Source organism: Musca vetustissima, unplaced genomic scaffold (genome assembly GCF_032173495.1).
Source record: "Musca vetustissima isolate MV318-11 ecotype Yass unplaced genomic scaffold, APGP_CSIRO_Mvet_v1 utg182906, whole genome shotgun sequence".
NCBI classification, from domain to species: domain Eukaryota; kingdom Metazoa; phylum Arthropoda; class Insecta; order Diptera; family Muscidae; genus Musca; species Musca vetustissima.
In genome coordinates this window covers 1-58,905 of record NW_026884767.1, presented here as the reverse complement: position 1 = coordinate 58,905, position 58,905 = coordinate 1, and the positions used below count along the sequence as shown (strand labels likewise).

Genomic DNA, 58,905 nt, shown 5'->3' with positions numbered 1-58,905 from the left:
TCCTTTTGGGAATATGCATAGAATCACTTTCTGAGTCGATTTATGCATGTCCGTCCGCCCGTCTGTATATGTTAACTTGTAAACAAAGTACAGGTCGCATTTATAATCCGATTTAGATGAAATTTGGCACAAGTCACTCATTTGGCCCAAGGACGAACCCTATTGAAATTGGGAAAAATCGGTTCAGATTTAGATATAGCTCCCATATATATTTTCGTCCGATTTAAGGTAAATGGGGCACCAAAGTCCCTCTATATCTTTCGATTTGCTTGAAATTTGGCATGGAGTACTGAATTAGGTCCAGAATAATGTGTGCCAAGATTCGAGAAAATCGGTTCAGATTTAGATATAGCTCCCATATATAGTTTCGTCCGATTTAAGTTAAATGGGGCACCAAAGTTCCTCTATATCTTTCGATTTGCATGAAATTTGGCACAGCGTACTGAATTAAGTCTGCCATGTTTTGTCAAAATCGGTCCACATTTAGATATAGCTCCCATATACAGTTTCGTCCGATTTCATGTAAATGGTGCACCAAAGTCCCTATATATCTTTCGATTTGTACGAAATTTGGCATAACGTACTGAATTGAGCCTAGAATGATGTTTACTAAGTTTCGTGAAAATCGGTTCAGATCTAGATATATATGTTTTCGTCCGATTTAATTTAAATAATGTGTTAAAGTTCTTATGTTGCATAGCGTACTAAATTTAGTCCAGAATTTTGTGTGCCAAGTTTCGTAAAAATCGGTTGAGATTTAGATATCGCTGATATGAAGTAATCCACGCACCAAGAAACCAATATATGGCTGATAGGAAATCAACGTACCGAAATTCGTTGAAATCGTTTCATATTTAGGTAAATAAATAAAGTAAATTATACATCGAACTCCTCATGTTTGTCAGATTGACATCAAATTTTGCACAACGTACAAAATTGAGCCTAGAATAACGTAGTTACGTTTTCTAGACGTACAGACATAGCCCAACGGATGTCCTATAGATGTTTGTTTGAAGTCGATTTTCATACTTTTGTCCCAAACGAATGACATATTTATGGATAGATCTAGTCCGATTCACATTTAGATAAATATCACATATTTTATTTTATCCAATTTCATGTTAATAATGTTTTACTACTTTCCTTATTGGTTCGATTTTGATTCCATCCTTACCGTTTCTGTCCTTTAACTGTTTCATTATAGATTTGCTGCAACATTAGCAATTAGTCTCCTCATCAGTTCAAAAAATTGTTGCAATTCTTTCTACCAACTTCTACTCAGAGTTCAGTGTTACTCCAAATTAATTTTGCCACAAACATTCCTTCTTTTATTTGGTTTGCTTTATGTTTTGCCCATTCACAGGCACACATGTGTGTGTGTGTGTGTGCTGGCCGTCAGTCATGCATGTCCTTGGTGTTGTTGCATATCCTCACACGAAATTATCTCTTTTCGCTTTATGGCTGTAAACAGCATCAATAAAAAGAGTTTACTTTGCAGAATGAAATACCGCATTCTCTTAACTACTTCCTATATTCTCTTGTGACAAAAATTCTCTCTCTCATTGCAATTTACCATTGAAAAGAGAAATAATTTATCATGAAATTGTTTTACAATGAATGACATTAGATTTTAACAAGGATTAACGCTTGCAATTTGTGCAATTTATTCTCTGAGGAAATACCAGCGGTGCAGTGTAGATCTATACACATGGATGCACGAATGTATGTGTTGATATGTATGTGTGTGAATATATGCGTGTGTTTCAATGTATGTGTGTTTTTATATTTTATGTTTGTTGGTTTAAAAGTGTCCCAAAGTGATGCCAAGGACATCACTGAACACAACGCATATATTGTTGCAATGTATTAAGATTGTGTAGGTGAGTGTGTATGTGTGTTTGGTAAGTGTGTATGAATGTGTGTCTCGGTGTACACCGTATGTGCAATTAAATAAAATTGAACAACTTAACAGTATAATTAATTTTATTCTATAAAATTTAAGAACTTGATGTTCTTTCAGGAATTTTCTGACAGTCAATGGAAGATGAAGGAAGAAGTTTATTAAAGGGCTTGATTAATTGTAGCATAAAATTGGAAAATGGATTTAAAACAATATATGAATGTTTAAAAGATGGGAATAGTTAAACGATCAGACAACACTGACCGATATAGCTTTCATATATTTTTTCGTCAGATTTTATGTAAATAGTGCACCACAGTCCCAATATATCCTTCGATTTGCACGAAATTTGGCATAGCGTACTGAATAGAGTTTAGAATGATGAGCGGAAAGTTTCGAGAAAATCGGTTTAGATTTGGATATAGCTCCCATATATACTTTCGTCCGATTTTATGTAAATGGTGCACCAATTACATAATTTTTTCATTCGAAGAGCTAGAATTCTGAAATTTGGAATGTGGGTCACTGATGGAAAGTTAGAAAGCTGTACAGAAGAGTTTTCGGAAATTCGACCTATAAGTGTACTAAAAGTAGGGGAGAGGGGGGCACCTTTGAACGTGGGGCACCTTTGAACAGCGCTTATAAAATCTTGGTTTAATATTTTTCCGACCCGCAACCACATTTTTGTATATGGCAATCTTGTTCTCTATACGCGTAAACCACTTTGGCTTGCTTTTTCAGTTGTCGAAAAATTGTGCATGGGTGACCATGTTTTCTCAGTGTCATTGTAAACTTTTGTTCATTTGGATGTAAGGGCGCAGGAAGAATTCTGTGATAGTTTTCTTTCGTCAAACAAATTTTTTGCATTCCAACAATAATTTCAAACATAACTAATGTAATTTCTTTCATATATATTTATTACAAAAAAAGTTATTTTAAATTTCCGTAAAATGGCATGTGTGGGGCACCTTTGAACATGCCCATTAACCTCGAGTAAAAAAAGGAGTTTTTATACCCTTCACCACACTGTGGTACAGGGTATTATGTCTTTGTGCATATGTTTGTAACAGGCAAAAGGAAGCGAGATATATTTGAGAATATGCATAGAATCACTTTCTAAGTCGATTTATGCATGTCCGTCCGTCCGTCTGTCTGTCCATGTATTTTTGTGAGCAAAGTACAGGTCGCATTTATGATCCGAATTGGATGAAATTTGGCACAGCTCAATTGTTAGGCCCAAGGACGAACCCTATTGAGATTGGGAAAAATCGGTTCAGATTTAGATATAGCTCCCATATATATATTTAACCGATTTAATGTAAACGGTCCCTATATATCTTTTGATTTGCACGAAATTTGGTACAGCATAATGAATTAGGTCTAGAATGATGTCTGCCAAGTTTCGTGAAAATCGGTCAAGATTTAAATATAGCTCCCATATATAGTTTCGTCCGATTTCATGTAAATAGTGCCCCAAAGTCCCTATATATCTTTCGATTTGCACGAAATTTGGCATAACGTATTGAATTAAGCCTCGAGTGGTGTCTGCCAAGTCGCTATATATCTTACGATTTGCACGAAATTTGGTACAGCCTAATCATTTAGGTCTAGAATGATGTCTGCCAAGTTTCGTGAAAATCGGTCCAGATTTAGATATAGCTCCCATATATTGTTTCGTCCGATTTCATGTAAATGGTGCACCAAAGTCGCTATATATCTTTCGATTTGCACGAAATTGGGCATAACGTACTGAATTGAGTCTAGAATGATGTCTACGAAGTTTCGAGAAAATCGGTCCATATTTAGATATAGCTCCCATATATAGTTTCGTCCGATTTCATGTAAATGGTGCACCAAAATCCCTATATATATTTCGATTTGCACGAAATTCGGCATAACGTACTGACTTGAGCCTAGAGTGATGTCTGCCAAGTTTCCTGAAAATCGGTCCAGATTTAGATATAGCTCCCATATATAGTTTCGTCCGATTTTATGTAAATGGTGCGCCAAAGTCCTTATATATCCTTCGATTTGCACGAAATTTGGCATATCGTAATTAATGACGTCTAGAATGATGTGTGTTAAGTTTACTGAAAATCGGCCCAGATGTAGATATAGCTCCCATATATAATTTTGTCCGATTTAATGTAAATGTTGCACCAAAGTCCCTATATATATTTCGATTTGCACGAAATTTGGTATTGCGTAATGAATAAGGTCTAGAATTATGTGTGTTAAGTTTCGTGAAAATCGGTTCAGATTTAGATATAGCTCATATATATTTTTTCTTCCGAGTGTGTGTAAATTGTACACTAAAGACCCAAAGTTTGTCTGATTTCCACACAATTGGTACAATGAACTGTAGTTACTATAATACATTTACTTTACATTGCTTTGTATAATTTTGTCCCATTGTAAGAAGCAACCCTATATCTGACCAAATGAAAACTTTAGTGTAGGTTACAGAATGACATGTTTATGGATCCATTTTCATGTTAATGGTCCTTCAAAAATTCGACGTCTGTTATGATTCATCTGTAGAATATACCCAAAGTGGTGAAGGGTATCATATAGTCGGCCCCGTCCGACTTTACTGCTTTCCTTACTGGTTAACTTTTGGCTTCGATTTCTCAAAATTTCAAATGGGCTAATAAGATTACGAAATTAACTTTATTTTTCACTATATTAATTTTTATTTTCAAGTCATTTTATGTTTTAATAACTTTTGATCTACATTTTTTAAATTTTGAACATTTTTTATATATTTTTTAATGAATTAATGCATTTCTGATATGTATGAATAAAATACATATATATTTGAACATAAACACTGTAAAAAACCATGTCGTTCAAAAATGCCAACCCCTGTTCAAAGGTGCCCCCCTGGGGGGGCAGTTTTGAACACTTTGAGTTCGTCCATTAAAACAGTAATAAAATATATTTATCAAGCTTATAGTATGTCATATGTATATTCATTTTATAGGTTACATATGTAGCTATTAGTTAAAATTTATGATAAAATAAAAAAATTTATAAGGCTTGAAAGCAAAAAGTGTTCAAAGGTGCCCCCCTCTCCCCTACTTATGTGTACTAAATGGTACTATATTTGGTACAACTTGATTAAGTGTGAATGAATAGAGTTGGACTCCAGAATTTTGAAATTAAAATTACTTTTGATGTGTAGAATTGTTGTAGTTTAGGAAATTCTTAATTATTGAAACAAAAAGTACTAAATGGTACCAATGGATAGGGTAGAGATTCTAAAATTTTGAATTAATATTACTGTTGGAGTGCAGGATTGAAATATGCCGGTAGTTTTGAAAATTTGTCATTACGTGTACTAAATGGTACTAAATTTGGTACAGTTTAGATCAGAGTGAATGGATAGAGATGGAAAATTTAAATTTGGAATGCAAATCACAGGATTAAGGTAGTATTGGAATTTCGTACTTTTGGATACGAGAAGCACTAAATGGTACAAAATAGGGTACAATTCGTTTTGTGTAAACGGGAATCCTAAAATTTGGAATCAAAAATAAGGGTGGAGTGTAGGATTGAGATATGGAGGTAGTTTTGAAAATGCATGATTATGTGTACTAAATGGTACTAGGTTTAGTACAATTTGGATTTACATGAAAGGATAGATACAGAAATAGAAAACTTATATTTGAAAATAAACTTACTGTTAGAGTACAGGATTGAGACAGTATTGAAAATTCAAACTTAAAGTACGAAAAGTACTAATTGGTACTAAATATGCTACAATTTGGTTTTATGTGAACGGATAGGGCTGGGATCCTGAAATTTATGATTAAAATTACTCTTGGTGTGTGGAATTGAGGAAGTTTTATAAAATCGTACTTACCTCTACGAAAAGTAATAAATGGTACTAAATTTGGTTGTTTGTGAACGGATAGAGCTGGAATCATTAAATGTGGACTAAAGGTTATTATTAGAGAACATGACTGGGGTAGTTTTGGAAATTCGTACTTATGGGTATGAAAAGCACAAAATTTGGTACAATTTGGACTTTGGTGAACGGGTAGAATTCGAATCCCGAAAATTGCAACATAGGTTACTGTGGGAGTGTAGATTTGATATGGGTACGAAAGTACAGAATGGTACCAAATCTTATGAGAATGGATATTGGTACTTATGAGTACCAAAAGTACTAAATTTGGACTTTGGTGGAATTAAGATTACTGTTGGAGAGTAAGATTGATGTAGTTTTAGAAATTCTTACTTATGAGTATGATCGTACTAAATTTATAACAATTTGGATTTGGTTAGATGCTGAGATTTGGAATTTAGATTACTGTAGTATTTAGCTATGGAGATAACTTTGGAAACTCGATTTGATGTGTACGAATAGCAAATAGAATAGCAAATGCACTAAATTTCGATTTCGGCTGAATTAAGCCTAGAACGATGTGTGTTAAACATCGTGAAAATCCTTCCGATTTAGATATAGCTCCCATATATAAATTCGTCCGTTTTAATGTAAATGGTGTACCAAAGTCTCTATATATTCTTTGACTTGCACGAAATTTTCATTGGGGTACTTTACTACTTTCCTAACTGGTTTTAATCTGTTTAATTGAAGTAAGAGAGATTTCGGAAAATAATGCTTATGTGTATGAAGAGAACTAAATCGCAAACAATATACAACAAATTTACAGTATTCACGATTCCATATGAAATATTTTTTGCATTCCCTTTCCGCATACGAAGTAGCGGACACTTTGCTAGTTTTGCTATAAATCGTTTCAATAAATTTGTCCCATGGTCTAAATATGCCCGAATGAAAAAAAATATCATAGGTTGTAAAGGAAATGAGTATGTTCCTTTGAGGAAACATTGACATGCAAGGATACATATGTACAAAGGATACATATGTAGAATATACCCAAAGTGGTGAAGGGTATCATTAAGTCGGCCAAGTCCGACTTTACTACCTTCCTTACTGGTTCTTATTGGCAACGGGAAATCCCGACGGCCGACGTTCACGTCTAGCGGCGCCAGAATATATTTCATTCATTTTTGCTCAGCGTCTTACTCAAATTTTCTCTCTTGCTCTCAATTGAGTTGCCATATTTTAGGTAAATATCGGCAGTGCTACCAGCATTTCAATGGAAATTTATATCAAAACATATGGCAGTGCTGTTAAAAAACCGATATTTTCAAAGATTTTGGACGTTTTTAACGAGTTAATAATAAAATGGAAGAAAAATTGATAGAGGAAATAAAAAATACGACATTTTGGGTAACTTGGAATCCCCTGATTACAAAAACACAATGAAAAAGGAAGACATTTGGAAGGGCATTGCAGAACAAAAACAAATAATTAACATTTTGTGCCGCTCGCCACTAACTTTTACGTTTGGGTTTCACGCTGGCGAAAAAGCATGCCGCTGATTCCTGTGTTTAGACTCTCATTAGGGCAAATTTGTAGAGTAATTACAAAAATTATAAATATAGTTCTGATATTGGCAGCCAGATGACTCTGTCCATATGGAGAAAGTTGTTATCATATATGGCTCGTGTCTTTACTAGCGATCAAAAAAGGTAACTGCATTAACCAACCACTGGTGCATACCTACGATAGGAACAACGTCATCTACATGTAAATGTATGAACTATTTTATTATTTTAATACCTTCCAAGTTCACCCTACTTTGAAAAGAAACCTAGATGAATATACAAAGAGGTATATTATAGAACCATATCCTTACCAGAGTTCCTTACGATAAATCTGCATGTTACAATGTTACTAAACAAGCCAGTAAATGTGGATTTTTTAAACATTTTTCAAGAATACAAATTAATCAATAAGCATTGATTCTTTAAAAACATGCAAGGACAATCCCTAAGTTTGTTTTAGAAATAGCATTGTAGTGAGCATTTTAAATTGTTATTAAGGACCATGCTTAAGTGGGGATTTGTATATCCTCTACTATAATGTGAAGTACATATTATTATTTTTTTAAGTACAAACAAGCGTGGATTTTTGTAGCCTTTCAATATGAAGTAGAGTGTACCCTTTCAATATAAAGTAGAGGGTATATTAAATTTGCCATTTCGTCCGCAATACCTCGAAATATTCATGGCAGATCGCATAAAAAGGTACCGCCCTATTTTCGGCATTTTATAGGTTTTAGTCTGGCGCCCTAAGCCTTACGTCTCTACGTCATTGTAATTTGTGCTTCGTCGTTTTTATGTGCATATTCGCATATATAAACTTCTAGGAGAGTTTTTCAGTCTCCTACCAGGTGCGTTGTTAACGTTGACCAAACTGAATGAGGGTTGTTCCCCTAAAAAAATTGTTGAAGAAAATAGTTACGGTGCAGAGTCTAAATAGCTCATTACCGGCGGAAATCGATTTGCTTGCAAGTTACACCCCGTCGTCATCCTGCGATCATTAGCAGATAGGGCGGTACCTTTTTATGCGATCTGCCATGAATATTTCGAGGTATTGCGGACGAAATGGCAAACATCACAACTAGATGTGGGTGTCTTGGCATATTCTGTTGAGGGTATGACTACAAGTCCTTAGACAAAAGGCAAATGGATGTGAGTTTAAGAACCACCGGGGAAGAGCAATCTCGATCCAATCTTCCGAGACAGGTGGGTCATCTTTGGCCGAGGGTATGGCCACAAACCCTCGAGATAGGCTGGGACTCAAACTGAAATTTCGAGTCTAAACACGAGAGTAAGTCATTAGAAAATTTATAAATTTAGCAAAGACAAATCAGCAAACCAGGGCGAAAGGTTGAAAACTGGCTAAGATGAAACGGATGAACTGATATTCAAAAGGATTAGCCTAACTTTTACTTCACGTCCTCGGGAGCGGAGAAGAGTATTAGGTCTACCGAAGATCATACTAATTCCAAGAGATCAAATGGAATTACTTAATGTTTGATTTTGAGAACTCAAATTAAATAGAATTGAATCCGTATGAAAACTAGTAACATTGTCTCCATAATCGAAACAATAAATATGAAAATAGACATCCTCAGTTACAAAATCCAATGGTCTTCGTCAGATGTTGGGGCAGCGATTTCACAACATAACTCATGCTTGATATCTTTGGTCGACAGAACAGGACCCTGCTGGTGAAGAAGTGGGCAATCTTCCACAGGGAGTAGAGCGAATAGCGGACTCTCTTTTGGTAGGCTTGAAAAGGTATTCTGGTCAAAGGTACACTACGTGTCAACCCTTGGGAAGGCAAGGGTTGAAGAGCTGGAAGGCACAAAGAACAGCGAAGGGGAAACACCCAGTAGGAAATATGAGGGAGTCGAAGAGAAATGACTGACACCATAAGCTACACAATATAGCTGAAGCTGGTGTGAAAAAAAATAGATATTACTTAGTTACAAAAGCCAACGGGCTTCGTCAAAGGATGGGGCTGTGAGTTTACGACAGATCGCTTGCTTGAAGTCTTTGGTGTGCAGAACAAGACAGTGCTGGTAAGAAAGTATAATATTTTATACGAGTTAGAGAACGAATAGGGGACTCTTCTTGTAGTAGGCTTGGACATGTTTTCAATGGAAAATCTGGCTAAGACTAAAGAGGGAGCCTGACCGACTTTCAAGAAACCAGTTTATTGCTAGTGAAGAAGTGGGAAGGGAGGATAACGAAAAGAGAAATCTTCTTGTAGTATACTTGAATAGGTCTTCAAGGGCAAATCTGGATAAGCGTACTACGTATCCAACGCTGTCTACTGCAAGATTTCAGAGAAGAAAAGCCTAGCAACATAAGTAAAGGATCCGAAGAGAAGATTACCGACTCTGAAGAAAATCTTTTATTGAAGATTTATTGATTATTGAGGCTCTGATGAAAAATTAATCAAAAGTAATATACACATCGGCCTAATCCCGGAACTATGGACTGTTAAAAACAAGATCTCTGTAAGATATATCTTACTAGCCAATTTCAAGCCTGGCCAAGGCTAACGGTATGGCACACTGCGTGTTCAACGCTGTCTACTTCGTAATTGAGAAGGTACGGATTGGAGTGGAAGAATAAAAACACAACGCGGAAGCAACACCTGGCAACAAAAGTGAGGGAACCGAGGAGAAGATGCAAAAAGTAATCATCGGGATAATTAAGGAACTTTGGACTATTAAAAAGTAGGTCTTCTATGGGAAAAAGAAGAATGCCTCCAGCTCTTTTATGGGAAAATGACCTTCAACTTTTCTCAGCGATGGAGATTACGACCTTCAGCTCTTCTAAGGAAATAAAAAGATCTTCAGCCCTTCTATGGACATAAGAACGTATTCAGATCTTCTGTGAGAAGACAAATGGACCTTCCATGTTTCTATGGGAATAAGGGACCTTCAGCTCTTCTATGGGAAAGAAGACCTTTTACTCTTCTAGGGGAAGAAGACTTTCAGCTATTATATGAGACGATCTTCAGTTTTTCTATAGGAAAAAGAAGAACTTCAGCCCTTGTATTCAGAAGATTTTCAGCTTTTCTGGAGCAAGAAAAGGATCTTCAGTCATTCTAGGTCAAGAAGAAGACCATCAGCTTTTCTATGGAAAGAAATCCTTCAGCCCTTCTATGGGTGCAGACGACCTTCAGCTGTTCTATGGGAAAAAAGACCTTCAGCTCTGCTATGAAAAGGAAACTCTGAGACATGACCGTTTGTTGAAATCACGATAGAGCTTGCAATATTTAATATACAACTTTGAAAATTTTTACATAAATTTTTATTACTCCGAGGATGTTTGGTATTGAAGATAGGTGATTTTTGGCAGGTTTTTAACCGAGTTCCCATTGGGTAGCAAATCTGTATATTAAAACGATCGACACGTTGCTTTTTTTATGGTGGTGGTATTTTGGAAAGTTCGGGCAAGATTTTCAACCAAATTGACTAAAATTTAGTATTTTCAATCTTCATTGTAAAGTTCTTTGAGTTTTTCCCTACCAAAAATTATTGATATCCCTCTACTTTTTTAGAATAGCCCCATTTTAATTTGGTTCTCATGTGTGTGTCAAACCTTCCTATAAAAAATTAAAATATATGAAGGTCCTGAACAATTATAGGTATTTAAAATGTTCACTTCATGGTGGAGGGTATAAACAGTTTGGCCCGGCCGAACTTAACAACGATTTTACATATCTTTGAATATTTTTTCGACGGCTAGTATATCTAACGTAGGATTAATTGACATCGATATTCCTGAAAATTTGTAACTGAATTAGTAAATGCTAACTTAAAAAAAATCTATAAATTTTTATTAGTAAAAACCTGTAAGGTAAGTAGTAAAGTCGGACTGGGCCGACTATATGATACCCTTCACCACTTTGGGTATATTCTGCATATGTATCCTAACAGAGGACGCGTTTTTGTTATATATCTATATCTGTACCGATTTCAGGGAAACTTGCCAGAGACTAATTTATATTACTTCAATATGTTGTGTCAATCTAGACTTACCCTTGGTATATGACATAAAATCGGACGAAAATATATATGGGGACTATATCTAAATCTGAACCGATTTTCACGAAACTTAGCACACATTATTATATACGCAATTGAGTACGCTATGTCAACTTTCGTGCAAATCGAAAGATATATGTGGTCTTTGGTGCACCAATTATGTAAATCGGAATATATATATACTTTGCACACATCATTCCAGACTCAATTCAGTACGCTGTGCCAAAATTCGAGGAAATTAAAACATTTCCATGGACTTTAGTGGTCTATACCTAAAATCGGGCGAAGCTATATATGGGAACTATATCTAAATCTGAACCGATTTTCACTAAACTGTGCACACATCATTCTAGACTTAATTTAGTACGCTGTGCCAAATCGAATGATATATAGGGACTTTGGTACACCATTTACCTTAAATCGGACGAAGATATATGTGGGAGCTATATCTAAATCTGAACCGATTTTCACGAAACTATGCACACATCATTCTAAACCTTATTCATTACGCTGTGCCAAATTTCGTCAAATCGAAAGATATATAGGGACTTTGGTACACAATTTACCTTAAATCGGACGAAACCATATATGGGAGCTTTATTTAAATCTGAACCAATTTTCACGATACTTTGCACACATCATTCTTGACTTAATTCAGTACGCTGTGCCAACTTTCGTGCAAATCGAATGATATATAGGGACTTTGGTACACCATTTACCTTAAATCGGACGAAGATATATATATGAGCTATATCTAAATCTGAACCGATTTTCACGAAACTTTGCACACATCATTCTAGAACTTATTAATTACGCTGTGCCAACTTTCGTGCAAATCGAATGATATATAGGGACTTTGGTAGACCATTTACCTTAAATCGGACGAAAATATATATGGGAGCTATATCTAAATCTGAACCGATTTTTCCCAATTTCAATAGGGTTCGTCCTTGGTCCAAAAAATGAGCTGTGGCAAATTTCATCCAATTCGGATGATAAATGCGACCTGTACTTTGTTTACAATTTATCTGTACCACAGTGTGGTGAAGGGTATAATAATTTAACGTTTGATTAAAGAGAGGCAAATAATTATGACAGAAAATACTGAAAACTTTAACCCTTCGTTGCTTCAAATCGGATTATATTTCTAATCCAGGACTTATTATTTAAATAAATACAAAATTCTACTGTTCGTAATACTGCAAAATCCAAATTTAATAAACTTGAACAAAGAAAATTGTGTCCAAATTGTGTTCATCTCCCCTGCGAATACATCGGTTAGTGATTGATTTACCACAATAGTTTCATGAAACTACCTAAAGGATATACGTAAAATATTTAAATCCCCCTTCCCGTACAACGAAAATGCTAAATTCTTTAGTAACTTTTGCCAATAATAAAAACAGGAAACTTAACACGAAAGTGCTCTTATGTTTTAACTCTTATCAAAAATCCTTTCAATTACTTACTCTCTCCCTCGGCGAGTAATCACAAATTGAAGTACACAAGCAAACACAGACACATACACTCACATATATATATATATATATATGTACATTCTGATGAACATGGTCTACATTTATTGCATCTCATCTTTACGCACACTTTCGATCACACACACACGAAGAACTAACACATTCATAGTAACACATTACCAACAAATTGTGTGCGACTGGCTGGCTGTCCCAAAACATTTATCCAGCTCATATAGGACATTCAAGCTGCACGCACATTGTCCTTTTGGCCAATGTTCAGCATGTCGTAGAACCATCCAGCCATCCAGCCAGCCAGCTACGACAGAGTTCACTTGCCATTTTTGTCTATCGTTATTGTGTGAACGCTCAAAATCCCAGCGTAATATTTTGTTTGCGTTCTTCTTCCGAACCAGCTCTTCTTTGTTGTTTTAATTTTTTGTGTTCTGTTGTGCGTAAAAATACTGTTAAAACACTGCCATCAAACATTGGTATCCCTTTAGATGATGGTGTCCTAGTTGATGGTGTCTATGCAATCAACCAAGCGGGACGTATGGACCGGTGGAGGAAAAATTTGTTTTTATCCTAGCATATGGGCCATTGCAGAGCAATGGAAAAATAAATTGTACCTGCCATTTGCCCTCAACTCAAATATCCTTCCCCTTCTCGGCCCATCTCTCAGCATATTTCCCTAATGGCTATGTTTTGTTGCTTGTAGTTGGTTAAAGTTTTCACTACAACAACAACACTGACACAGGCACATATCCCTTGTACGAACGAGTACGTCGAGTCATCGTTGATGGTGTTCTTGTTGTTGCTGTTGTTGTAGTCACACTAATATGATGCATTTTCCCAAAGGTGCATTTTATGCTTGGAAAATCTAATTTGAGAGATTTTTCCCATTTACGCCGTTTGTGTTACATGTAACACAAAAAATTGTTTTTGTTGTTCATCTTTCTTGTTTTTCTTTTGGCTGGCAAGTTGGTTTTTTTCACATTGTTTGCCCCGGTGTGTATGTGTGTGTGTGGTTGTTTGTGGGCAAAATGGACCTGCTGTTGTTATTGTAGTTTTACGACCATATCTTTTAAAAAAGAGGGGCAAACGAAAAATACCAAAAAAAAAACTATATATGGCATGCGAGGGGGCTGAAGAAGATATACTTTAAAAAATCTATTATCATTTAGATCTTTGAAGAACTAGTTTTTAAAAATTCCTTGTCCTTTAGACTTTTGAAAAATAGTATTTAAAAAAATCCATTATCCTTTAGACCTCCGAAAAAAAAATATATTTTTTGTTAAAAATCCATTTTCCATTAGACATTTGAAACCAGTAAGGAAAGTAGTCGTTCTGGGCCGACTATATGATACCCTTCACCACTTTGGGTATATTGTACATATGTATCCCTACAATTGCATGTCAATGTTCCCCTCGAAGTAACATACAACGATAGCAAAATTGATACACGCTATTCGGTACGCCGCACTGTTTAAAATTTAATTTCAATCAGACACCTTTTCGAAATATGTATGGAGCTATGGCTGCATCTGCACCAATTTGATACGTTGTGTAAAATTTCGTGTTACTCGGACAAACATTAGGACTATGGTGCACCATTTATGTAAAATCGGACGAATATATATGTATATGTGGGAGCTATATCGGAATCTGAACCGATTTTCCGAAACTTACCACACAATATTCCAGACTAAATTCAGTACGCTATGTAAAACTTCGTGCAAATCGAAGGATATAACGGGACTTTGGTGCACTATTTACCTAAAATCGGACGAAAATATATATGGGTGCTATATCGAAATCTGAACCGATTTTCCCGAAACTCACCAATCATCAGTCTAGACTAAATTCAGTACGCTATGCCAAATTTCGTGCAAATCGAAGGATATAAAGGGACTTTGGTGCACTATTTACCTAAAATCGGACGAAAATATATGTGGGAGCTATATCGAAATCTGAACCGATTTTCACGAAACTTAACACACATAACTCTTGACTTCATTCAGTACGCTGTGCCAAATTTCGTGCAAATCGAAGGATTAATAGGGACTTTGGTACACCATTTACCTTAAATCGGATGAAAATATATATGGGAGCCATATCTAAATCTGAACCGATTTTCTCGAATCGTAACATTCATCGTTCTATACTTAATTCAGTACGCTATGCCAAATTTCGTGCAAATCGAAGTATATAAAAGGACATTCGTGCACGATATATCTTAAATCGAACGAAAAAATATATGGGAGCTACATCTAAATCTGAACCGATTTTTACGAAACTTAACACACAAAACTATTGGCTTCATTCAGTACACTACGCCAAATTTCGTGAAAATCCAAGGATATATAGGGACTTTGGTGCACCATTTACATAAAATTGGACGAACATATATATGGGAGCCATATCTAAATCTGAACTGATTTTCCCGAAACTTACCACTCATCATTCTACACTCAATTCATAACGCTATGCCAAATTTCGTGCAAATCCAAGGATATATAGGGACATTGGTGCACTATTTACCTTAAATCGTACGAAAATATATATGGGAGCTATATCGAAATCTGAACCTATTTTCCCGAAACTCGCCAATCATCAGTCTAGACTAAATTCAGTACGCTATGCCAAATTTCGTGCAAATCGAAGGTTATATAGCGACGTTGGTGCACTATTTACATAAAATCGGACGAAAATGTATATGGGAGCTATATCTAAATCTGGACCGATTTTCAGGAAACTTAACACACATCATTCTAGACCTAATTTAGTTCGCTGTACCAAATTTCGTGCAAATCGAAAGATGTATAGGGACTTTGGTACACCATTTAAATCGGACGAAAATATATATGGGAGCTATATCTAAATCAGAACCGATTTTCCCGAAAACCACCAATCATCAGTCTAGACTAAATTCAATACGCTGTGCCAAATTTCGTGCAAATCGAAGGATATATAGTGACGTCGGTGCACAATTTACATAAAGGGACATTGGTGCACTATTTACCTAAAATCAGACGAATATATATATATATATATATATATATATATATGAGAGCTATATCGAAATCTGAACCTATTTTCCCGAAACTCGCCAATCATCAGTCTAGACGAAATTCAGTACGCTATGCCAAATTTCGTGCAAATCGAAGTATATAAAGGGACATTGGTGCACTATTTACCTAAAATCAGACGAATATATATATATATATATATATGGGAGCTATATCGAAATCTGAACCGATTTTCACGAAACTTTGCACACATCATTCTAGACTTAATTCAGTACACTGTACCAAATTTCGTGGAAATCAATGCCTATAAAGGGACATTGGTGCACCATTTACCTAAAATCGGACGAACATATATATGGGAGCTATATCTAAATCTGAACCGATTTTTCCCAATTTCAATAGGGTTCGCCCTTGGGCCAAATAAATGAGCTGTGCCAAATTTCATCCAATTCGAATCATAAATGCGACCTGTACTTTGTTCAAAATTTAACATGGACAGACGGACGGACAGACATGTATAAATCGCCATAAAACAAATATTCTTTAAAACATCCATGCCATGTTTAACCATTGAAAAAATATTCTTTAAAACAAAAAAAAAATATTCTTAAAAAAACTCCACGCCTTGTTTTGATCCTCAAAATATTCTTTAAAAACTCCACGCCTTGTTTCGATCCTCAAAAATATTCTTTAAAACACCCATGCCTTTAAAAACTCCACGCCTTGTTTTGATCCTCAATAATATTCTTAAAAAACTCCATGCCTTGTTTTGATCCTCAAAAATATGCTTTAAAAACTCCACGCCTTGTTTTGATGCTCAAAAATATTCTTTAAAAACTACACGCCCTGTTTTGATGCTCAAAAATATTCTTTAAAAACTCCACGCTTTGTGTTAGTCCCAGAAAAAATATTCTTGAAAAACTCCGCGCCTTTTTTGATCCTCAAAAATATTCTTTAAAAACTCCACGCCTTGTTTTGATCCTCAAAAATATTCTTGAAAAACTCCGCGCCTTTTTTGATCCTCAAAAATATTCTTTAAAAACTCCACGCCTTGTTTTGATCCTCAAAAATATTCTTTAAAAACTCCACGCCTTGTTTTGATCCTCAAAAATATTCTTTAAAAACTCCACGCCTTGTTTTGATCCTCAAAAATATTTTTTAAAAACTCCACGCCTTGTTTTGACCCTGAAAAATATTCTTTGAAAACTCCACGCCTTGTTTTGACCCTGAAAAATATTCTTTGAAAACTCCACGCCCTGTTTTGATCCTCAAAAATATTCTTTAAAAAATCCACACCTTGTTTTGATGCTCAAAAATATTCTTTAAAAACTACACGCCCTGTTTTGATGCTCAAAAATATTCTTTAAAAAATACACGCCCTGTTTTGATGCTCAAAAATATTCTTTAAAAAATACACGCCCTGTTTTGATGCTCAAAAATATTCTTTAAAAACTTCACGCCTTGTTTTGATCCTCAAAAATATTCTTTAAAAACTCCACGCCTTGTTTTGATCCTCAAAAATATTCTTTAAAAACTCCACGCCTTGTTTTGATCCTCAATAATATTCTTTAAAAACTCCACGCCTTGTGTTAGTCCCAGAAAAAATATTCTTGAAAAACTCCGCGCCTTTTTTGATCCTCAAAAATATTCTTGAAAAACTCCGCGCCTTTTTTGATCCTCAAAAATATTCTTGAAAAACTCCGCGCCTTTTTTGATCCTCAAAAATATTCTTTAAAAACTCCACGCCTTGTTTTGATCCTCAAAAATATTTTTTAAAAACTCCACGCCTTGTTTTGATCCTCAAAAATATTTTTTAAAAACTCCACGCCTTGTTTTGACCCTGAAAAATATTCTTTAAAAACTCCACGCCTATGGAAAACCATAACAGAAATTATTCTTTAATACTCCACGCCTATGGATGACTCTTGAGAGAATATTCTTTAAAAACTACACGCCCTGTTTTGATGCTCAAAAATATTCTTTAAAAAATACACGCCCTGTTTTGATGCTCAAAAATATTCTTTAAAAAATACACGCCCTGTTTTGATGCTCAAAAATATTCTTTAAAAACTCCACGCCTTGTTTTGATCCTCAAAAATATTCTTTAAAAACTCCGCGCCTTGTGTTAATCCCTGAAAAAATATTCTTGAAAAACTCCACGACTTGTTCTGATCCTCAAAAATATTCATTGATCTTCAAAAATATTTTTTAAAAACTCCACGACTTGTTCTGATCCTCAAAAATATTCATTGATCTTCAAAAATATTTTTTAAAAACTCCACGCCTTGTTTTGATCCTCAAAAATATTCTTAAAAATTTCCACGCCTTGTTTTGATTCTTGAAGATATTCTTTAAAAAATCCACGCCTTCTGTTAGTCCCTGAAAAAAATATTCTTTATTGAAGGCGATTAAAAAAATATCACCAAAAACTTCCCCAAGGTCCCTACGTTGGGCGCCATCATAAACCCGTCAAATGCTATTAAAACTATCATCCATATGACGTTGGTCGATCTGAGAATTGCACGTGGAAAAAAACCCGGATTGTATTATGTAGTTGCATATGTTCATCCGAAAAAGATTTTTCTGAATTACAACTAACATTGACAGCATCAGCAGGACCTGGACCGGCATATGGCATCAAAAAACAGCAAAATAATAATAATAATCAAATAAAAAACATCAACGTTAAGATTGGTAAAAACAAGAGTGATGTGTTCCCTATGCCAACTAGACCAATACACACACACAGATATACACCTACAGATAAGCAAAACAACACAAACACACTCACCTACATTTAGGTTCGATATGCCAGGACACAGTACCACAAAAAGTAACACTTGTGTGGTACCATCACCTTGCCAATACACTATGAAAAAGTGAGGATGGTGAGTATGGAGATGTGGTGGATCTATATGGGGGATAATACCAACAACCATTGAAGATTCCATTTGGTTGGTTGTTGTTTTTGTTGGCTTTGGTCTTGTAACCATCATTGAACACATATTACTGCCCCCCACCTCACCATCATTTTCAGCAACTCTCGTATGTAAAAATCTCCCCAGCTTTGATGAGGGGAGCAGCGAATGGTTATTTGCCGCTGCTACTGCTAACCTATTTTTGTTGTTTTGCGCTGTGCTATGCGCAACGCCAAAGTACTTTAATTGAGAGCATTTTGATGTCATAATTCTTGAGTGTTGCTTTAGGGACGCTTAAATTACTTCAATCAACAGTATGTGCCGTGATTGACAAACCGTTTTTACGTTGAACACCATTATTACCACTTCCCAACATCACCGTATCTCGAATGCCAGCCAGGACACCCGTTCACCCACCGAATCTCAGGCAAGAAGTTTCGTTTTCACATTTGAATTGTTATGTTGTTGTCGACATTTTTCAGATTCACTTTTCATTCTTATCCATCCATCCACCCATCCATCCATTCGTCTGCTGATGTTGTTTTGCCTTCATTTGATTTTTATGGGTTTTCTTGGCTCGGTGATATTTGTTTTTCTGGGTGCAACACTTTGCCCACCACTGATGGCACTGTTGTTGTTATTTGTTTGTTTTGTTACTTTGGGGTATTAAAGAATATTTTTCAAGGACCAACTGAGGCGTGGATTTATTAAAGAATATTTTTCAAGGGCCAACTGAGGCGTGGATTTATTAAAGAATATTTTTCAAGGTCCAACTGAGGCGTGGATTTATTAAAGAATATTTTTCAAGGGCCAACTGAGGCGTGGATTTATTAAAGAATATTTTTCAAGGGCCAACTGAGGAGGCGGGGATTTATTAAAGAATATTTTTCAAGGGCCAACTGAGGCGTGGATTTTTTAAAGAATATTTTTCAAGGGCCAACTGAGGCGTGGATTTTTTAAAGAATATTTTTCAAGGACAAACTGAAGGCGTAGATTTATTAAAGAATATTTTTCAAGGACAAACTGAAGTCGTAGATTTATTAAAGAATATTTTTCAAGGACAAAGCGTGGATTTTTTAAGGAATATTTTTCAAGGACAAAGCGTGGATTTTTTAAGGAATATTTTTCAAGGACAAAGCGTGGATTTTTTAAGGAATATTTTTCAAGGATAAAGCGTGGATTTTTTAAGGAATATTTTTCAATGTTTTTTAAAGAATATTTTTTAAGGACAAGTGGATTTTTTAAGGAATATTTTTCAAGGACAAATCGTAGATTTTTTAAGGAATATTTTTCAAGGACAAAGCGTGGATTTTTTGAGGAATATTTTTCAAGGACAAAGCGTGGATATTTTAAGGAATATTTTTCAAGCACAAAGCGTGGATTTTTTAAGGAATATTTTTCAAGGACAAAGCGTGGATTATTTAAGGAATATTTTTCAAGGACAAAGCGTGGATTTTAAGGAATATTTTTCAAGTACTAAGCGTGGTTTTTTAAGAATACTTTTCAAGGACAAGGCGTGGTTTTTTTAAGGACAAAGTGTGTTTTTTTTTAAATATTTTTCAAGGACAAAGCGTGGATTTTTTAAAGAATATTTTTCAAGGACAAAGCGTGGATTTTTAAGGAATATTTTTCAAGGACAAACCGTGGATTTTTTAAGGAATATTTTTCAAGGATAAAGCGTGGATTTTTTAAGGATTTTTTAAGGAATATTTTTCAAGGTTCCCATAAGGCGTGGATTTTTTAAAGAATACTCTACCAAAGGCGTGGATTTTTTAAGGAATATTTTTCAAGGTTAAAGCGTGGATTTTTTAAGGAATATTTTTCAAGGATAAAGCGAGGAGTGGAAAATCCTTGAAAAAATATTCTTTCGAACTCCACGGCTATTGTTTCTTACAATAGGCGTGAGCGTGAAAAAATATTCGTTGGAACGACACGGCTATTGTTTCTTGCAATTGTAGGGAAGGTCCTTTAAAAATCCACGCCTATTGTAAGGAAGTCCTTTGAACAATATTCTTTAAAAATCCACGCTTATTGTAGGGAATGTCTTTGAAACAATATTCTTTAAAAATCCACGCTTATTGTAGGGAAGGTCCTTGAAACAATATTATTTAAAAATCCACGCTTATTGTAGGGAATGTCTTTGAAACAATATTCTTTAAAAATCCACGCCTATTGTAGGGAAAGTCCTCGAAGAAATATTCTATCAAATTCCATACCTCATCACCCTTAAAGTCAACAGTATGCGACCATATGCGGACAAAAGTGACTAGACCATCTGAAGCATTGTAGTCTGAATATTGGTGTCGCAACGAGTAAATCGTGGACAAAGGTTATCTCACTCTCATTTTTATACCCTTCACCACAATGTAGTACAGGGTATTAAGTCTTTGTGCATATGTTTGTAACAGGCAAAAAGATACGAGATAGACACATGGTTCCTTTTGAGAATATGCATAGAATCACTTTCTGAGTCGATTTACGCATGTCCGTCCGTCTGTCCGTCCATGTATTTTTGTGAACCAATTACAGGTCGCATTTATGATCCGATTTGGATGAAATTTGGCATAGGTCACTTATTTGGCCCAAGGACGAGCCCTATTGAAATTGGGAAAAATCGGTTTAGATTTAGATATAGCTCCAATATATATTTTCGTCCGATTTAAGGTAAATGGTGCATCGAAGTCCCTATATATCTTTCGATTGGCACGAAATTTGGCACAGCGTAATTAATTAGCCCTGCCATATATAGTTTCGTCCGATTTTATGTAAATGGCGCACCAAAGTCCCTATATATCTATCGATTTGCACGAAATTTGGCACAGCGTAATGAATTAAGCCTAGAATGATGTGTGCTGACTTTCATGAAAATCGGTTCAGATTTAGATATAGCTCCCATATATATTTTCGTCCGATTTAAGGTAAATGGTGCACCGAAGTCTCTATATATCTTTCGATTGGCACGAAATTTGGCACAGCGTAATGAATTAGCCCTAGAATGATATGTGCTGAGTTTCATAAAAATCGGTTCAGATATAGATATACCTCCCATATATAGTTTCGTCCGATTTTATGTAAATGGTACACCAAAGTCCCTATATATCTTTCGATTTGCACGAAATTTGGCACAGCGTAATGAATGAAGTATAAAATGATGTGTGTTAAGTTTCCTGAAAATCGGTTCAGATTTAGATATAGGTCCCATATATATTTTCGTCCGATTTAATGTACATGGTCCACCAAAGTCCCTATATATCTTTCGATTTGCACGAAATTTAGCATATCGTATTCAATTAAGTCTAGAATGATGTGTGCTAAGTTTCGTGAAAATCGGTTCAGATTTAGATATAGCTCCCATATATAGTTTCGTCCGATTTCATGTAAATGGTGCACCAAAGTCCCTATATATCCCTCTATTTGCACGAAATTTGGCATAGCGTAATTTAGTCCAGACTGATGTGTGCCAAGTTTCGTGAAAATCGGTTGAGATTTAGATATAACTCCGTTATATTATAGATTGATTTTATATAATTGACGCACCAAGGATCCAATATATGGCTGATATGAACAAAACGTTCTGAAATTTGTATTACCTAACCTGTGACAAGTTTCGTTGAAATCGGTTCATATTACGATATAATTTCCATATATATTTTCGCCCGATTTTAAGTAAATTGGACTCATACTCCTCATGTTAGTCAGATTGACATCAAATTTTGCACACCGTACAAAATTGAGCATAGAATTACTTAGTTGCGTTTTTTGGAAGTACAGACCTCTTAATGACCTATTGATATTTGTTTAAAGTCGATTTGCATACTTTTGTCCCATTGTAACAATCGAATGGCATGTTTATGGATAGATCTAAGTCGATTCACATTTAGATAAGTATCACATATTTTAGTTCATCCAATTTCATGTTAATAGTCCTGTTTAATATACCCATAGTGGTGAAGGATATCATATAGTCGGCCCCGTCCGACTTTACTACTTTCCTTACTGGTTTTAAAGTAGAAATGATAGAACGGCTGTCACATTTAGCGAGGTAACTGCGACAGATCCGAAAATGTGCGCAAATTTTTTAACCGGCAGTTCATAGAAAATCCGAGAGTGACAAGACGAACAGAAGTGTTAAGACATTCAAAACGTTGGTCCCAGACTGAATCTCAATGCTGGAACAAACGTTTATAATTTTGGTTTTTTGAAGCTGACATCTATACAGAAAATTATCGACATCAGGTCATATTTTGTTATAGGTCTCTTATTAAGTTAGACCCCATTTTCAGCGTTTTGCAGAGGGATTCCACCAAACTGGCTGAAATTTGGTAATTAGGGTTTTATATGCAGAAAATTTTTAATATCAGTCCATATTTTGACGTAGCCTCCATATACAGCACCCACCCCATTTTCATTTCTTTCAATGGATTTAAACGCATTTGACATGGCTATAATTTGACATTCTGAGTTTTTTGGTTGGTGAAAAACATATGTTGATGGTCCCGGGCACATTTTTCAACAAAGTGACTGGCCTTCATTGTGCCAGATAATTCAAAATGTAGGACCATATTTTGACAGAGTCACACATAAGTCTCAGCCGATTTTAGGTATTTGAACCTCATGACGGATGGTATGAAAATTTTGGTTTGCCAAACATAATGACGTTTCCAGTAATTTTTGCGGATCTGCATTGAATCACTTTCTGAGTGATCTGTTAATTTGTTTTTTAAGGACTAAGAAGGATATTTTCTTTCCCCACCCTCGTTAACCTTAAGAATCATTGCGGTTTTTGCGGTAATATCAAACTAAAACTTCACCCTTTCTTCCACTTTTCTTACCCACACACCTTTTGGTGTTTTTTTTTATTTATTATTTTTTTATATTTTACTTTTTTGTGGCTCATATAGGGTCCTCATATCTACTACACACTAGTATGAGTTAGTATAAATAAAGTGCAAGGATACATCTCCTCCCAATGTTTCTGTTTTTTGGGTTTTTAATACTGCGGCTGATGTTACCGCCACTGCTGCTGCTGCTGTTACTTTAGCTACTGTTGTTGTTTTTGTTTATCCTTTTTTGCCAGCTTTCAATTTCATTTAGTTGTTGTTGACCCCCCCCGTGCTCCACCCTGCCATGCCACATACTGCACATAAGATGCGGTTGGGAGATGGAGGTTACTGAAATAGAGACCAACTAAACAACAACATGGAGCAAAAATAAAAAAAACGGGTTGGTTGGTTGGTTTGGCATCAACATTAGACCCTGACTTGAGTTGCGGTAAATAGGAAATGTTTAACTTGGGATTTGGAATTATTAAAAAACCAAGCACTGAGAAGCAACCAACAAAAAAAAACAACAACCACAACACGGCAATATTTACAACTATACCATTGCTGGTTCGGCTGCTGCTGCTCTTTCGCTCTCGTTAGAAGTTATTGCTGTTGTTGTTGTGGTTTGTAGACTATTCATTGCCTAAAGGACTATTACATGCTTTTAGTTTCGTCTGTCTAATGGTCGGGCGTCTTCTTCAGCGGGGGGAGGCGGACATTTGTGTGCTGGTTGTCAGTCAAGCCATGGGCCCTTTTTTGGCTGACAAAAATGCGTTTTGGGGGTCGGATGACTGCTCGTTCGCCTGATGCGATGGTATGTTTGTTATTAGCCTTGCTCGGGAGGAAAAAAAAACAACCTCTGAAACTGAAACCCGAAAACAAAGTTATTTATTTTAACGGAAGAACAATTTTATGAGGTTGTGCCACAGTTTCATCTCTAGAGGGTATGGGGGAGAAGGATATCGGGTTTGACTCCTTTTTAATATTATGTATTTTTATTCAACTCATTTTTTTCTATCTACCCTCAAAATAGATATTGTTTTTCACTTTCAACTGCTTGCGTCTATAAAACTCATTACGCATTTGTGTGCTGCGCTTTGGTTTTTTGTTTGTTTTTCAATTTCAATCCCCGGCCATAAAATTTAAATGAAGCTGCCTGCTATAAGTTTCGTTTATTTTCGTTTTGCCACGAAGAAAATTAATTAAGAGTGACAACATTTTGCCGTAGAATTAAGGTAACAAAAACATGAGAAAAAATTTGAAAAAACAACACAAAACAAAAACCATAAAATTATTGAACGTTTCTAAAGTATCGTAAAAATGAACATAATAGCTTTGGACACTTGTACAAATATTTGTGTACTTTTTTTGGGGAGAAGGTAATAAACCTTTATTTTTATTATGGAGGAGAAAAATATTAGAAATTCATTGAAATGCTTGTCAGTAACAATTAATTTAAAATGAGGAAAAAATCGCATAACAGCATTATATTGATAACACTTTTGGGATATGGAGAACAGAATGAACCATTTTTTAAGTAAACAATAAAATTGCTTTGTGAGGAAATTTGTATATGTTTACCCCCTGTGGAGGATTATTTGTTTCATTTATAATACTTTCGCATTGTCATTTTAAAACAGATTAAAGTTTTTTAGGAGGGTCCAAAATATTTCATTTTTTTAAGAAAAAAAAATCTGTAAAAAAATCCACGCATTGTGCTGGTCCCTGAAAAATAATCTTAAAAAAATCCACAACTTGTGTTGGTCCCTGAAAAAATCTTAAAAAATGCACACCTTATGTTGGTCCCTGAAAAAAAAATATTAAAAAATCCACTCAATGAAAATTGATGGACAACTAGATTGAAAAATTCTCAAAATATCTGCACCGATTTCGGGGAAACTTGCCAGAGACTAATTTATATTACATCAGTACGTAGTGTCGCGAAACTTTGCACACATCATTCTAGACATAACTTAGTACACTGTGCAAAATTTCGTGCAAATCGAAAGATATATAGGTACTTTGGTGCACCATTCACATTTAATCGGCCGAAAAAATATATATAAGCTATATCTAAATCTGAACCGATTTTTTCCAATTTCAATAGGGTTCGTCCTTGGGCCAAATAAATGGGCTGTGCCAAATTTCAACCAATTCGGATTATAAATGCGTCCTGTACTTTGTTTACAATTTAACATCAACAGACGGACGGAAATGCATAAATCGACTCAGAATGTGATTCTATGCATATTCTCAAAAGAACTATGGGTCTATCTCGTTTCCTTTTGCCTGTTACAAACATATGCACAAAAACATAATACCCTGTACCACAGTGTAGTGAAGGGTGTAAAAATCTAAACATTGATCGTCCTCGAAAAAAATGACGACAAAAATCCAGTGTTTGTTCGCCCTTTAAAAAATAACAATTTGCTGATCCTCAAAAATCTAGAGTAACTTCGGGTAATGTGGACCACCATTTTCTTTTTTTGATATTGTGGGCGTAACAACGGTAAAAAATAAAAACAAATTGTTTTCACAGCATGGTAGATTTGTTGGCTAATTATATTCCAGGTCAAAAATTATATATATTTGTCCACAAAAATGTTATTGCATTATATTTCAAAAAGCTCTAAACTGCGAATAAAAATAACTTGGCGGGTAATGTGGACCAGTATGTTTGGGTAATGAGGATCAGTAAGTTAAAGGTATGTTGTGGATTGGTTGTGATAAATTTCAATTTATTGCACTCCTGGGTAACAATAAATGCAAAAATAAATGGGTTTATGTTTTGGAATAGCCCCCATTTAAGGGTACCACCCCATTTGCGGTATTTTGAAGGTCCTTGCTTCATTATCCAACCGAGGCACCTATAATTTCGGAAATCGAGTTTTCAGAGGATAGAATACCTCCTCGCATATTAAATGCGCCCTTGTTTCGAACTCGTCCTCATGAAAATGTCCCACTTTTTTATAGTGGTCCACATTACCCGACATTGAATATTTTTATTTAAAAATAATTATCGGCTTCAAAAATGAATAAAAATGTAAAAATAACCGAAAGTAATCACAGATAAACATGTATTTTTGTTAAAGAAAACAAGAAATCCACATAACCTCTTTATATTCGAGAAAAACAAAATGTTCGACTATTCTACAAAATCGTTCGACTATTGTGCTAAAAAATTTTCAAGTCACACTTTTAAGATCAGAGCTACATTTTCACCTACTAAATTTTCAACATTGCAATTATTTATTAAAAATCAAGTTTGATGTTTGTTTTCACTAATTAGGAAAACATTTATCAAGGCGGCATTGGCATATTTCAAGCATTTTCTTAGATATGGGGGGTGGTCCACATTTGACGCATGGTCCACAATACCAGAAGTTACTCTACACCATTAAAATATTTTAAAAACATACACTCTTTGAAAAAATATTACGAACAAATCCTCGATTTAATGGCCCATAGAACAATTGTTTTGCAAAGTAAAAGCGTGGTTAAGTTCGGCCGAATTTTTAAACGCTTTATACCGGATATTCAAAATACCTAAAATCGATTATATGGGGCTACGTCGTGAAATATTTCTGCCAGGAGAAAACGAAATACGAATCTACAGGCACTCATTGTTGGTAATATAAGAACATACCGAGCATGACAGTTGACGCATTTGTACGACTGCTGTAAAAACATGGACTTTAAAATGTTATGCGAAGAAGTGGTCTACCCACCAATGATCCAAAATGCCAAATTACAGATTATCACCAAAATACAGATAAAGACGTTGGACTTTTATATAGAGGCTATACCCAAAGATCGACTGATATTTATAAGGTTTGGTACAAAAATTTGTCACTCAACGATAATTGAAAATATTAAATTACAGTTAACCAGATTGAAAAATTCTCAAAATAACACTAGATAGGGACACCAGTATGTGTGGACTATTTAAATATTACAGTATGAACAACGATAGTCAGAAGTGGTTCTTTGAAAAAACATCAAAACAATTGCACGTTTATATAATTATATATAAATATAATTATATAAGCTAAACTACACATTTTTATCCCCTATGGGGTCGAAGACTACATTTTGGATGCTTTGTGAACGAAATGAAATACATTTAGTCTGGACTAGTTGAGGGTTAACACAATTTTACTGACCGCCACAAGGTATGCTTCATATTTGATATTATTTTTAGCCGATAATTAGTAACGGCTAATGACCGTTGTGGAGTTCGTTTGAATGTGCATATAATAACAATTAAGGGTTAACAATATTAACCCCTAAAGTATGCTTCACATTTCTTTTTATTTTGTTATAAACAGAATCTGAATGAGGATTATGTAAATATTTTACTAAATATTAATCGACAATTATCTATAACCGAATATTTTTTTCAACTCAGAGTTGATTTTTTTAAAGAATAGTTGTTCAAGTGTCAACCTAGGCGCGAATTGTTTTAAGAATAGTCTTTAAGGGTCATCGTAGGCGGTATTTTTTAAAGAATATTTTTTCAAACCAACTATAGGCGTGGATTTAAAAGGACCAGCGGTAATGGCGTAGATTTTTTAAAGAATATTATTTCAGGGCCGACTATTTCCGTGGATTTTCTAAATAATATTTTTTCAAGGCCAACTATATCCGTGGACTTTTGAAAGAATATAGTTCAACTATAGGCGTGCATTCTTTTAAAGAACTTTTTTTAGCGCTACCGAATTAATATTTTTCAAGGCGTGGATTATTTTAAAGAATATTTGTTCAAGGCAAACAAAAGGCGTGAATTTTAAAAAAGTTCTTTTTATAATATTTTTAATTTTTTATATTTAATTTAACAAAGGCGCGGATTTTCTTAATAATAATTTTTTAATGCCCAATTAATGCGTGGATTGTTTAATTAAGATGTTTTTAAGACCCAATTAAGGCATATATTTTATATATAAGAATGTTTAAGGACCAATTAAGGCGTGGAATGTTTAAACAAGAATTGTTTAAGAGCCAATTAAGGCGTGGCTTTTTTTAATGTGAATTGTTTAAGAGCTAATTAAGGTGTGGATTTTTTAAATACGTATTTTTAATAGGCCGTAACGAAAAATCAAGGAGTTGGTAATGTACAAATAAGTTCAAAGTGTCTTGTGTTTGAACTTATTTGTACATTCGAAAAATTCAACGATTATTTAAAGCCTCAATGTTCTTTTTCGATAAAAAAAAATTGAAATCCAATATTAAGCGAATGAAATGTTCGATTTGATCCAAACTGACCATCGTCGTATTTTTACCAACACTAAATCAAGTTCGAAGATGAGACCCATCGGCCCACTCCATTTGGTACCTCCCACACAAAATGGTAAAATTTTTGCTGAAAATTAATTTTGTAATATCATGTGATCGGACTATCAGGCAGTATTTTATTTGTCCTTATACCCTTCACCAAACTGTGGAACAGTGTATTATGTATTTGTGCATATGACGAACCCTATTGAAATTTGGAAAAATCAGTTCAGATTTAGATATAGCTCGCTGTATATATTTTCGTCTAATTTAATGTAAATGGTGCACCAAAGTCTCTATATATCTTTCGATTTGCACGAAATTTGGTATGGCGCACTGAATTGAGCCTAGAATTACATATGTTAAGTTTCGTGCAAATCGGTTCAGATTTAGATATAGCTCCCATAAATATTTTCGTCCGATTTTATGTAAATGGTGCACCAAAGTCCCTATATATCATTCGATTTGCAGGAAATTTTGCAAAGCGTACTGAATTTAGTCTAGAATGTTTGTTAAATTTCATGAAAATCGGTTCAGATATAGATATAGCTCTCATATATATTTTCATCCGTTTTTATGTAAATAGTGCACCAAATTCCCTAAATATCTTTCGATTTACACAGCCAGTGGAAGACAGTTCTGAAGAAAATTCCATAAGAAAAGGATAAAAGTTGGAATGGATAAACTATATGATACCCCACACAACATCGGGTATATACAAATTTCATATGTAGGTTGAAGTTTCGATTAGTCCCCTTATTAAGGTCTCCCCCTTTTGCAATATTTTGCATGATTTATTCTCCCACCAAAGTAGCTGAAAATTGGCATTCCAAATTCTTGGACAGTGAAAAATTGTTTGCAGAAAATATTCAATATCGGTCCATGTTTGGACATAGCTTTCATATAAATGTCCCACCTAATTTTCTGTACACGGGTTAAAAAATGTGGCTAAGACCCTTAAACTAACAAAACTGAGGAAACTTTTTTATATGGGTGCAATGTCACAAAAATGTTCACCCTCAAAAAACCTTGTATACCCAAGGATTGTACTTTGGAGGGTGATAAATATCTTTTCAGAAAAAAATGATTTTCCTTTTATCTTTATGTTCAGGGTAGGTCAATATTTATACCCTCATCATAATAGCTACGACAAACAAGAACCTCATCGAGATATTGGTTTTAGACCCCATGTTTCTTTGAGACAAATTCGTTTCAGACAAATATCTGTCCATCCGTTTGGCTGGTGTGCACTCTTTCGGCGGAAATAACCGATTTCAACCAAACTTTGCACATCGTAATATTTATTCTAAACCTTAATCAAGCCCACACAAATTGGTCACCATTTTGCTAAAAAAGAATTTTGTAATAACATGAGAGCGGACTATCGATTTGAACAAAATGTTGCTTAACCTAATATTATCGGTCCTTTTATTGTAGTACCTGTCCGGCAATGGGTCAAAATTTTCAAATGTTATAATCTGAAATCGGAACTTCTGATTTAACCAAAACTTTGGACATCGTAATAATTTTTAAATCGTAGATCAGGTCTGAAAATGGATGGTATCCAACGGCAGACTCCTTCAGGTACCTGCCCCACTTATGGTCCGAATATCGCGCAATTATGGTCCGAATATCGCGAAATTTTACATGGAGAAGGGGATAGGGCCAAAGAATAAGTATGTCCGATTTGATAAGGATCGGTCAATTTTTAGCGGATCAAATGGACACTGACTTTTGTGTGAAAAATTACAAAATTTGTATACTATGGCGTATATATTTACCCCTGAAGGACATAGACCCGAGAAGTTGATAGTATATCCAAGAGGATTGGTTGACCTTTAACCCCTTGACGTATTTCCACGAGTCTGACTCCTGGTACAATTTTTGTGCCAAACATGAAAAATTAAATTGGGCATTTCAATTTTTTAATTTTTATTATTTTTTCGATTCTAATAATAATAACATATAACAACATCAACAATAAATAGTTTGATTACACGCATTCACATTTCTTTCGTTTTGTAAACATCGAAACTGGTTTGTTTTGTGCAAATTGTGTGTGAACAGTTGGACACGAATTCCTTTGCGCTAACTGATACGTCAAGGGGTTAAATTGACACCAATTATATTATTGTATGTACTCGGATGTGGGAGTTACACTTAAATATTTACAGGTGCTCGTGTACTCAGATATTATTTAGTAACCCATTACCACACTAGAGGGAGAAAATATAGCGCCGATAAATTTTCCATGAGGATCCAGTTATGGTCAAGGACAACGCATATAACTTTCAGTGATTATCAGATTATAATTATGGGATGAAGTGGACCGAATACTTAATTTTTTGTGTTTTTATACCCTTCACCACACTGTGGTACATGGTATTTTGTCTTTGTGCATATGTTTGTAACAGGCAAAAGGAATCGAGATAGACCCATGGTTCCTTTTGAGAATATGCATAGAATCACTTTCTACGTCGATTTACGTATGTCCGTCCATCTGTTCATGTTAAATTGTAAACAATGTACAGGCCGCATTTATTATTCGTATTGAATGAAAGTTGGCACAGCTCATTCATTTGGCCCAAGGACGAACCCTATTGAAATTAAGAAAAATCGGTTCAGATTTAGATATAGCTCCCATATATATCTTCGTCCGATTTAAGGTAAATGGTGCACCAAAGTCCCTAAATAGCTTTAGATTTGCACGAAATTTGGCACAGCGTAATGAATAAGGTATAGAAAGATGTGTGTTAAGTTTTGTGAAAATCGGTTCAGATTTAGATATAGTTCCCATATATAGTTTCGCCCGATTTTAGGTAAAGAGTCCACTAAAGTCCTTGGAAATCTTTTGATTTGCACGAAATTCGGCCTAGCGTACTAATTAAGTCTAGAATGATGTGTGTACAGTTTCGTGAAAATCAATTCAGATTTAGATATAGCTCCCATATATATTTTCATCCGATTTAAGGTAATTGGTGCACCAAAGACCCTATATATCTTTCGATTTGCACGAAATTTGGCATAGCGTACTGAATTGCGTCTTTAATAATGTGTTCTAAGTTTCATGAACATCGGTTCAGATTTAGGTATAGCTCCCATATATATTTTCATCCGATTTAAGGTAATTGGTGCACCGAAGTCCCTATATATCTTTCGATTTGCACGAAATTTGGCACAGCGTAATGAATAAGGTCTAGAATGATGTGTGTTAAGTTTCGTAAAAATCGGTGCAGATATAGATATAGCTCCCATATATATCTTCGTTCGATTTATGGTAAATGGTCTACTAAAGTCCCTATATATCTTTCGATTTGCACGAAATTTGGCATAGCGTACTGAATTAAGCCCATAATGATGTGTTCAAAGTTTCGTGAAAATCGGTACAGATTTAGATAAAGTTCCCATATATAGTTTCGTCCGATTTTATGTAAATGGTACACCAAAGTCCCTATATATCCTTCGATTTGCACGAAATGTGGATTTATAAGTAAATGGAGAACTCAAAATGTAGCCCAAAACATACTGAAATAAGTGTAACCTAACATGTGACAAGTTTCGATGAAATCGGTTTAGATTTCGATATTTTGCTTTAAATTTATTTACATAATTTTGTCCCATTGTAAGAAGCAACTCTACATCTGATTACAATTTTGTATAGGTTGCAGAATTGCATGTTTAATTTCATTCGATATGTTGAATATACCCAAAGTGGTGAAGGGTATCATATAGTCGGCCCCGTCCGACTTAACTACTTTCCTTACTGTCTTTTTTGTATTATTCAATCTAAAATCAGTTTTCTGTTTTTCAATACTCCAATGCCTATTTAATTTCCGGTCCATAACAAAACCTATGTAAAGAACATATTGATGCAGTATGCAAACAAACCTTACCAAACAACAATAACAACAACAAAGACACATCACTCAATTTAATTAATTAATAATAAATTTTATTCGTTTTTGGATTCGACCATAAAAACCCATTACAACTACATGGACATAATTTAAAAATTAGTAAACAACAAAATAAATTTGTTTTTGTTTTTTTTCTGTTCTGTTTCGTTTTGCTTTTTTTTTACATTGTTTCGACTGACTACAAACTAAGTAAAACAATAATAATAATAATAAAAAAAATACTAATAAAATTAAAATTTCGCATTGCAACATAAAAATAAAATAATAATAAAAATAAAATTACAAAACAAAGGGAAAAAGGGAAAGAAAAGAAACGAAAAAAAAATACAAATAAAAATTATAAAGAATACTCACAAATAATAAAAAACAATAAAGGCGAAATTTTCGTTTTAATAATAAAAAATAAAAAAAGAACATATAAACTAAAATAGCAACGTAATGGGAAAAAATAGAAACGAAGGAAGGCAGGAAGGAAGTAACAGAAGTAAGTAAATAACAAAGCAGAAAATATGGGTGTAACAAAAGGAGCACAAGAAGTCGTAATAAATTTCCATATAAATAAGAAAAAAATATACAAAAAAATTACTTGAAGATGTGGAGTGCGGGGTGGTGGTGGGAGGTGGCAAAATGAGTAAATACATGTATATAAAATAATAATGAAACTAGGAAGGAAGAAAGGAAAAACATACACACTTACAAACTAAGTTTAATATTATTACACACTACAAGTAGAGGGTATAGATAGATGGATGGTTGGTTGGTTGGTGGTGGGGGTTCGACGGCTTCTATTGTGCAATATGGAATCCTTATTCTGCAACCAAATCACACGCACCCAACACCATCACCAACGCACCCATACAGCAAAGTATAGCCGGAAATCATCGCATTTACATTTCCGGCTGGTTGTTTTGATGTTGGCGTTTTGTTCTGTTTATTTGTCTGTTTCCTTCTTTTATTTTTAGAAAAAGACAAATTTGAATAATTGATAGAGAATGAAAAATGTCAGCGAATAAATCACAAACAATGTGGTATAATGGAGAATTTTCAAACTGTAAAGAGAGCAAAGAAGAATGCAAAAAAATATATTAGAAAATTTAAAAAATAATGGCAAATGAAATATTTGAAAAATTTCTTCAAATTATGAAAAACAATGAACCATAATGTCAAGATGTTCGCAACATTTTGGAGAAAATTAATATAGGGAAATATTAATGTCAATTTTATTTAAAATAGTTTTGGATTTATTAAAAAATATTTTTTCAAGAATCAACAAGGTGTGGATTTATTGAAAAATATTTTTTCAAGAATCAACAAGGTGTGGATTTATTGAAAAATATTTTTTCAAGAATCAACAAGGTGTGGATTTATTGAAAAATATTTTTTCATGAATCAATAAGGCGTGGATTTATTGAAAAATATTTTTTAAAAGAATCAACAAGGCGTGGATTTATTAAAAAATATTTTTTAAAAGAATCAACAAGGTATGGATTTATTGAAAAATATTTTTTTCAAAAATTCACAAGGTGTGGATTTATTAAAAAATATTTTGTATAAGAATCAACAAGGCGTGGATTTATTAAAAAATATTTTTTTAAGAATCAACAAGGCGTGGATTTATTAAAAAATATTTTTTAAGGAATCCATCTTCTGAGGCGTGGATTTATTAAAAAATATTTTTTTAGGGGTCCATCTTCTGAGGCGTGGATTTATTAAAAAATATTTTTTAAAAGAATCAACAAGGTGTGGATTTATTGAAAAATATTTTTTAAAAGAATCAACAAGGTGTGGATTTATTGAAAAATATTTTTTCAAGAATCTACAAACGTGGATTTATTGAAAAACAATTTTTTCAAGAATCCACAAGGTGTGGATTTATTGAAAAGCAATTTTTTCAAGAATCCACAAGGTTTGAATTTATTGAAAAACGATTTTTTCAAGAATCAACAAGGCGTGGATTTATTAAAAAATATTTTTTCAAGAATCAACAAGGCGTGGATTTATTAAAAAATATTTTTTCAACAATCAACAAGGCGTGGATTTATTAAAAAATATTTTTTCAAGAATCAACAAGGCGTGGATTTATTAAAAAATATTTTTTCAAGAATCAACAAGGCGTGGATTTATTAAAAAATATTTTTTCAACAATCAACAAGGCGTGGATTTATTGAAATATATTTTTTTTCGGAATAAATCGATTTTTTTAAATAAAAATATTTTTAAGGATTCTGACACCAATCGCCATTGAAGTTTAATTAAAACCAGTAAGGAAAGTAGTAAATTCGGGCGGGGGCGACTATATGATACCATTCACCACTTTGGATATATTCAACAGATGAATCCTAACAGATGTCGCATTTTTGAAGGACCAGTAAATTGAAATTGGATCTATAAACATGTCATTCTACAACCTATACTAAATTTTTCATTTGGTCAGATATAGAGTTGCTTCTAACAGTGGTACAAAATTATGTAAATCGATTTAAAGCAAATAGCAATCGGACACCCGTTGATTATTTGGATAAATACCTAAATATATACTAAAATATACTGAAAATCGAACGAAAATATATATGAGAGCTATATCTTAATCTGGACCTATTTCCAGGAAACTTACCACACATCATTCTAGACATAATTCATTACACTGTGCCCAATTTCGTGCAAATCGAAAGATATTGTGCACCATTTACCTTTGTTGCACCATTTACCTTAAATCGGGCGAAAATATATATGGGAGCTATACCTAAATCTGGACCGATTTTCAGGAAACTTAACACACATCATTGTAGACCTAATTCATTACGCTATGCCAAATTTCGTGCAAATCGAAATATATATAGGGTCTTTGGTACACCATTTACCTTAAATCGGGCGAAACTATATATGGGTGCTATATCTAAGTCTGAACCAATTTTCAGGAAACTTAACACAAATCATTCTTGACATAATTCATTACACAGTGCCACATTTCGTGCAAATCCAAAGATATTAGAAACTTTGGTACACCATTTACATTAAATCGGACGAAAGTATATATGGGAGCTATATTTAAATCCAAACCGATTTTCCGGAAACTTAACACACATCATTTTAGACTTAATTCATTACCCCAGGCAAAATTTCGTGCAAATCGAAAGATATATAGGAACGTTGGTACACCATTTACATTAAATCGGACGAAAATATATATGGGAGCTATATCTAAATCTGAACCGATTTTCATGAAAATCAACACACATTATTCTAGACTTGGTTCAGTACGCTATGCCAAATTTCATGCAAATCGAAAGATATATAGGGTTTTTGGTACACCATTTACCTTAAATCGGACGAAAATATATATGGGAGCCATATCTAAATCTGAACCAATTTTCGCGCAACTTAACACACATCATTCTAGACCGAGTTCATTACACTGTGCCAAATTTCGTGCAAATCGAAAGATATATAGGGACTTTTGTTCACCATTAATATTAAATCGGTCGAAAATATATATGGGAGCTATATCTAAATCTAAACCGATTTTCACGCAACTTAACACACATCATTCTAGACTTGGTTCAGTACGCAATGTCAAAGTTCGTGCAAATCGAAAGATATCTAGGGACTTTGGTATAACATTTACCTTAAATCGGGCGAAAATATATATGGGAGCTATATCTAAATCTGAACCGATTTTCACGAAACTTAGCACACATCATTCTAGACCTAATTCAGTACTCTATGCCAAATTCCATGCAAATCGAAACATATATAGGGACTTTTGTGCACCATGTATATTAAATCGGACGAAAATATATATAGGAGCTTTATCTAAATCTGAACCGATTTTCAAGAAATTATGCATACAACATTCTAGTCTCAATTCAGTACGCTATGCCAAATTTCGTGCAAATCAGAAGATATATAGGGACTTTGGCATACCATTTACCAAAAGTCGGGCGAAGCTATATATGGGAGCTACATCTAAATCTGAACCCATTTCAGTGAAACTTTCCACACAGCAGCTTATACTCACGTTAGGACGTTGTGCAAAATTTTGTGGTAATCGGTCATATTTTGGGGCATTGGTGCACCATTTACTAAAAATCGGACGAAACTATATATATCGGAGCTATATCTAAATCTGAACCGAATTTTCCCAATTTAAATAGGTTTCGTCCTTGGGCCAAATAAGTGGCCTACGCCAAATTTCATCCAATTTGGATCATAAATGCGACCTGTATCTTGTTTACAATTTAACATGGATAGACAGACAGACGGACGGACGGGCAAGCATAAATCGACTCAGAATGTGATTCTATGCATATTCTCAAAAGGAACCATGTGTCTATCTCGTTTCCTTTTGACTGTTATAAACATATGCACAAAGACATAATACCCTGTACTACAGTGTGGTGAAGGGTACAAATATTCTCAAGGTTCAATGAGAGTGAATTTTTAAAATAAAAATATTCTCAAAACCCGGTGGGCTTGGATTTTTAAAATAAAAACAAGTTTCCTTTTAACTATTTATTGCTTTCAAATTGAAGTTTTAAATTTCAAAACCAAACATTTTGAACTTTAACTGGGTTAAACCTCATTCTTTCAAAATTCTCTATTATTGACATTACAATTTTCCAAAATAACGAAAGCGAACATCATTGCCATCATCGTAATCAACATCGTCATGATTATGTATCCCCCCCTTAACACTTCGTTTCTACGATTTTCATTCACTGTTTTCCTCTCATATTTTGTGTGTTTTGTTTTTAATACATACCGTTCATGTCGCTTCACTGATTCGGCCACAGTACTGGGTTCATCCTTTACCACATAGGAACGCAGGCCCCACAAGCTAATGCGAAACAGTTCAGTCCAATCGACAGACCGCATATCGAAGGCAAACAAACGTTTATCCTTCGCATCCAATTTGTCCCAGAGTGCTCGCACATTGTTATTTTCAAATATGAATTCGTTCGACGAGAAATATTCCATCACAGCGCAAAATTTGTGGATTTTGCGATACATTTTCATCATTCTGAAAAAATGGAGGATAGGGGGTGAATGGAAAAAAAATTTACAGATATGATGATGATAAAAACAAGTTAGCATGAGATGACACCAGCCAGCGCATAACCCAATAACACACCAAAAAAACTACAACCACAACAGCAGCAGCATAGAGCAAATGCTGGGCAAAAAATTCGGGTTTTTAGGGGAAAACAGCTAAACAAAGCACAATCAGCCGCGAAAAGCCAAATATTTGATCAGAAAAGCAAAAATATGGGAGGACAAAAAAAGGAACGAAAGTAACGAACATATGCAAAAGCTAAAGGCCCAAAAATACATGTACAGCCGCTCGCTTGCTAAACACGCACACACTCACAACCACATTCACAGAGATATTCATACACAAAAATGTATCGAACTTCCATACTGTGCCCCCTCCGCCACTCGCCATTCAATAATTTGAAATTCATGATAACTATTGGAGGTTTAGTATAAGCGTAACGAAACAATGAAGAGAGGGCGGTGTGGTAGAGAGTGACATGGACACAATTTTGGATGGTGCTCAACGACTAGATGGGGAGCTTTTTAATAACTTCTATAAACAATTTTAAATTCTGCCTGGAATGATATCTTCAATAGAAAATTTTTAATTCAGCCTGGCTGAATGATAATTTCAATAGGAAATTTTCAATTCAGCCTGGCTGAATTACAATTTCTATAGGAAATTTTCAGTTCAGCCTGGCTGAATTACAATTTCTATAGGAAATTTTCAATTCAGCCTGGCTGAATTACAATTTCTATAGGAAATTTTCAATTCAGCCTGGCTGAATTACAATTTCTATAGGAAATTTTCAATTCAGCCTGGCTGAATTACAATTTCTATAGGAAATTTTCAATTCAGCCTGGCTGAATTACAATTTCTATAGGAAATTTTCAGTTCAAATTTTTCTATAGGAAATTTTCAGCCTGGCTGAATGGAAATTTTCAATTCAGCCTGGCTGAGTTACAATTTCTATAGGAAATTTTCAATTCAGCCTGGCTGAATGGAAATTTTCAATTTCTGATAAGAAATTCAGCCTGGCTGAATGATAATTTCTATAGGAAATTTTCAATTCAGCCTGGCTGAATGATAATTTCTATAGGAAATTTTCAATTCAGCCTGGCTGAATGATAATTTCTATAGGAAATTTTCAATTCAGCCTGGCTGAATGATAATTTCTATAGGAAATTTTCAATTCAGCCTGGCTGAATTAGAATTTCTATACGAAATTTTTCAATTCAGCCTGGCTGAATTAGAATTTCTATACGAAATTTTTCAATTCAGCCTGGCTGAATTAGAATTTCTATAGGAAATTTTCTATTCCACCTGGCTGAATTAGAATTTCTATAGGAAATTTTCAATTCAGCCTGGCTGAATTAGAATTTCTTTAGGAACATTTTTAATTCAGCATGGCTGAATTGTGATTTCATTAGGAAATTTTCAATTTAGCCAAACTCTTTTTGAAACTAATAACACCTGCCATCATATAATACTACGCTCTTTCATCAACAAAAGGATCACAATGGAAAAAAGCGGGTTAATCAAAATTCATTGAAAGGAATTCATCGAAAGGATGACCAAATATGAATGTGTCCCATAGTTTGTGCGGCATTGTGGAATATGCAATGATGCCTGGATGGTTGGGGTCTATGGCTTTTAGCGGAGCATTTCCTTTTTTTTTTTTGTTATTATGCTTTGTTTTTGATTTTGGTATCATTTTTGAGGTTATGTTTTGGGATTTTAGGTTTTGCTGCTTCTCCTTTGTTTGGTTAATGCGAATGGGGTTTTTGTTCGGCTTTATCCAAATATTTATTTTTATTTTTGAAAATAAAAGGATCTTACCTGGGTTTCTTGCCAATAAGCAGCATTAACATATCCATAAACAAGGCGGGCAGGGTGTGATACAAAAATGACAGCAAGGCGAATTGCCATTTGGAGCTGACAATGGTGAAGCATGGATACCAAATTGATTTACGCAATGGCAACTTACGGCCATATTCAATGGCATATTCCATGAATTCACGCCAGCTGGCAATGTTATCGGGATCTGGGATATAATTGTAGATTGGTGTTGTGTCGTAACTAGAAGATCGAAAAGAACAAAATAAAACAATATTTTGGAGGTTATGTTTGATCGGAACTTACGTATTTCTGGCTATATCCCAGGCACTGGTCAACAAGGCATTAACACACAAATCTACAGGGACCATGTTGGCTTTGTTCTCCACTTTACCGCTGAAAATACGCATAACACCGGAACCAACGCCGACAATAATGCCGCATGGGCCATACATGTTGTCAATCCAGCCGGAGACAGGTTCACGATAGGTGGTGACAACTAAGGGATAAAAATAAAATTGATTAAAAAAATCTAAAAAACCCAGAAAACTCTCTCCCTCACCTATGCCCGGACGAAATATGGTAACTGGCAAATTTTGACCATGATTCAGGATAATATCCTCAGCCAATACCTTGGTAAAGGCATATGTATTGGGGAAGTCCTTAACAATCGTAGGTGTCAGAGCGTTCAATGTCTGCTCATCCAGACATTCACTCAACTGCAGGGCCTTATCACCCGATAGGGTACAATTATAGAATCTCTCTTGGATGTGTTTGCGATTACAGTGAGCGAACGCGGTGGAGACATGAACCACAGCCTTAAGGTGTATAACTTCTTTGGCCAACTTCAAAATTTCCTTGGTACCATTAACATTGATGCCAATGGCCATTTTAAGTTTTTCATCAAAACGTACAGTGGCTGCCCCGTGGATAATTATATTCACCTGTTCCTTGAGCAACTCACGATCTTCATGAGAAATGCCCAAGGCTGGGAGCGATACATCACCACTGATGACGGTGATTTTTTCACGATAATTTGGTGTGATTTTTTTGAGTTTTTCGAAGACCTGGAAGAAGAAACCGTGAAAGGGTTAGAGAAATATAATTTCAGCCAAGCAGAATTAAAAATTTCCTAACGAAATTCTAATTCAGGCAGTGAATTGAAAATTTCCTATAGAAATTCCCATTCAGCCATGGTGAATTGAAAATTTCCTATAGAAAGTCTAATTCAGCCAGGCTGAATTGAAAATTTCCTATAGAAATTGTAATTCAGCCAGGCTGAATTGAAAATTTCCTATGAAAATCCTCATTCAGCCAGGCTGAATTGAAAATTTACTATAGAAATTGTAATTCAGCCAGGCTGAATTGAAAATTTCCTATGGAAATCCTCATTCAGCCAGGCTGAATTGAAAATTTAATATAGAAATTCTAATTCAGCCAGGCTGAATTGAAAATTTCCTATAGAAATTCTAATTCAGCCAGGCTGAATTGAAAATTTCCTATAGAAATTATCATTCAGCCAAGCTGATTTGAAAATTTCCTATAGAAATTGTAATTCAGGCAGGCTGAATTGAAAATTTCCTATAGAAATTGTAATTCAGCCAGGCTGAATTGAAAATTTCCTAATGATTATTCTATTCCGCCAGGCTGAATTGAATATTTCCTATTGGAAATTCTTTTCTTTTTTGAAAATTACCTATTGGAAATTCTGTTCAGCCAGGCTGAATTGAAAATTACCTATTGGAAATTCTATTCAGCCAGGCTGAATTGAAAATTTCTTATTGGAAATCCTATTCAGCCAGGCTGAATTGAAAATTTCCTATAGAAATTCTCATTCAGCCAGGCTGAATTAAAAATTTCCTATAGAAATTCTAATTCAGCCAGGCTGAATTGAAAATTTCCTTTAGAAATTCTAATTCAGCCAGGCTGAATTGAAAATTTCCTTTAGAAATTCTAATTCAGCCAGGCTGAATTGGAAATTCGTCGTTGCGGAATTGAAAATTTTCTCTAGAAATTTTAATTTAGCCCGGCTGAATTACAAATTTCTTATGAAAGTTCTAATTCAGATAAGCAAAATTTATAATGTCCTCTAAAAATTCGAATACAACTGGACTTAATTGAAAATCTAGTAACTTTTCCATTAAATGGATTATGTAATCCATCATTTCGATGAAGCCACTTGAGTCTCCCTTATCGATAAGCTACTCACCGGTTCATTGAATATGTCATCCAAACGTGTCTGAACATCTTTACCCTTTTTGGTACGTATCAGCAGGAATATTTGTCCCACATCGGTAACGCGTAATAATTTTTCAATTATAACTGTAAAATAATAAAAAAAAATATACCACCAATTAAATCATTACCACTTAAAATATCCGCCAAGGGATTGTTCACAGGAAATTCAACCCCAAAAATTGACACCCTTTTCACCCACGAGGCAGCAGGAACAGTGTTCGCGCACACACACACACGAAACATCCTCCTCCAAATCCATTGTGTGTGTGTGGCTCAGGGAGAAAGGGAAAGCTTCGCTGAATTGAATTAAAGGGTATTACTTACTTTTACCAAAGAAGCCAGTACCGCCTGTTAGGAAAACCCCTTTATCCTTGTAGAACATTTGCATGGGGGATTCTGAAACAAAAACGAGAAGAAAAAAAACAACAACAAAAATGGTGAGATGGGAATTCCGCTTTAATATTAAATCGAAGAAATGCCATTAAAATAAGATTTATTTATGGGAAGTCAATATGAAAACGTTTAAATATTCCAAAGAGGATGACTACCCTCCACCCATTACCCACATCCTACCCCCAATAAATTCCTTAGCCATCAGCGACAGCTTTTGTAATTCCCTGGTATTTTTTTTTTCGAGGGGTTAACACCAATGTTTCCTCTTTGTTGTGAAGTAATGTGACAATGCTCCCCAACGCTACCCTTCGTCCTTTGGTTTACCCTTCCAGAAGCATATTTTGGCGTTGTTGTCCTTAGTCTTGAAAATTCTTCTGAAGTCCTTCGGAAGGTACCCAATGAAATATTCGTTATTTACATAAATTATCATACTTTATTTGTCCTTAGCTTTTGTTTTCACTTGACTAAGCCCTTTTTTGGACTTCATGGTTTATGTGCTGGTTGGCTGGCTGGATGATAGGACGGAGCGCTAACATTGACACCAATATCGTCAACATCATCATTAACGCTACCAAGGGTAATGGTGAAGAAGCAAATGGTACACTACATAGGGACGCGAATTTCTTAAAGAACATTTTTCAAGTATTAAACGAGACATGGATCTTTTTAAGAAATATTTTTAAACGGACCATCCAAAGAGTGGATTATTAAAAATATATATTTCATATTTTTTAAAAGAAAAAAAAGTTATTTAAAAAAATCCACGCTCGTAGGTTGTGTTGTGATGTTCGGCTTTCGACTCGAAAAATACAAGTAATTAAGTTTCGGTCCACTTCATCCGAAAAATTATTATCTGATCAACACCTAACATTTTAGGCGTTGTCCTTGACCATAACAGGAACCTCATGGAACATTTCAAAGCAATCAGGCTATATATCCGCCCTAAAGTGTGGTAATAGGTTACTAAATAATATATGAATACGTAAGCACCAGTAAATATTTAAGTGTAACTCCCTAATCCGATAACCTACCACAATATGATTGGTATCAACCACTCCTCTTGGATATACTATCAACTTCTCGGGTCTATGTCCTTCAGGAGTAAATATATACCCCATAGAATAGAAATTTTGTAATTGTTCACACAAAAATCAGGGTTCATTTGACCCGCTAAATATTGACCGATCTTTATAAAAACAGGCAACCCCCTTCTCCATGTGAAAATTCGCGAAGTTCGGCCCATAATTGCCCCCCTTCTCCATGTGAAAATTCGCGAAGTTCGCCCCATAATTGCGGCCTCTGAAGCGACAAGAAAATTGGAAAAAAATAAAGTTTTTGGTCCATTTCATCCCCTAAATATTAACCGATCTTTATCAAAAACACTAGGGGTCTTCATTGGCCAGAACCCATCCTACATGCAAAATTTCGTGAAGATTGGTCCATAACTCTGGCATGTATCGTGTTTACAAATTATAATGGACAGACGGACGGACACACATGTCTAGATCTACTCAGCTAGTCGAGATATGACGATCGTTATACTTAAAGGTGGGTCTAGGACCAATATTTCGCGGCGTTACAAACTTTTGGGGCTGCACAAAGCTATAATACCCTGACAACATAGTTGTGTAGGGTATAAAAATCCACGCCTTATATAGTCCTTAAAAAAATCCATGCCTTATATAATCCTTGAAAAAAATATTTTAAAAATCCACGCCTTATGTAGACCTTAAAAAAATATTTAAAAAATTTACGTCTTATATACGAAAAAAAAATTATTTAAACAATCTATGCCTTATATTGTCATTTAATAACCAGTAATGTTAGCAGTAAAGTCGGACGGGACCGACTATATGATACCCTTCACCACTTTGGGTATATTCAACAGATGAATCCTAACAGACGTTTCATTTTTAAAGGACCAGTAAAATGAAATTGGGTCCATAAACATGTCATTCTGCAACCGATACTATTTTTTTCATTTGGTCAGATATAGAAGGTATATCTGAATCTGAACCGATTTTCTTTGGGATTTGGCGTGCCATTTACTTTAAATCGGACGAAAATATATATGGGAGCTATATATAAATCTGGACTGATTTTCACGAAACTTCAAACGCTTCGTTCTAAACTTAATTCAGTGCGCTATGCCAAATTTCGTGCAAATCGAAAGATATATAGAACTTTGGTGCAGCATTTACATTAAATCGGACGAAAACAAATATGGGAGCTCTATCTAAATCTGAACCGATTTTCACGAAACTTAACACGCATTGTTCTATACCTAATTCATTACGCTGTGCCAAATTTCGTGCAAATCGAAAGATTTGTAACTTGGTGCAGCATTTACCTGAAGGGAATCCCCCCATTATCGATTTTAATTTTTCAAGATTTTCAATGGGCTGGTAAATCAATACCGATACTTGTTAAGGTTTGTAACTTTACACTTATATAATTGAAGATTTAAAGTAGAAGAAAAATAATTTACAAAAAAATTTTGTTGTTGTTTTGTTGTTGTTTTTTTATAATTAAAGAAAAGTCCTTATTTTTGATGGCGGGCATGATAACTCCTCACTGGAACATCGGAATCCGAAAATTCCAACGGTGTTAGAAAGAGTCGTGTCTGGCTCTCGTATGAACTAGGCTTATTGACTTTGCTCTAAAATTAATAAAATGGCGGACCTTTGAAAAAATATTTTTGGAAAATCGCCAATTTTGTACCAAAACCAAAGTTAAAAAAATAAGTAAGATCTTCACCGATTGGCTTTATCCTAGTTCATACGATAGCTATACACTCACAGAGAAACGTGTAAAAATTTGGAATCGATTGGGTTATTAGTTTTTGAGTTATCGTGCCCGCCATTCGCAAAAAAATGTTTAGAGAAAAACGCGTTTAAAGTTTGAGAAGCCCTTCAGCCGTCACTTGATGCTGACACAATAAATCGGCTATATCTTCAAGAGTTCTTGAGATTTTCATTTGAAAATTTGTAGGGACATTCTTTAATTAGTGTAGATTCGAATTATATCAACAGAATTTTTGACCCCGAGAATGGGGGGTTCCCCTTAAATCGGAAATAAATATCGGACGATTTTTAACAATTTCAATAGGGTTCGTCCTTGACCAAATAAATGAGCTGTGCTAAGTTTCATCCAATTCGAATCAAAAATGCGACCTGTACTTTGTTTACAATTTACCATGGACAGACAGACGGACATGCATGAATCGACTTAAAAAGTGATTCTATGCATATTCTCAAAAGGAACCATGTGTCTATCTCGATTCTTTTGCCTGTTGCAAACATATGCACAAAGACGTAATACCCTGTATCACAGTGTGATGAAGGGTATAAAAAGTTATTAAAAAAATCCACGCTTTATATAATCCTTGAAAAAAAAATTATTTTAAAAATCCGCACCTTATATAATCCTTAAAAAAATATATTTAAAAAATCCGCAACTTATAAAGTCCTTCAAAAAAATTGTTTAAAATCCCACACCTTATACAGACGTTGAAAAAAAATTCTTTTATACATTCACCCCTTATAAAGTCTTTGACCAAAATTATTAAAAAAAATCCACATCTTGAAAAAATGTATTTTATTAAATTATTCAAAAATTAAAGTCCGTTATAGTCCTTGAAAAAAAATATTTAAAAAATCCGCGCCTTATAAAAAAATATTTAAAAAATCTGCGCCTTATTGAAATCTGCGTCATTGAAAAAAAATATTTTTAAAATCCACGAATTGTATTAGTCCAATGAAAAAATTATTTATACAATCCACGAATTGTATTAGTCCAATGAAAAAATTATTTATACAATCCACGAATTGTATTAGTCCAATGAAAAAATTATTTATACAATCCACGCCTTATATAGTCCTTGAAAAGAATTATTTAATAAACCCACGCCTTACATAGTCTTTGAAAAAAATTATAAAAAAATATTTAATAAATCCACGCCTTTTATAGTCCTTGAGAAAAATTATTTATAACATCCACGCCTTATATAGTCCTTGAAAGTAATTTTTAGTACCAAACGAGACGTGGATTTATATATTTATATATATATATTTTTAAATACTACTTCGAGAACAAATAAACAATAAGGATTTTCTATAGTGTTCGAACAATTCGTCTAATTCTCTAAATTTTCATATTCCATAAATTATTGGCCACTTATAAAATATTGTAAAAATTCATAAGCGTTTTGAAGTGCAGAGATTTGCGTACAAAACCAAAAACCAACATTAAATCAATACCCTTACAAATTAACATAAGACCAGAAACACCAGACAATGATAAGGACCTGGTCGCATGAATATATGTGTACAAAATACACACAGGATATTTAAGTAACACACTGACTACCAAAGCAAACTCAAAATAGACTTCTCACACACACACACACAGTGCGAAACGATAAGGCAGTCAGACAATCACCAAACACACACATTCACTCACGTACATCCTTCTATCCATTAATTCAACCACCTCCCGCTCCTTTGTATTGAGGAGTTGGAGCTTAAAATGGTCTCATGTTTTTATCATCATTGGCCATATTAAAACATTGATGACTTATTTTGCCAACAAACAACAACAACCATTCATTGTGCTAACATAGTAGCCTGTTTGGTATTTGTGTCTGTGTGTGTAACCGATGTCTATTTGTGTACATGTAAATATGTAAGAATTCCCCCATGCATGTATGTCACAGAGTGGCTTAAACGCACCCTAATGACACAAGCCAAGTGTGTCTGTCTTCCACTTGACTGTAATGGTGTTGTTGTTGTTGTTGGTGTCGCCCTTGCTCTTGTTGCCGTCGTTGTTGTTGTCGATTGGGCTTAAAGTGCCAAATTAATCGGTCGAACAGGCTATGACTTTCTGGCTGAATGACTTATTGCCAGTCGGCTGGGCTGGCTGGCTGGTTGCGTGTTAGGCTGGTAGATTGTTCGACAGGCTGACTGGCTGTACACCTCCATGCCGAACTGCTGTGCGTTCTTCATCTGCCCGTCCATTTATACAAAACTTTTATATTTGTGCACTGAATTGTGTGGCAGAATGTCCTTCCGTCTCGTCTGGCTTTAGGTTAATACAAAATACCCTGCCGTATGTCCTCCCTCCTAAATACCTTTCGAGCTATTGAGATAACAGTTTTCTTCCGCTTAAACAATTTATTTGAACAGATTTACTTTGCATATTTTTCAGTTTCCTACCATACCAACCACCCACCCACCTCCAACACCACCTGAGTACTTTCCCATCAATTCTTTTTACATTAGTCAGTCTATTATGTGTGAGTACATGAGTGTCGGTGTGTGTGTGTTAGCCATGTCATTGTGTTAAGTGGTTAACGTGTGAATATCTCTTAATAGCCAATCATCGATGTTTAAATACCACTTGAAATTCTACTATAGCATCTAGAACCAACACCTTTACCAAGAATACTACATCGAACACTGAGCCCGCACAAAAGGCCCAAAACCCCAAGCCTGCTCCATTGCATCCTCCTCCTGCTGCTGCAGCTTCTTCTTAAATATTCAAATAAATGGTTTTTGTGCCTAAGACACTTAAATGGTTTAGATAGCAAAATCAATGAAAGTGTCTCATCATGGAGACACCACAGAGCCATTGAGATGATGGATGCATTTTCCTGTGGTTCGGTTGCCGAGGATGATGATGCAGATGATGGTGGTGGTGCTGTGGTGGTTGTGATGACAATGATGCAGCTGCATTTCAGTTCTTGAAGTGAAAGTGGCTCTGACATAAGTGATTGGCAAAGTCAATGCAAGACGAGTGAGTGGTGCACATGAAGTTCAAGTGCTACGAGCAACAATAAATATTTATACACTGGGAAGAAATACATAGGCGTGGATTTGTTAAAACAATATTTTTTGAAGGACCTACACAAGGTGTGGATTTTTTAAGGAATATTTTTTCAAGGATCAACACAAGGCGTGGATTTTTTAAGGAATATTTTTTCAAGGATCAACACAAGGCGTGGATTTTTTAAAGAATATTTTTTCAAGGATCAACACAAGGCGTGGATTTTTTAAAGAATATTTTTTCAAGGATCAACACAAGGCGTGGATTTTTTAAAGAATATTTTTTCAAGGATCAACACAAGGCGTGGATTTTTTAAAGAATATTTTTTCAAGGATCAACACAAGGCGTGGATTTTTTAAGGAATATTTTTTCAAGGATCAACACAAGGCGTGGATTTTTTAAAGAATATTTTTTCAAGGATCAACACAAGGCGTGGATTTTTTAAAGAATATTTTTTCAAGGATCAACACAAGGCGTGGATTTTTTAAAGAATATTTTTTCAAGGATCAACACAAGACGTGGATTTTTTAAGGAATATTTTTTTCAAGGATCAACACAAGGCGTGGATTTTTTAAGAAATATTTTTTCAAGGATCAACACAAGACGTGGATTTTTTAAGGAATATTTTTTCATTAGATATAGATTTAGATATAGCTCCAATCTCTGATTTTAGGTAAATGGTGCACCAAAGTGCCCGAAAATCATTCGATTTGCACCAAATTTTTTTAAGGCATAGGGTATTTAATTAAGTCTAAAATGGCGTGTACTAAGTTTCGTGAAAATCGGTTTTTTACATATAACTCCCATCTATACCTTCGCCCGATTTTACGTAAATGATGCACCAAAGTCCTTGCAAATCTTTTGATTTGCACGAATTTTGGCATAGCGTATTGAATTAAGTCTAGAATGATGTGTACTAAATTTCCTGGATTAAACAAAATATTTTTCAAGGATACACAAGGCGTAAATTTTTTAAGGAATATTTTTTCAAGGATCAACACAAGGCGTGGATTTTTTAAGAAATATTTTTTCAAGGATCAGCACAAGTCGTGGATTTTTTAAGGAATATTTTTTCAAGGATCAACACAAGGCGTGGATTTTTTAAGGAATATTTTTTCAAGGATCAACACAAGGCGTGGATTTTTTAAGGAATATTTTTTCAAGGATCAACACAAGGCGTGGATTTTTTAAGGAATATTTTTTTCAAGGATCTGCCCAAGGCGTGGATTTTTTAAGGAATATTTTTTCAAGGATCTGCCCAAGGCGTGGATTTTTTAAGGAATATTTTTTTCAAGGATCGCCCAAGGCGTGGATTTTTTAAGAAATATTTTTTCAAGGATCAACACAAGGCGTGGATTTTTTAAAGAATATTTTTTCATTAGATATAGATTTAGATATAGCTCCAATCTCTGATTTTAGGTAAATGGTGCACTAAAGTGCCCGAAAATCATTCGATTTGCACCAAATTTGGCATAGGGTATTTAATTAAGTCTAAAATGGCGTGTACTAAGTTTCGTGAAAATCGGTTCAGATTTACATATAACTCCCATCTATACCTTCGCCCGATTTTACGTAAATGATGCACCAAAGTCCTTGCAAATCTTTTGATTTGCACGAATTTTGGCATAGCGTATTGAATTAAGTCTAGAATGATGTGTACTAAATTTCCTGAAAATCGGTTCAGATTTACATATAGCTCCCATATATAGTTCCGACCGATTTTAGGTAAATTGTGCATCAAAGTGCCCGAAAATCATTCGATTTGCACCAATTTTGGCATAGTGTATTTAATTAAGTCTAGAATGACGTGTACTAAATTTCCTGAAAATCGGTTCCGATTTAGATATAGCTCCCATATATAGTTTTGTCCGATTTTATGTAAATGGTACACCAAAGTCCCTATATACCTTTCGATTTGCACGGAATTTGGCGTAGAGTATTGAATTAGGTCCAGAAGGATGTGTGCTAAGTTTCGTGAAAATCGTTGCAGATTTAGATATAGCTCCCATATATAGTTTCGTCCGATTTAAGGTAAATGGGACACCAAAGCCCCTATATATCTTTCGATTTGCACGAAATTTGGCATAAAGTACTGAATTAGGTCAAAAATGACGTGTGCCAAGTTTCAAGAAAATCGGGTCAGATTTATATATAACTCCCATATATATGTTCGACCGATTTTAGGTAAATGGTGCACCAAAGTCCCTGCAAATTATTTGATTGACACGACTTTTGGTATAGGATACTGAATTAAGTCTAGAAGTTATCAAAGTCCATATATATCTTTCGGTTTCCACGAAATTTGGCATAGCGTACTGAACTAAGTCTAAAATGATGTGTACACCTCCTATATATATTTTCGCCCGATTTTAAGTAAATGGTGCACTAAAGATCCATAGCTAGGCCGATTGACACAACGAAAATTAATCTTTGACAAGTTTCCTTGAAATCGGTTCAGATATAGATACAACATAGCTTCTATATAGAATTTCGACTTATTCATGTTAATCGTACACCAAATAATCAATGGGAGTCTGACTGAGATTAAATGTTAAACAGTGCTGCATACCGAAGTATGTCAAGTTTGCTTTAAATCGATGTACGAAATTTAGTATAGGTTGCAAAATGACATTTGTAGGGATTGATGTTAGTCGGTTTAGATATAGATAAAGATTATATATACGTTCGAAGATAAAGATCATATATTTAAGTTCGTTGAATTTCATGTCAAAGTTCCTTCAAAGAGGCGACATCTTTTAGGATACGTATGTACAATATACCCAAAGTGGTGAAGGGTATCATATAGTCGGTCCAGTCCGACTTTAATACTTTCCTTACTGGATTAAGCAATATTTTTGAAAGAATCTACAAGGAGAAGATTTTTTAAGAAATATTTTTTGAAAGAATCCACAAGGCGTGGATAAAATATATATAGTCCAGTCTAAAAAGTAAGACTTTCCACCTAAACTCTATACTATTTTTTTAAAACGATTTCAAAGATAATTCGCTAATTACTATTATATGAACTTTGAGAAAAGGAAAGTAGCAAAAATTCCCTTCCCTCCTCGACTCCTCAAAATGTTCTTCTTTTCCCCACCACACTACCAAGAAGCTACGTTCTAAAAAAATCTCTTCAAAATGCTCACAAGTAAAAACCGTTTTGTTGACTTATGTTAATTGCAAATTGCTGCTGCTGCTTGAATTGCAAAAAAAACTGCAACTCAATGAGCGAGTTGCATACGCCGAAGCGTTAAAAAAGGTTGGCAAGTGCAAACAAAAAAAAAACATTCTATGTAAATAGAAAAAAACTCTTAGCTAACGACGACAACAGCCAACGATGAGCAGTTTTCCAGCGTAATGATGTTAGGCAATTGGCTTATTTTTTCATTCTTAGTTTGCTGACTAGTTTTTTTGTTTTCGTTGCTGTATCTTGAAGTAACTATCAGGCGATTATTCTGATCTATTGGCCTCAAACACTTGAAATGTGTTGACTTTGTACTTGTTCGTGCGTTCGTTCGTACGTTCGCTCATTCACTCGACGATGCCTCGTTAACGAAAGTCGCCGTTGTCGTCAGTAACTGTGCTAAAACAAAATTAAGTGATTTAAACGATTTTTTTATTTAATTAAGGTACTACTCGCTGTGCTCATCCATCATTTAAGTGGATTATAAATATTGGGTTTATTGATCGTTTAATTGAATGGGAAATTTATTTGTAATTATTTTGAAAAGTGAAATGGAAAATGATTTCAATGTTAACACACGAAAGTGGGTCAGTGCATATGAATAGCAATTTTAAATAGTTTGGAGTGCATTGTTTAAAGAATTGTTTCTTTAAGGACCTTCAATAGGCGTGGATTTAAAAAAAAATTAAAGGACCTACACAAGGCGTGGATTTAAAAAAAAAGTAAAGGACCTTCAATAGGCGTGGATTTTTCAAAGAGTATTTCTAAAGGGTTTTCCATCGGCGTGGATAGGCGTGGATTTTTTAAAAATATTTTTTAAGGACCTTCAATAGGCGTGGACTTTTTAAAGAATATTTATTTAAGGACCTTCAACAGGCGTAGACTTTTGAAAGAATATTTATTTAAGGACCTAGGCGTGGATTTTTAAAGAACATTTCTTTAAGGACCTAGGCGTGGATTTTTTAAAGAATATTTCTTTAAGGACCTTGGCGTGGGTTTTTTAAAGAATATTTCTTAAGGGACCTAGACGTGGATTTTTTAAAGAATATTTCTTTAAGGACCTTCAATAGGCGTGGATTTTTTTAAGAATATTTCTTTAAGGACCTTCAATAGGCGTGGATTTTTCAAAGAATATTTATTTAAGGACCTTCAATAGGCGTGGATTTTTTAAGAATATTTTTTAAGGACCTTCAATAGGCGTGGATTTTTTAAGAATATTTTTTAAGGACCTTCAATAGCCGTGGATTTTTTTTAAGAATATTTTTTAAGGACCTTCAATAGGCGTGGATTAAATAAAGGATATTTTTAAGGACCTTCAATAGGCGTGGATTAAATAAAGGATATTTGTAAGGACCTTCAATAGGCGTGGATTTTTTAAGAATATTTATTTAAGGACCTTCAATAGGCGTAAATTTTTTAAGAATATTTTTTAATGACCTTCAATAGGCGTGGATTTATTAAAGACCCCAGAAAGGTCATAAAGAATATTTCTAAAGTGCCTTCAATAGGCGTGATTGTTTTAAAGACCCCAGAAAGGTCATAAAGAATATTTTTGAAATTCCTTCAATAGGCGTGGATTTTTTAAAGACCCCAGAAAGGTCATAAATAATATTTTTGAAGTTCCTTCAATAGACGCGGATTTTTTAAAGACCCCAGAAAGGTCATAAAGAATATTTTTGAAGTTCCTTCAATAGGCGTGGATTTTTTAAAGACTCCACAAAGGTCATAAAGAATATTTTTGAAGTTTCTTCAATAGGCGTGGATTTTTTAAAGACCCCAAAAAGGTCTTAAAGAATGTGTTCAACGATCTTCAGTAAGCGTGGATTTCTCAACGAATAATTTTTAAGGAGTTTTAATAGGCGAGAAAACAATAGCAGTAAAATCGAGATCGTACATAGGCCCATGGTCATCTTAAAATAAATTCTAAAATCTTAAGTCCTTTTTATATCCTCCATCATAGTATGGAGGGTATATTAATTTTGTCATTGTAACGTTTGTAACTCATGGAAATATTCATTTCCGACCCTATAAAGTATATATTCTTGATCAGGGCAAAATTCTAAAACGATCTAGTCCTGTCCGTCCGTCTGTTTTAATCACGCTATCTTCTGAAGGAATTGAGATAGATCGCCAGCAATTTTGCATAGAGTCGTCTTTTGTCTGCAGGCAAGTCAAGTTCGAAGATGGGCTATATTGGTCCACGTTTAGGCATAGCCCCCATATAAGGGTACCGCACAATTTTCGATATTTTGGGGTTCTTGAGCGCGCTTTTCAATCGAATTCGCTGAAATTTGGTACATTGGGTTCTTATTGGGTACCAAATGTCTCCACTAAAAATTATAAATATCGGTTCACTTTTTCTGGTAGCCTCTATATAACGATACCCCCCAATTTACGGTATTTTGGGGGTTCTTGAGCGCGCTTTTCAACCGGATTGTCCCCATATAGGCGTATTCTACCATAGTATAGGAGATAGTCGTTACTCGAAATATCCTACAAATTATGGAATTCTAATACGATGTATCCATCTGACACAAAACAAAAATATTTTGTTCGAAATTGACATATGTCGGGCATTGATTAGCCATAGTCCTCATACAACCATAACCCCAAATATTCGCTAATTCCTACAGTATGTAATCGAAATTGCAGAATTTTGAGGATTGTATATTCTACCATGCGTTATTAGTATCAGTCCACGCTTTGCGGTTTTCATAAACTTACATAAAACCGGTTGGTAGAATTATCGGTATAGGTTCACTTTTTGGTATGTTTCCCATATTATCATTTCATGTCAGTATACCTATGGTGGAGGTTTCCAAAGTTTTTTTGCACTTGTTACTTTTCACAACAACAAAAAATAATAAATCTTTCAAATGCAAACCATACAAACAATTAAAAACGCCTTTATAAAAAATTAACACAATTACAACTTGAATTAAAATTAATTCTTAAATTAAAAAAAGACAAATGTCCCTCTCGCCAAAAATTTCCGAATTTAAAATTGTTCCCCGCTTTCAAAATATTTCATCCCCAAACTTACCCTCCATTATGTCCATAATATTATTGGTAATTTCAACATTGGGAAATTGTAGTGGTGCTGCGGCGGCCAATGCCTTCATGGATAAATTTTCACTGTTGTTGTTATTATTGTTGTTGCTGTTGTTGTTGAAAAATTTCATATTTGTCGCATAATCCTTTTTTATGTGAGTGTCGAATTTAAGGTCTGTTTGTAGTGTGGTCATATCATTAATCATGTTTGAATATTTGTGGGGCTGTGGGTAAACGTTGTTGTTGTTGTTGTCGTTGTTGTGGTCTTTGGCGTCCTCTTTGACGTTCTGGTCGTTGTTGCTGTTGCTTTTATAATTATTTTGATTATTTGTTGCTGTTATTGTTAATGTTGGCGTAAATCCTCTTCGTGGGTTGTGGGTTTTTGTTATCCAACAAAAAATTTTTCAAATATGTTTGTGTTCGGTACACTCACACAGCAAACCAAAAACCGAAATTGTGATAATCTGTAATAATCATAAAAGATATTAATTAGTTCAAGTGTTTAGTTTAAATTTGTGTGGGTGTAAAAGAGAGAAGGGAGGGAGGGTAATTTTAAATGGGGAATTATTTTAAAAGATAATTAATAGATAAAATCATTAGATAATATATATTGATGATTATTATGTTGAGAGAGATAGTGAGAAGCCATAAAAATTCTTCTCAGGCATAAGGACTCTACATAGGTCAATATTTCCTTGAAAAAAATATTTTTAAAAAATCCACGCCTTGATATTTCCTTGAAAAATATTTTTTTTTTACCCTTCACCACTTTGGGTATATTCAACAGATGTAATTCTGCAACCTATACTAAATTTTTGTCAGACATAAAGTTGCTTCTGAATTACAATGGTACAAAATTATGTAAATATGTTTAAAGCAAAATATCGAAATCTAAACCGATTTCTTCGAAACTAGTCACATATTCGGTTACACATATTTATACCCTTCACCCCACTGTGGTACAGGTTATTATGTCTTTGTGCATATGTTTGTAACAGGCAAAACTAATCGAGATAGACCCATGGTTCCTTTTGAGAATATGCATAGAATCACTTTCTGAGTCGATTTATGCATGTCCGTCCGTCTGTCTGTCCATCTTAAATTGTAAACAAAGTACAGGTCGCATTTATAATCCGAATTGGATGAAATTTGGCACAGGTCACATATTCGGCCCAAGGACGAACCCTATTGAAATTGGGAAAAATCGGTTCAGATTTAGATAAAGCTCCCATATATATTTTCGTCCGATTTAAGTTAAATGGTGTACCAAAGTTCCTATATATCTTTCGATTTGCACGAAATTTGGCATAGCGTACTGAATTAAGTCTAGAATTATGTGTGCAAAGTTTCGTGAAAATCGGTTCAGATTTAGATATAGCTCAAATATATATTTAACTCCGATTTTAGAAATGGAAATCTTTTGATTTGCATAAATTTTGGCACAGCATACTGAATTAAGTCTAGAATGATGTGTGCAAAGTTTCGTGAAAATCGGTTCAGATTTAGATATAGCTCCCATGTATAGTTACGTCCGATTTTAGGTAAATAGTCCACCAGAGTCCTTGGAAATCTTTTGATTTGCACGAATTTTGGCATGGCGTACTGAATTAAGTCTAGAATGATTTGTGCAAAGTTTCGTGAAAATCGATTCAGATTTAGAGATAGCTCCCATATATATTTTCATCCGATTTAAGGTAATTGGTGCACCAAAGATCCTATATAGCTTTCGATTTGCACGAAATTCAGCATAGCGTACTGAATTGCGTCTATAATAATATGCTAAGTTCATGAAAATCGGTTCAGATTTAGAAATAGCTCCCATATATAGTTTTTCCCAATTTTAGGTAAATGGTGTGTCAAAGTCCGGAAATCTTTTCATTTGCACGAATTTTGGCAAAGCGTATTGAACTAAGTCTATAATGATGTTGCTAAGCTTCGTGAAAAGGCCATTGCTAGGCCAATTGACACAACGTACTGAAGTAATATACATAAGTCTCTGGCAAGTTTCCCTGAAATCGGTTCATATTTAGATATATAACAAAACCCCGAATATACCCATAGTGGTGAAGGGTATCATATAGTCGGCCCAGTCCGACTTTACTACTTTCTTACTGGTTCAGTATATTTTGTGCATTCGGTCACATTTTGAGTTGTTCATTTACTTATAAATCCAGACTTCGTACAAATCGATGGATATATATGGGCTTTGGGTCATTTACATAAAATCGGACGAAAATATATATATATATATATATATATATATATATACAGTGGCTCCATCGAATAATCGGACAAGTGGTTGTCAGATATAAAAATGCTATACATTTCAAAAAAAATTGTCTAAATGTGAAGTTTTTTTCGCTTTTATTTACACATTACTTACTTATATTTCTGAACAATACAAAAAACAACAACTTTTCTAGTGATAACAGTAAATTTCGTCAGAAAAACAAAATTAACTCAATTTATTGTGTTCAACGCAAAATCGGACAAAGCAAAGTATCAATGTTAAAAAATGAAAAAATCGAGAAATTAATATTTAGTTGCATATCCTTTGTTGTCCAGAACGGCCTGTAAACGCTTCGGTATTGATTTGACCAAATTTTGGCATACCTCCGGCTCTATGGAGTTCCAAGATTCCAGTAAAGCCACCTTAAGCTGTACTAAGGAGTTAAATTTTTTTCATACACTCTACTAGCTAATTCTTCCCAAAGATGCTCAATTACGTTAAGGTCTGGGCTCTGTGCTGGTGTTTGTATAAGTTTTGGGCAGTTATGGGTCAACCAAAGCTTTGCAACACCTGATGTGTCCTTGGGATCGTTGTCTTGATAAAAGGCAAAGTTGTTCGCGATACCCAATTTGTCTGCACTTTGCTTTACATTTTGTTTTAAAATGTTGAGGTAGACAAAATTTTCCTTTTTCCATCAATAAAATGCAAATTGCCTACTCCCGCACTCGACATGCAGCCCCAAACCATAACAGAACCTCCTCCGTGCTTAACAGTGGCTTTTGTATTCTTATGATTAAATTCAGCATTTGGCTTACGCCACACATACATCTTTCCATTTGACCCGTGCAAGTTAAATTTGCTTTCGTCAGTAAACATAATCTTTATATAATGAAAACTATCAATAGAAATGTATTTTAAGATGATCTATCATCAACTTACCTGCTTCCAAAAATCTTCTGGTTTTAGTTAATACTCCTTTTGTCCGATTATGCGATGGAGCCACTGTATATAAGAGATATTTCGAAATCTGAACCGATTTTCACGTAATTTAACACACATCGTTCTAGACTTAATTCAGTACGCTCTGCCAAATTTGGTCCAAATTTAGAGATATATAGGGACTTTGATGCACCGATTTTCACGAAATTTAACACACATCTTTCTAGACTTAATTCAGTACATTATGCAAAATTTCGTGAAAATCGAATGATATATAGGGACTTTGGTGCACCATTAACTTAAATCGGACGAAACTATATATGGGAGCTATTTCTAAATCTTAACCGATTTTTCCCAATTTAAATAGAGTTCGTCCTTGGGCCAACTAAATGAGCTGTGCCAAATTTCATTCAATTCGAATCAAAAATGCGACCTGTACTTTGTTTACAATTTAACATGGACAGACATATGGACGGACATGCATAAATCGAAATCGATTAAAAAGTGATTCTATGCATATTCTCAAAAGGAAATATGGGTCTATCTCGTTTCCTTTTGTCTGTTACAAACATATGCACAAAGACGTAATACCCTGTTTCACTGTGTGGTGAAGGGTATAAAAATCCACGCCTGTATATAATCCTGAAAAACATATTTTATAAAAAATCCTCGCCTGTATAAAACCATAAAAAAATCAATGAAAAATCTAAAAAATCCACGCCTGCACCATCTGTGTTCAAATTTAAATATTTAATATTTTCTTATGTAATTTTTTTGTTTCATCAAATAAAATTTATTACCATTATTATTAAATTCAATTTAATTTTATTTTCAGTCGTTCGTTTTTTTTTCGTTTCCAATTATTTTTTGCTGTTCGTCATTGTCCCACATCTTTTGTTAAGTGAAAACGAGTTTATGTCGGTTGGTGGATTAATATCATATTTACATTAATTAGTTAATTAATAACAAAAATTGCACAAATAATTAGTGTTGTTTAAACGTGTACACACACACACATGCATACACACATACACTCCTCTATGTTTCACATGCTCAACAAAACCCAGTTGTACAAAAAATATCAATTGTCTGCTATTATATAGTTATATAGCTAGTTACTTGGTGATCTAGTTACTTCATACCCCAAAAAGGAACACAAAATAGACTGTTGGATTTTTTTGTCAACTGAAAAAGTTGTTTACACACATCATACCAATTCAGTAGTTACTGGTAATGCAAAGGGTAATGAATCGACTATCGAAATGACTATAACGCAGGCAGGGGACAATTGACTTCCCCAATGACATACACATGTTAAATTCACCAGTCTAGGGCATGAAGTGGTAACTAGTGGTACTTACAGGTAATTAGTAAAATATCTAGTTCATCACCAGTTACTC

General features: G+C 34.5%; 1 protein-coding gene across 1 annotated transcript; it reads right to left on the bottom strand.

Moving 5' to 3' along the window:
* Window positions 1-33,698: 33,698 nt before the first annotated feature.
* Window positions 33,699-54,554, bottom strand: LOC133331738 (fatty acyl-CoA reductase wat). The gene is made up of 8 exons (XM_061540115.1): window positions 54,329-54,554; window positions 42,210-42,281; window positions 41,857-41,969; window positions 40,210-40,714; window positions 39,954-40,146; window positions 39,651-39,890; window positions 37,539-37,796; window positions 33,699-33,825 (listed from the first exon to the last, which is right to left on the bottom strand). The coding sequence occupies exons 1-8, from the start codon at window positions 54,540-54,542 to the stop codon at window positions 33,735-33,737; spliced, it is 1,686 nt and encodes a 561-aa protein (XP_061396099.1). The 5' UTR covers window positions 54,543-54,554; the 3' UTR covers window positions 33,699-33,734.
* Between the last annotated feature and the right edge of the window lie 4,351 nt (window positions 54,555-58,905).

Bases quoted from the DNA above. Each gene is read 5' to 3' on its own strand.
- LOC133331738 (XM_061540115.1), bottom strand. From the start codon at position 54,542: ATGATTAATGATATGACCACACTACAAACAGACCTTAAATTCGACACT. The intron at 40,715-41,856 runs GTGAGTAGCTTA...TTCTTCTTCCAG, and splicing joins ATGACATATTCAATGAACCG to GTCTTCGAAAAACTCAAAAA. The intron at 33,826-37,538 runs GTATGTATTAAA...CTCTCTTTACAG, and splicing joins TCAGTGAAGCGACATGAACG to TTTGAAAATTCTCCATTATA.